The sequence below is a fragment of the Rhinatrema bivittatum genome, chromosome 8 (assembly GCF_901001135.1).
Source record: "Rhinatrema bivittatum chromosome 8, aRhiBiv1.1, whole genome shotgun sequence".
NCBI lineage: Eukaryota > Metazoa > Chordata > Amphibia > Gymnophiona > Rhinatrematidae > Rhinatrema > Rhinatrema bivittatum.
In genome coordinates, this window is record NC_042622.1 from 263808398 (window position 1) to 263880044 (window position 71647).

The 71647-nt window shown below is 47.3% G+C and overlaps 2 protein-coding genes across 2 annotated transcripts; one reads left to right on the forward strand and one right to left on the reverse strand.

Moving 5' to 3' along the window:
- The first annotated feature begins 5113 nt into the window (after window positions 1-5113).
- Window positions 5114-8519, forward strand: B3GAT3 (beta-1,3-glucuronyltransferase 3). The gene is made up of 5 exons (XM_029614866.1): window positions 5114-5540; window positions 5647-5824; window positions 6804-7131; window positions 7482-7772; window positions 7882-8519. The coding sequence occupies exons 1-5, from the start codon at window positions 5129-5131 to the stop codon at window positions 7978-7980; spliced, it is 1308 nt and encodes a 435-aa protein (XP_029470726.1). The 5' UTR covers window positions 5114-5128; the 3' UTR covers window positions 7981-8519.
- Window positions 8520-8702: 183 nt separating this feature from the next.
- On the reverse strand, window positions 8703-54349 carry LOC115098328 (transcriptional-regulating factor 1-like). Its single transcript, XM_029614865.1, has 11 exons — window positions 54208-54349; window positions 53755-53913; window positions 52014-52227; window positions 51860-51917; window positions 51360-51502; window positions 39928-40031; window positions 39194-39269; window positions 17166-17254; window positions 11398-11517; window positions 11216-11319; window positions 8703-10986 (listed from the first exon to the last, which is right to left on the reverse strand). The coding sequence occupies exons 1-11, from the start codon at window positions 54280-54282 to the stop codon at window positions 10716-10718; spliced, it is 1413 nt and encodes a 470-aa protein (XP_029470725.1). The 5' UTR covers window positions 54283-54349; the 3' UTR covers window positions 8703-10715.
- Window positions 54350-71647: the final 17298 nt, after the last annotated feature.

Consider the following 71647-nt stretch of genomic DNA (forward strand, 5'->3'; position numbering starts at 1 on the left):
GTCGAACTGGACAGGGGTTTGGAACCTGGAATTCAAAAGCGTGGCCTGCTCTGTCTTCTTTGGAGTGGAAGGAAGGGAGCAAGGCCCTGCACTCCTCACTTACTCTCTTCTCTCTCCCTCCACCATCATACTCACACCTATCCCCTCCCTCATTTACTTTTTCTCCACCCCTTCCGCTCACTTCACTTACAGATGATCCCTCTGATCCTCTCACTCATACCCTACAGCACCTTTAATCCCCCGATTTCAGTTTCCCTTCTCCCCCTCATAACCCCTAGCCCCTCCATTCCTAATTCTCACTCTTTTTGCTCTACTGCATCTCATTCCCTCACTTGTCTTCGCCTCCCTCATATCCCACATCCCATTTGATTCCCAGTTTCTCTTTCCCCATCTCCCCTCCACAACTCATAGGCCCTCCAATCCCCTCAATCTTTTGCCCTCCCCTTCCACTGATTCCTTCCCTCATTCTCTTACCTTACTACATCTCCCCACTCACTCTCCTTTCCCTCTGTCCAATCCCTTCATTCATTCCACCTCCCCCTCCCGAGCATCCCCTTACTGGCTTGGCTCTTTCACCCTCACCAGTGTGGTCACCAGCAGCAGAGGCCATGGGCTAAGGGCAGGATAAGCAGGAAGCCAACACCCACAGGAGTGGCAGAAACAGTGGGGCTGAAAGGCTTTCACTGTCTTTTTGACCTTGGTTGTTCTCTCTCGCTGGGTCCTCAACTGTGCTGGGCCATTGCACAAAACTTAAAGCCATGTAGCTCCCCTCATCTCAGGATAAGCAGCTCTACCACTCTGTTCTACTCTGCTTCCTCTAAGGGCTGGGAGGCCATACCTGATCCGTGTAACTACTGGCTCTGTTCTAGTTTCAGAGGGGAAGCAGAACTGATTGATAGAGGCTGCTCTGCTCTGCTTTCTTAGGTCCCAGGAAAAACGCGGCAGAGGCTGTTGTGGACTGTGCTGGCAGAAATTAAGAAATAAAGCCATTCATGGAGGCCAGGGTTGGAGGGTTGCCAATCAGCACGACTGCTCACAAGTTTCAAACTTGTTACTTCAATCCCTTTTTGAGTTGTTTCTTTGCTCTGCAGTATCTGCTTCAGTATCGCCCCTTTCCCTTCTGCTCCCTGCAACTCAGGGGAAGGGGAAGGATTAAGGATGCTCTCTTCTTTGTCTGCTCCAGCCTCACCCCTGCAGCCTGCCCAGCGAGAGGGGAAGGGAAAGAACAGCCCTGCTGCTCTGCTTCTTAAGCCTGAAAAGACCTGCCTGCCTGGCCATTCATAAGAACATAAGAACATGCCATACTGGGTCAGACCAAGGGTCCATCAAGCCCAGCGTCCTGTTTCCAACAGTGGCCAATCCAGGCCATAAGAACCTGGCAAGTACCCAAAAACTAAGTCTATTCCATGTAACCATTGCTAATGGCAGTGGCTATTCTCTAAGTGAATTTAATAGCAGGTAATGGACTTCTCCTCCAAGAACTTATCCAATCCTTTTTTAAACACAGCTATACTAAGTGCACTAACCACATCCTCTGGCAACAAATTCCAGAGTTTAATTGTGCGTTGAGTAAAAAAGAACTTTCTCCGATTAGTTTTAAATGTGCCCCATGCTAACTTCATGGAGTGTCCCCTAGTCTTTCTATTATCCGAAAGAGTAAATAACCAGTTCACATCTACCCGTTCTAGACCTCTCATGATTTTAAACACCTCTATCATATCCCCCCTCAGTCGTCTCTTCTCCAAGCTGAAAAGTCCTAACCTCTTTAGTCCCCCCCTCAAACTAAGCCCTGTGTAAAGGACGGCTGCCTATCTGGTAAACCGGAGCTGGGGCCCTCTAATACTCAGTGGGCACCTCGAGAGGATCCTGGTTCTAGGAATCCATGCTACCATCTCCTTTGCCTGATCTAAAGGAGATCTAGCTACCAGACATCCAGGACCTCAGATTACTAGCATCGTTGAGAGTCACAAAACCTATTCCCAATTGGAAAGAGTGAGATAAATTTGGATGTTCTGTGGCAGCCATGGGGCCTTGGTTCTCAAAGGGAGTTTTAGTAAGTTGATCTGTAAGAAATCTACAGACCAATTATGTTTCCAAGAAGCTTCCTAACCACCATGCTGCGTCCAAGTCTAACTGAACAGATACAACCAGTTCCTCTTCTAAGATGTGCTGTGCCAAACGCAAGCCTGAACTTGCTACTGGGCAACCATAAGTAGCGTCATGGTAACAACCTGAAGGCCTGTTTAACCACCTGAGCAGATCAAGGCATCCCATCCACTCATGGAAAAATTGAATGATCTCATTCCTGAGATTATGGACGCCCGGATACAGGCGGGAAGGTCCATGAACAGAAGCCCCGACTTTGGACGTCCAGCGTCCGTTCATGGACGTCCAAGGTCAGGGCTTCCATTCATGGACGTCCATGAACGGCGCTCAAGGCAGCGGGGGCTCTGATCATGTAGAAAAAGAACCATCCACCTACCTGGTGGAACGACATTTCAAATGACAGGTACCAGCGCACCCTGGATACTGTATAGGCGCTGTGTACCACTCTGTACCGTAAAGTGGACTGCAAACGCCTACCGCTTCATTGAGGCGCTTTGGATACTCGTTTACCGCCGCTTGGATTTGCGTCTAATTTGAATACTGAATCGAGCGGCTTATGAACCAAAATGTGCGCGCATCAAACGAGCGGGCGCCCGGCACTGCTGCACTTTTTCTTACGCGTCCTTACTGTATCGGGCCGCCAGTGAGCATAAGGCTCACAGCTGGGAACACTTATTCCATGTAACTCAAATCCTTCACTGACTCAGGAAGAGAGAAGGAGCTGGAAGGCTTTTAATAATGACTAAAATGGGATCCTATAATGAATTAGAAGCCTCTTCTGTCTAATTCACTACACCATCCAGAGGAGCGCAGGGACTGGAATAGGAAGGATGGAAAGTATAGACCTCATCTCAACTGGCCGCAGCCAGGTCTTTGCTAGAAACTGCTGAAAATCCAAGAACAGAAATGCTAGAGACGAACCAAGGCTATTGCTCCTTTAACTCAAAGCTCGAGAACTTGCTCCTAGAAACAAAGGCTCTGCCAGGGAGTCTCAACAATATCGTGTAGCTCCCCATTCCTTCCTCCTGAGAATGTATAATTTTAGGAGTAGACCCCTGGACCGGAACCAGCCCCCCCCCCCCCCCCCCCCAGAGAATGCTGGAAATAACACGTAAGATCACCGTATCTGGGGAGCACAGATGATTACAAGGCCACCCAAAGGAACAGCTATGCTCCTTTCAAACGGGCATACGAAACTGCACCTGACAGAAGGGCTTGCTCTCTTCACTCTCCCACTTCACAAACATGGCTGCCATGCTTGCTTCTGACCTCCCAGCAGGAACAGGATCATAACTGCCCCTCCATGGAGCTCAGGCTCCCTGTGGGGAACAAACTGCCTGGATGGATTTGCCAATCGGGAACGTCCCTTGTCATCAAACTCACCACTCCCCTTTAAACAAGCCAGCAGCACTCACTGTTTATTACCTCAAAAGTTCAGCAGAACATAAGTCCTCTTTCCCTGCTCTGCAGCAGTGGCCATGAAAAGACTCATTGCCAGGACCAGGACTTGGAGAAATCTCCTCCAGCTCACCCTCTACGGGCCTGAGTCTACTGCCATTTACCCTTGGTCAGACCCTTCTGTCTGACTTACTAACTTTTTGTAGAACTGTAAGCACTTGGGCAACAAAACAAAAAAAAAGTGAGGATTGGGGGAGGTAGAGGAAGAGGGAGACCAAGCACTGGACACTACAAGCCCCCTTGGCCCTGCTCTACTGATGGTGGGAGCCTAGGCTCTCACCTCAGGAACTACCTATCCATAATCCAATAGACTGAATTCCACTCAACTGAAATGGAAACTTCATTTTCATCCCAGGTCCCTAACTGAACCAGAGTGCTGCTCATCTGAAGGAGGGAACCTAGCCTTTCACCGCAGGAGCTGTGTAAAATAAGAAACTAATTCAGGGCTATGCCCCTCTGAGGGAAGGAGAACCAGTCGTTCATCTCAAGAGCTGCCCACTAACTTTATTTTCCTATTTACCCAGTCTCACTAGGCTGCTTTCCTGCAATCTGCTGGAGACAGAATAGTGGCAGACTGAGGTCAGCATGGATGCCTATTAGGGGTTTCATCAGTAAACCAGTTGATCTGCCTCTATCTTCTGGTCACTGAGCATAACCTACTGGTCTGACTGGTTCAAGAAGAATTTCGGTGTTTATATTCCAGCTAATTATGTGTTCTTGTGGGGGGTACTAAAAATCAGTGTTTTCTTGGTGCAGGTACCTTGGTTGGGTGTTTTCCAGTTAAATACATAATTATACAGCTAAATCATTAGCAATGAACAGGCACAAAAACAAAGAGGGGGATCCAGGATCGGTAAAGGAGGGATGTGAATGTATTAGAGGATGTGGTGTTTTGCCAGTGTTTATTTATTTATTTTGCATCAGGGGTGTTTTATCAGGGTTTAACAGTTAAAACCTAAAAGCAGAAGCCCTAATTTTTTTTTTCATCAGTGGTGTTTTATCAGGGTTTAACAGTTAAAACCTAGAATCAGATGCCCTAATTATGCATGGGAGGCCAAACTTAAAGAGTTAAACATATAACTATGAAAGAGACATTTTTAAATACCTTCAAGGAATAGATGCATAGGTGGCCATCTTTAAATGAAAAGGAGGCTTCGGAATGTGATGAGAATAAAAAGTTACTTTGCCCTGTACTTTCTAAGAAAATATTTCTTTACAGAAAGGGCTGTAGACACATGACAGAGCCTTCGTGCGAAGGTGGTGGAGATGGAAACCATAGCAGAAGACAAGACATTTGGGACAAGCACAGGAGCTCGGAGGGATGAGCAGGTGCATGGGACACAGGGTAGTTTAAGGCGTCTTTTTCAGTTCTGGTTTTAGTCCCCATTGCAACAGTAGACAGGTAGGGCTTTTGCTTTCCCTAGAGCAACTGGAAGTGCATTTCCAGCGCGTGAAAAATCTGAAGTGGACGCGGACCCGCACGCTGGGTTCGCGACCAAAGGGAAACAACACTTGCCGGTCAGGTACAGCGTAGAGGCTGAAGTCAAATTTTTAGTACTGGAAAATGGGAGGAAAGCAGAGATCAGACAGGGTTGACATAAAAAAAAAAAAAAAAAATCGATCACCTGCAACCAAGGGAAGCTGCACAGATCAAACTGCCGCCATACTTGTGCCGGGCGGCGGCGCGGAGCCGACTTCAGGCGAGGTTCCGGAAACAGGAAATGACGTCACGAAAGGGGCGGCTCGGGGCAGCTGCGGGCGCTGGAAGCGGAAATGTTGCAGCGAGGAGGAGGAGGAGGAGGAGGAGGCGGCGTCGCACCCCCCGCGGGCAGACGGGCTGAATGGGAACGGATCGGGGGGGTGGGCACTCGTGGTGCAGCCTCGCAGCCCTGCCATGAAGATCAGGCTGAAGAACGTCTTTGTGGTTTATTTCCTGGTGTCGGTCATCGGGCTCCTGTATGCACTTATGCAGCTGGGTGAGTATGAGGGAGCCCGGGGGGGGTGAGCAGGCTGCGCCTGCTCCGGCGCTCGCCCGTCCCCAGCCGCACTCAGCAGCTTGTCCTCTTATCCGGTTACTTGCAGGGCAGCCCTGTGACTGCAGCCAGCACCTCAAGTCCACCAGCGAGCTAATCCGTGCCAAGGACAGGAAATTTGCTCAGCTGCAGAGTGAACTGAAGAAGCTGGAAGCTGCAGGGAAGGCCGAGGGGCAGCCTTCGCCCACCCTCCCTACCATCTACGCTATCACGCCGACCTACCACAGGCAAGAGACCAGCCCATCTCCTCCCACTGCAGGCACCACCCCACCCCTCCATGCTACGAGAGACAGACTATACGTCCAGCCTCCCATCCCCCCCCCCCATACTGGGGTAGATTTTCAAAGGGTTACGCGCCTAACCCCCGAAAACCTACCCCAAACCCCCCCTGCACGCGCTGAGCCTATCTTGCATAGGCTCGGCAGAGTGCACAAGCCCCGGGATGCGAGTAAGTCCCGGGGCTTTCCTTGAATGGGGGGCGTATCATGGCGGGGGGGGGGATCGCAGGCGGCGCATCATCAGGGGGGGCGTGTCGCAGTCGGCGCTCCATCGGGGGCGTGGCTGCGGCCTCCGGACCAGCCCCCGGACCGGACCATAGTGTGCCGGCAGCCAGCCCAGCCCAGCGCACACAAGTTACGCCTGCCTTGGGCAGGCATAACTTTTGCAATAAAGGAGGGGGCGGGGGGAATTAGTTAGGGGAAGGGAGGGGGTGGAAGGAAAGTTCCCTCCGAGGCTGCTCCGATTTCGGAGCGGCCTCTGAGGGAACTGAGGCAGGCTGCGCGGCTCAGCGCGCACAGGCTGCCGATTTTTGCGCAGCCTTGCGCGCACTGACCCCAGATTTTAAAAGATACGTGCGGCTACGCGCGTATCTATTAAAATCCGGCGTACTTTTATAAAATCCACCCCACTGTGGGCGAGGACCTGTACTGCCACCCCACCTCTCCGTACTGTGGGTGAGAGACCATGCCAACTCCCCACCCCACTGTACTGTGAGGGATCTCTTGCCAGCAGAGGATAGCATGTTTTAACAGATGGAAGTGGCAAATGTTGCTATCCACTACTGCCCTCATTGTGACAAGGAACATCTTCTGACCTAGTTTTGTCCCCTCTGAGGCAAGGGACATCTTCCAACCTGGCCCCTTTGACCGTTCATTTTTGCTGCTAATAAAATGAGATATGCCCTAATGTCCTCTTCTCTCCCTCCAGGTTAGTGCAGAAGGCTGAACTACTGCGGCTGTCACACACTTTCCTCCACGTAAAGAGTTTTCACTGGATCGTGGTGGAGGACTCTGCGACAAAGACCAAACTGGTAGTGGACCTCTTGACACAGAGCGGGTTGAAGTTCACACACCTGAATGTGGAGACACCCAAAGATTATAAGATGAAGCAAAGTGATCCTAGCTGGCTGAAGCCACGAGGTGTGGAGCAGCGCAACCTGGGGCTGCAGTGGTTGCGGGAGAACCGTGAACTCAATGAAGATGTGGTGTACTTTGCTGATGACGACAACACCTATAGTCTGCAGCTGTTTGAGGAGGCAAGTATGAGTGTGTACACAGAAACTCATTGTAGTCTTACTACTGCTACTTAAGATTTCTATAGCACTACTTGACTTATGCAACACACAAGGGACAGTCCCTGATCAATAGAGCTTACAGTCTAAGCAAGACAAACATCTAGGTTAAGAGACTTGAGGAGTTTCAGTTATGAACCAGTGAGTGTGGAGGGAAATGCAGGGCTTTGCCCAGTCAAGGAGCATGTGATGGTAAAAGCAAAAATGTATGGCGACAGTCTCTTTGTCTTATATGAAAAAAACAGGCCAACAGAGCTAGTATATGAGGTTGCTTCATGATTACATGCTTACTTCTTTCTTGTTTTCCTCTTTAGATGCGTTTCACCCGCCGTGTCGCCGTCTGGCCTGTAGGATTAGTGGGTGGGCTGCGCTTTGAGCGGCCCCTGGTAGAAAAAGGTAAAGTGGTTGGATTTCACACGGCATGGAAGCCAAACCGCCCCTTCCCCATGGATATGGCTGGCTTTGCAGTAGCCCTGCAACTACTGCTGGCAAATCCAGAAGCGAAATTTGATCTGCTGGTGGAGCGTGGCTATTTGGAGAGCAGCCTGCTGCAGTCCCTAGTGTCTATTGAAGAGCTGGAGCCAAAGGCCGATAACTGTACCAAGGTGAGCACAATATCTTCATGCTCAACTGCAAGGTCTTAGTCCTAAAACAAAACTACACGGCCCCAGCTGCTGGTTCAGATCCTACTGTGATGTGTTGTATTCATTTCAGGTCCTTGTCTGGCACACACGTACTGAAAAGCCCAAGATGAAGCAGGAGGAGCTGCTGCACAAACAGGGTCTGGGATCCGACCTGAGCATCGAGGTTTAGTACCCGGCCTATGAGAACTAGGTCAATGCTCCTACAGGAGCCAACAAGTAGCCCCTGTCAGGAGAGGCTAGAAACTAAGACCTTTTCATTTATTTGCCTCACAATGTGGCGTGAGGAGACACTGGAATGGACTTCTCAAACCTCTAGTAAATGTTGGCGTGTCCTGTGCCTCAGGATGGCCCCTGGCCCTCTTTCCTCGAGCTTTAACAGATGAGGTATCATGAGAAGAGAGCAGGAGCCAGTGGCCGTAGATGATCAAGGACTGAGTTGCTGTGGTAAGACTAGGGTAAAACACTACCCTCCATCCCCACAACTGCTATGGGGGGGGGGGGGGGGGGGGGGGGGTCAGCCCCCACTCACAACCTATGACCCTGCGTGCACGTCCACTGCTCCCAACTCTAGCCTGTTACTGCATGCTTCCTAGGGTTGGCTGAGCACTCAGCATGTCCTTTATCTCAATGGTTGGACTATCCCTCACTTATTCACTCCATAAACTAACTTCCTTCCCATTACATTAAAGATTTTAAAGACGTCTTTGCCACCCTGCTTCTCTCTTAAGTGCAGACGTGATATCACAAAGCAGCTGCTGGTTATTAGATCCTCTGAGCCTAGAGTATTAAATATAGGTAGGGGATATGAGACCGAGGGCCCACACTTCCAATTACTACTGCTTGCAGGCTTTTGTAAAAATATTTATTCCTCAGACTTCAGTATTGAATCAGAGCCAGCTCCCATGCAAATCTTTAACAGAGCAACATTTATAAAAAATACAATATATATATTATATATATATATTATATATAGAATGAGTACGTTATCTCAGCCTGTCATAAGGAGGGCGCAGGGCCGGAGCAGAACCTTGGGTTGTCAGGAGGAAGACGGCAGGTGTACAAAGGCAGGTCCCACATTTGGCCTAAGATTTCCCCCCTCTCCCCCTGTTAGGATTAGAGCTCAAGTGGAGAATTACAGCTAGATTGCCTGTCACTAAAGCATGTCATGTTTGTCTCTAAGAAGCCTCTCACATGGACACTTATTTTTGGCCTGCACAGAATACAGACATTTAAACACACACACACACACACACTAACCAAAGGAAGGCCTAGACACTTTTCCAGCATTTTAAGGCCTTCGCCCAAGACTGAGGCAAGCAGATTGGTTATAAAGGCAAACAAAGCCTTGCTGGAACTTGGCAAGTATTGACACGCATGAGGACACGATTGGAGATGAGCCTGAAAGGCTCAGTAGTGCCAGCTCTGGATTGGCTGGTGACAGTTGCAGAATAAGGAGTCTCAAATAAGCATTTTAAGAGAAGGTCTCCTATTTAGAAGCTTCCTCCACCCCCACTCACATGGGAGAAGAGGTAAACAGTATGTGATGAGCCATTTTGGTCTCTTCTGACCTCAATAAGGCAGCTGCCCTGACATTTTAAGGATGTGGATTTGCAGTCAGAGCCAACCACTACAACAGCACCGTAAGAGTGAGACCGGAGCCTAAAAATCTGGCGCTCAGCCCAGCGTATCCAGGCAATGGGGACAACTTGGGCAGATAACCAGGCAGCCAGATCCAGCCCAGCCGCAGATGTGACCAGGAGACAGACCAGACCATGGAGAGTGCGCCTTGCAGAGGTGATATGGTCGCCTGCCTATGGCATAAGATATTTCACGTCAGAGAGCAGCAAGAAAAGGGAGGATACTGGCTAGCTGGAAGCACTATTTGCATATCATATGGGGAACTGAAACTGAATTGAACTTTGAAAATATAAAGTTTCCTATACCTATTTATTAATAAATTACATTATATACATTATCTCAGCATCATAGAATCTATGCCAGTGACTGAACGGTTCTGCGCAGTCTGTAAGTATACATTGCCCGTCCTATTCTTACACCAGAAAGATACATCACATTAAAGCATTCCATCATCAAAGTTCCTTAACAATTGGTGGCAGGGATAGGATTTGGGAAGCTGTAAATTGTATTTTGAAGCTACACTGGTAGTGGGAATTACGGTGAGAAAGATCAGATTAGTAAAGAGAGAGAAAGAAAGTCCCTTGCAGCAAAACTAAATGTTCCATACCTAGTGTGGTTTATAAATCAAATTGCAACAAAAGCAAAATCCTACCATAGCTATAAACACACTTTTACTAACTGTTGTGTAGGCACTTATTGCTTCTATACAGTACAATAGGAGGGAGGTCTGTTATCTGCGGGTCAGGCAATAATGCTATACAATTTTCCAATCACTGGCTAGCATGAAAGGATTAGGAACTTTAGATATTTCTATTTTCTGTTTGGAAAGAGTTGGAAAAGGCTCTAGGCCTTCTTCTGGTTAGTGTATGTATTTAAATGTCTATACTGTATTCCATGCATTCAAAAAGGCTTATATGGTAGGCCGAAACTAAAAATGGCCATATGAGACAAACATGACATTCTTTGGGCTCTTATTCTGACTTCCTCTCACTAATCTGTACGTAATTCTGCACCTGAGCTCACTTCATAAGAGCCCAAGCCAGGCACATGTTCATATCATATGCAAGGTATGGACCTGACAGAAATCTCCATCTACAGCCTCTTGCATGCCCATTTCTCATATATATATATATACACACATGATGGATGTCCTGAAAAGCTGATGGGCTAGGGATCACCAGGCCACATTGGGAAAGCAGATTTAGATAGAAAGGAAAGCAGAGTATGCTTTAGAGTCTACTCCCATCGCTGCTGCCTCCCCAAAGCTCACACAAAGAACTTGTCCTTGGTATAGTTCATGTAGAGGGGAACAAGACCCGGGCAAGATAAGGCATCTGCAATGGGGTCATACTGCTGGGGCCCCTCCTCTCTACTGCTCCAGGGGCTGTACACAGTACCGGGTGCTTTATCCAGTGCAGATTCCAAGGGGTAAGAGGAGAACAGAATAGGGGGTAAAGAGGGGACAGGAGGCACCACGGGCTCCTGCGGCCGATGGATCTTCATGTGGGCATTGCGACTTTTGATCTTGTAAAAGACTCTGGAAGAGAGAAGGGACAGGTTAGCTCATTGCAGGAAGGGGATACTTGCCTGCACAGAACTTGGGAACAGGTCACTGAAGAATGAAACACACAGAAGAGCAAATAGTAAACAAAACAGAAGAGAATGGCAGCAGGTACTAGATGCAATGGTTTTATGGGTACAGTGCGTGGATGGGTGCAGATAAAGGAGACAGGTACGGAAAACGTTAGGACAAACTACACACTTACTTGCCACACTGTTTGCAGGGAAAGCTCCTAGAGGTGGAGGCCGTGCAGGCTGCACCTAGGCGATCTCCCAGCTGAAGGTCGGAGGTCTGCAAGCAGGAGAGCCTCTAGGACCAGAAGACAGCAGGAAGAGATTGTAAGGAAGGGCCTGACGAGGAGAGAAAGCTGACCACCCCATTACTCACCTGCTCCTGGCTCACGAGGCCCTTGTCTTTGTATGAACCATTTTGTTTCCGAGCTAATTTCAGCTCCTTCTTGTAGAGATAATAATATTCCACACACTGCCGCAACTTCTTACTCTGTACCTGGAAACAGAGGCGACGAAATGCAACAGCAACTTAGCAACCATGCACACTTCAAGTGGGAGGGGGGAGGAAGGGCCATGAGCACTGCCCATAGTGCTGCCTGCGCAGAAGGTAGGAGCTCCCACCACCACCAGTACATCTCCTGCTGGGAGAGACTGGGACTGCAAGTGCTGTGAGCTCCACTGCCAATGCTCCTGCATCGCTGCCACAGTCCCTCCTGGGACAGATTAGAACTGCAGGACTTGAGAGGACTTCAGGGGTGAGAGCCTCCCCACAACCCCCAGTGCAGTTCCTGCTGGCAGTAAGGTTTCACGGGCTTGGGGATAACTGCACGGTGTAGCAGTTGTTACCATGGATGGATCATTTGGTCCTTTTCTGCCATCATTACTAGTTGCCTGTGTGTACCTAGATCAGTCCAGACTGCTGGATTTTGCCTCCCTTCCAGCAGATGGAGGCAGAGAAAATCTTCGAGAGCGCCCTCTCTTAACCTGGTGTGGCACCTGCTGCTCTTCAATATTTCTCTGCTCCAGTAGATGGAGGTGGTGCAAAACCTGCGGTTCTGTACCCAAGTTTTTCTTCAAAAAGAACAGAAGTCCAAAGGGCGCAGTGGCCTCCCGGGGAGTAGTTAGGTCCTGGAGGGACCATCCTCCCTGGTCGCAGGCAGGGGTTGGGAACCCCCCTTTTCGCTCTTTGGGGGTGCCAGGGGTGATAGCTGGTTGTCCAGTTCACTGCCCCCCCTTCTTAGCCTCTGCTTCTCTGGAGCCTTGGCCTGGGGGGGTGCCAGGCTGTTTTTCCCCCTGAGTTCATCCTTTTAATGCACCAGGCCTTCTTGGCAAGTGGTGCTCCGAAGAGGGTTCATTCTAGTAGATCAGGTTCCTGAGGGCCTACCTGGGAAGGTGGCCAGGAAGGAGGATCCACCGGTGTCTACGTGAATCCAGACGATTCATACCCCCGTGGGGCATGGGGTTTCCCGGGATGTAGTGACGGATGAGTCCGATCAGGAGAAGGGTCAGGGGGATCCGCCTCCACCCTCTGATGTGAACCTGGCATTCTCCCCACGGTTGAGGGTGTCAACCCTAAAGCATTCCACCTCTTCCATCGGGAGGAGCTGGCCCCCTTAATCCCGCATATCCTGCAGGATTTGGGGATTGCGGCAGCTCCTGTGGACCCGAGTCCTGACAAGGTGGATCCAGTCTTAGCGGGGATGGGGGCCCCGCTCAAACATTTCCTCTCCACTCCATGGTACAACAAATGATGGTTTGGGAGTGGGATACTCCAGAGACTGGGCTCAAGGTCGGCAGAGCCATGGACAAGCTCTACCCTCTTCCGGAAGACATTTTGGAACTGTTACAGTTCCGAAAGTGGATGCGTCCGTTTCAGCGAACACGAAGTAGACTACCATCCCAGTGGCCGGACCGGCAGAGTTGAAAGATCTCCAGGATCGCAAGCTGGAAGGTCACCTCAAGAGGATTTTCGAAGACTTTGCCCTGGGTATTTGTACTGCAGTCTGCAGTAGCTACATGCTCAGGGTGGGCTTACGCTGGGTGCAGCAGTTGCTCAGCGCCAAGGACTGGAAGCTGCCTCCTTCGCACCTTGTCATGGACGATGGTGTCGGCAGTCTCTACTAGGAGGCTCTTGGGGCTCTGTAACTGGGCTGCGGATGTATCTTCAAAGGCCCAGCTTGGTGCTCTTCCTTTTAAAGGCAGACTGCTCTTCGGAGAGGATGTGGAACAGCTAATTAAGCAGCTGAGTGATAATAAAATGTATAAGCTCCCAGAAGATTGGCCGAAGGAATAGAAGGCTATCCCCCTGCTCGCTCTCATTTTTGGGACCAAAGGCATTTTTGGCAGAGCAAGAGCTCAAGGCGTGGAAGACAGGTCTCAGGGAGGTTCCAGTCTTGGCCGCAGGCCTACTGCGGGCGATCAACCCAAGATGGGTCTGGGCAGGGGCCCAGCGGGGCCAAGGCTGCCCAATGAGTTCTGGCCGGCCCACTTCTGGACCTGGTTGGGGGGGGGGGGCAGGCGGATAACTCTTTTACGAGGAGTGGGTCCAAAAGCACATCGGACCAGTGGGTTCTCAGTGTGATAGAACATGGCTACGCATTAGAGTTTGCTTGCCCACTACGCAACCTGTTTCTGGTGTCCCCTTGTGGGTCTCCAGAAAAAGTGTTTGTCGTTAGTCAGACCCTGGAACGCCTCCAAAGTTTGGGGGCCATCATTCTGATTCCCCCATCGGAACACGGAGCAGGACGTTACTCCATTTGCTTCACAGTCTTGAAGGAAGGGACCTTTCGGCCGACCCTAGACTTAAGATGAACTTTGCTCTCAAGGTACGACGTTTCCAGATGGAGACGCTCTGCTCGGTCATCACAGCTGTATGGAAGGGAGAATTCCTGGCGTCACCAGATCTGACAAAAACCTATCTCCACATCGGGATTCGCAGGGACCATCAGAGGTTCCTCATATTTATGGTTCTCTGACAACATTTTCAATTTTGCCCTCTACCGTTTTGCCTTGCCACGGCTCCACAGACCTTTTCCAAAGTGGTGATGGTGGCTCTACGGAAAGAAGGGGTTCTGGAGCATCCCTATCTGGAAGATTGGCTCATCTGAGCGGTTGGCAGACCACTGCTCAAAGGCAGTAGATATGATCCTACACCGCCTAAGGTCTCTGGGCTGGGTGGTCAACCTCACCAAGAGCCATCTAACCCCATTCCAGGTTCTGAATTTTTTGGGAGCATGTTTCGATACCCAAGTGGGCAAGGTGTTCCTCTAGAGGACAGAATCCTCAAATTGTGCAGCCAAGTCTGACATCTCTTGCAAGCCTTGGTGCCCATGGTCTGGGATTACCTGCAGGTTCTTGGTTCCATGGCATCGACCTTGGAACTGGTCCCGTGGGCCTTTGCACATATGAGGCCGCTTAAGCTGCTTTGCTGTCCCACTGGAACCCGCTGTCAGAACAAGTCCATCTACTGCTGCCACTTACTGGCGTTGCCAGGTCCAGTCTTTCGTAGTGGCTCATCCAGGACAACTTGGAGTGAGGGGTAAATCTGGAAATATCCCAGTGGATGGTGGTGACAATAGATGCCAGTCTCTCTGGCTGGGGAGCGGTATGCCAGACTCGGTTGGTTCAGGGCCGGTGGTCTCCAGTGGAAGCATCTTGGCGATCAAGCATCTCGAGAGGAGGGCCATCCAGCTGGCTCTGCAGAGCTTCATCCTCCTCCTGCAAAATCGGGCAGTCAAGAGTCGTGTCAGACACTGCGACGACCGTAGCCTACATCAACCGGCAGAGAAACCAGGAGTCATCCTGTAGCGTTTGAAGCAGAGAAGTTGATGTCCTGGGCAGAGCGATGTTGGTGGCATCTCACATTGCAGGATTGACCAATGTGCAGGTGGACTTCCTCAGTCACCAACAGTTTGAATCAGGAGAGTGGGAGCGTCCGATGCAGCAATGTGCCTGATCTGTCGCAAGTGGGGCAAACCTCACGCGGATCTGATAGAGACTCACACAAATGCCAAGGCGGTGTGCTTTTTAAGTCGCAGAAGAGATTACAGCACGGAGGGAGTTGATGTCCTAGTAGTCCCTTGGCCACACGACATCCTCCTTTACATGTTCTCCCCTTGGCTGCTGGTGGGAAAAATATTCCGGCAGATAGAACTTCACCAGGGACAAGTGATTCTCGTGGCACCAGAGTGACCGCGGAGGCCTGGGTTCGCAGACCTCGTGAATCTGGCCTTCGAGGGCCCTCTCTAGCTCAGTCATATTCCGAATCTCCTTCGACAGGGGCCTATATTTTTCAATCAGGCAGATCGCTTTTGTCTTGCAGCCTGGCTTTTGAGAGGTGGCAATTGAGGAAGAAAGGTTATCAGGAGGCGGTTATTTCGACCTTGTTGCGGGCCCGGAAAACCTCCATGTCTCTGGCGTATGTTCACGTATGGAAGTTCTTCGAGGCCTGGTGCCAGCCTCAAAGGGTGGATCTTCTGATGTCTCTAGTTCTCTCTTTTCTGCTGAATGGCCTGGTCCTCAGATCTCTGCCCTGGGATGTTTGAGGAGCCTCACTGAGGGTGCTCCTCTGGCGACTCATCCAGATGTGGTGAGTTTCTCTAGGGTGTGAAGCATGTGTGCTCCCCGACTTGCAGACTATGCACCTCCTGGAGTCTGAACCTGGTTCTCCGGAGTTTGTGCGAGGCCCCCTTTGAGCCGCTCAGATAGGCCACTTTAAAGGATCTCATGCTGAAGGTGGTGTTTTTGGTGGCCATTTGTTCAGCCAGGAGAGGCTTGAAGCTCCAGGCCTTGTCCTGCAGGGTGCCTTTTCTCTGTATCTCAGATTCCGAGTATCACCGTAAACTGTCCCATCTTTTTTGCCAAAAGTGGTTTCTATCTTTCACGTGAATCGGCGGAGCTTCCGGCTGAGGAGCTGACAAGTCCTCGTGCAAGACAACTTAGACCGCTGGATGTCAAATGTGCTTTGTTGCTCTATCTAGAGGCTACCAATGGGTTCCGTTTGTCGGATCACCTTTTCGTTCTGTGGCATTGTGCAAAGAAGGGACAGTCTATGTCTAAAGCGACTATCGCTCGTTGGTTAAAGGAGTCCATAGTGTCTGCTTATATCGGTTCTGAGGCTTGAAGGCTCATTCTACCCGAGCACAGGCGGCTACATGGGCAGAATGTCAGCGGGTTTCCCTGCAAGAAATCTGCACGGCGATTACCTGGAAGTCTTTACACACCTTTGCCAGACATTACAGGCTGGACGTCCAGGATTCGGACCCCGGCGGTTTTGAGGCCAGTGTCAGCCGTGCGGGGCTCTCACAGTCCCACCCTAATTAGGAGAGCTTGGGTACATCCCAGCAGTCTGGACTGATCCAGGTACATACAGGGAAAGGAAAATTAGTCCTTGCCTGCTAATTTTCGTTTCTGTAGTATCACGGATCAGTCCAGACGCCCGCCCATTGAGAGGTTTCCAGTTGTGGGTGGAGAACCCGCTCGATCTGTTCTGTACTGTTGACTCTTGCCTTTCCTGAAGAAATGTATAGGTTTTTATAAGACTTTTTTCCCCGTTGTCAAAGTTTTATTCTTCATCCTCTGCTCATTCGGGGGGACAGAGTTAGGTTAAGGCATAAAAATAGTTACTCTATAAGATGATTCTGCTTGGGTATGAGCAAATACTGAGGAGCACACCAGGTTAAGAGAGGGCGCTCTTGAAGTTTTTCTCTGTCTCCATCTGCTGGAAGGGAGGCAGAACCCAGCAGTCTGGACTGATCCGTGGTACTACAGGAACAAAAATTAGCAGGTAAGGACCAATTTTCCTGTTATTATGTTACCGTTCCTTACAATGCCACTTTTTGAAAGAACATGGGCATAGTTGCCTAGCAGAAAATAAAAAAAAGTGACCTGCCTGTAAAAATAATTGTGTGGGTAAAACATCATGAGCAATGTGCTCTGGTGCTTCGTGCAGCAGCAGTACTGAGTCAGGGACTATGTCCCCATTCACAAAAGGGGAATCTTGGCATAGTAAGCGCCACATCAGCAAGATGTGGTAAATAATTGTCAAGAGCTGATCACCTTGAAGTTGGGACTGCACGAGCTCTGAGCTCCTCTACAGTACTGTCTGCTGGGGGGCAGTGGAGGGTGAAGACTGGCTCAACTCACCATCTGTTGGATCTTGTAGAAGTCCTTCTTATACATAGAGAAAGCCTTATTAAATAGGTGATGCTCTTGGGGCAGCCAAATATCACTGCCTAGAAAAAGAGAAAAGGATTACAGCCCCTTATCCCAGTGCTCCTGTTACAGACAGTCCTCAAAGGGCAATGAAAACAGAAGCAGAGATTCTATGAGGTTCCAAAAATGTATTCAAAAAATTAAATACCCCCTCCCCCTACATACAACGTTTATCCCCGGACCCTGCCAGATGAAGGTCTTTGCAGTGGGTACAAGTCTTTGATATCTCCTTCCAGCTGCAGTTATTTAAGATGCTGAGCTCAGAGCCTAGCACGCCTCACTCTTGTTTTATTTACTGGGCTAATAATGCAATGGTCTTTAGATGAATTTTTAGCCTTGTCCCCCATCTTCTAAATTACTTTTCATGGCCTTAGGAACCCGCTTGAGATTTTGAAAATTAAACTCAATCATGATCGCTCCACTACCACCTCCCCCAGAATGATCCTGAAAACAAAAATCACATAATCAGACTTTTAAATATTAAACTGTTTTGTGTATACACACATACATATAAGAACATGCCATACTGGGTCAGACCAAGGGTCCATCAAGCCCAGCATCCTGTTTCCAACAGAGGCCAAACCAGGCCACAAGAACCTGGCAAGTACCCAAACACTAAGTCTATCCCATGTTACCATTGCTAGTAATAGCAGTGGCTATTTTCTAAGTCAACTTAATTAACAGCAGGTAATGGACTTATCCAATCCTTTTTTAAACACAGCTATACTAACTGCACTAACCACATCCTCTGGCAACAAATTCCAGAGTTTAATTGTGCATTGAGTGAAAAAGAACTTTCTCCGATTAGTTTTAAATGTGCCCCATGCTAACTTTATGGAGTGCCCTCTAGTCCTTCTATTATCCGAAAGAGTAAATAACTGATTCACATCTACCCGTTCTAGACCTCTCATGATTTTAAACACCTCTATCATATCCCCCCTCAGTCGTCTCTTCTCCAAGCTGAAAAGTCCTAACCTCTTTAATCTTTCCTCATAGGGCAGCCGTTCCATCCCCTTTATCATTTTGGTCGCCCTTCTCTGTACCTTCTCCATCACAATTATATCTTTTTTGAGATGCGGAGACCAGAATTGTACACAATATTCAAGGTGCGGTCTCACCATGGAGCGATACAGAGGCATTATGACATTTTCCGTTTTATTCACCATTCCCTTTCTAATAATTTCCAACATTCTGTTTGCTTTTTTGACTGCCGCAGCACACTGAACAGACGATTTCAATGTGTTATCCACTATGACGCCTAGATCTCTTTCTTGGGTTGTAGCACCTAATATGGAACCCAACATTGTGTAATTATAACATGGGTTATTTTTCCCTATATGCATCACCTTGCACTTATCCACATTAAATTTCATCTGCCATTTGGATGCCCAATTTTCCAGTCTCACAAGGTCTTCCTGCAATTTATCACAATCTGCTTGTGATTTAACTACTCTGAACAATTTTGTATCATCTGCAAATTTGATATCTCACTCGTATTTCTTTCCAGATCATTTATAAATATATTGAAAAGTAAGGGTCCCAATACAGATCCCTGAGGCACTCCACTGTCCACTCCCTTCCACTGAGAAAATTGTCCATTTGTCCATTTAATATTTAATAGAGAAATTACTTACCTGATAATTTTGTTTTCCTTAGTGTAGACAGATGGAATCAGGACCAATGGGTTATGAGCTCCCCTGCCAGCAGATGGAGACAGAGTCAGGTTTCAAAGCTGACGTCACCCTAGATACACCCCTGCAGTGACCTCAGCCAATCAGTATTCCCTGTAAGTACCAGGATCAGTCCAGACCGCTGGGTTGTTTCCCCCTTCCGGCAGATGGAGTCAGAGAAAAAGGCTGAAAGACACCCCCTCTTGCACTGGGGTGCCACCTGCAATCCTTCAGTATTTCTCTGACTCCAGCAGATAAGGGTGACAGAAACTGCGGTCCTGATCCTTTAAAAAGAAAACAAAACAAACTAGAAATTATAAGACCTAAGGGGGTTTGTTTCTACCAGTGGCTAAATCAAGCTGTTAAAAAAAAAAAAAAGTAGTTAATTTTCTTGGATTTGAGCAGACTCAGTCCTCCCGAGGCTGCAGCCTTGGTTGAGGCACAGCTGGGGGGTTAGATACCCCGTTATCCGTTTTCCCGGAGCCGCTTCTTCTACCGGTGGGCCGGTCCTTCCCCCTTGCACCCTGAGACAGCATAATTCCTCGGGGGGGGGGGGGGGGGGCTGCCTATGCTGCGAATGAGGTCCCAGGAGCGTTTTTTCCCTTGGGTGGCTGCGTGTCAGTGTTTTAAAAAATAAAATACGAGTTATTTTTCTACCGTGCGCATAGGTTTCCCGGGGCTCCAGAAGGGCGATTTTCACCAATTTTTTCGGCCTTGTGCTCGTTCCCTCTCCGCTGGTATGCCACGGGATTTGGCATGTTCAGCATGCGGGGAGCCGGTGGCGTGGCTCTCCCGCTATGGCCTTTGTACACGGTGCCTCCCAGGAAGGGAAGGACCATCAGGGAGCAACAGCGGGTCGTTTTCAGCGTGCTGCTGTGGCACAGGGAGGAATTCGTGCCTTTGCTGGCCTCGGCCTGCCCTGTCCCCGTCTAGCGTGGGAACGGCAGCCATTTTGCCTCCGCCATGCTCCAGTGTAGGGCTAGATGCAGGGGGAGGGCAGATCCCTCCTCCGCTCTCCCTGCCGAATTTGACAGGGGCTCCCAGTGCCTGCCTCCCCTCCGAGCTCTGAACCCCCCCATGGGGGGGGGGGGGGGGCTTAAATGGGCAGCATCCCTTTTCTTCCAAATTTGTGTTTTTTTATACACAAGGCATTTTTGGAGGCTGAGGCTGAGTTGCAGACTGAGGAGCCTCCGCCTGCGAAGGTGGCTAGGCTTTCTGGGGGTTCCGATTTCTCCAGAGGGAGGACAGGCCGTGCGGATTTGGATCTCTCTGGGATACCGGCCTCCTATTCACCTGATCCCCCTTCGCTGGACCCTCTCTTTGTGGATATTGATGGGGATGTTGATGAGCCCACCCCAGTTGAGGGGGATGACCCAAAGGTCCTCAGATTATTTCAGAGGGAGGAGCTTGATCATTTAATCCCTCATGTTCTGACGGAGCTCGGTATTGAGGCGCCACAGCCAAGCTTGGAGGCTACCAAGAGGGACCCCGTTCTCTTGGGGCTTCGGGCCCATCCTAAAGCTTTTCCTTTTCACCCTATGCTACTACAACTTGTGACCCGAGAATGGGAGGCTCCCGATATTGGGAACTTTCCGAGGAGGCGATGAATCTCATGACTCGTCAGTGGGGTGTTTCTCGCCTGGACCTGATGGTGACTCAGAGAAATGCGAAGGCGGCTCGGTTCTTCAGTCGCAGAAGGGAACACGGGGCAGAAGGTGTTGACGCTCTGGGCCTGTCGTGGCCTCGCGACATTCTGCTGTACGTCTTTCCTCCCTGGCCGTTAGTGGGCAAAGTCTTGCGAAGGATAGAGGTTCACACAGGCCCAGTCGTTCTTGTGGCACCGGAGTGGCCATGGCGGCCGTGGTTTGCAGATATGATCAACTTAGCGGTGGTTGGTCCTCTTCGGCTCAGTCATCTTCGTCAAGGTCCAATATTTTTCGATCAAGTGGATTGCTTTTATCTAGCGGCTTGGCTTATGAGAGGCGGCAGTTGAGGGAGAAAGGTTATACGGATTCAGTTATTTCCACCCTTCTTCAGGCGCGAAAAAACATCTACTTAGCTCACCTATGTTCGAGTCTGGAAGGTTTTCGATTCCTGGTGTAACGGGTTGAATGTGTCCCAGTGACGCGCATCAATTGTCCATATTCTGGCGTTCTTACAGGAGAGTCTGAAGAAAGACTTGGCTTGCAGTTCTCTCAGGGTTCAAGTAGCGGCCCTGGGATGTTTGCGGGGAAAGATTGACGGGACATCCTTGGCGGCTCCGTGGCTTGTGCGGTCTTCCGTTTGAGCCTTTGAAACATGCCACCTTGAAAGACTTGACACTTAAGGCGATTTTCCTGGTGGCTTTCACTTCGGCACGGTGCATCTCTGAGCTTCAAGCGTTGTCCTGTAGGGACCCATTTTCTCAGGTTTTCGGATTCAGGGGTGTCCCTAAGGACAGTTCCCTCCTTTCTACCGAAGATCGTGTTGGAGTTTCATTTGAATCTTGCCTGCCTTCACGGATTTGGATCGGAATTCACCTCAGGCTCACGACTTGTGAAGATTAGATGTGCGGCGGATTTTGCTTCGCTATCTGGAAGTCACTAATGCTTTTCGTTTGTCTGATCATCTGTTTGTCTTATGGAGTGGTCCTAAGAAAGGACATAAAGCAACTAAAGCCACTATTGCCCGATGGTTGAAGGAAGCCATAACTTCGACATATATATGTCTTGGGCGCGAAGTACCGGATGGTTTGAAAACGCATTCAATCTGTTCTCAGGCGGAGTCTTGGGCGGAGAATCAGTTTGTTTCGCCGCAGGAAATTTGCAGAGCGGCTACTTGAAATCTTTACACACTAATGCTAAGCATTACCATTTGGATGTCCATGCTCCGGATGGAGACTGTTTTGGCAGTAGTGTTCTTCGAGTTGGACTCTCCAGGTCCCACCCCATTTAGGGCAGCTTGGTTGGGACTGATCCTGGTAAGTACAGGGAAAGGAAAATTGGTTCTTACCTGCTAATTTTCGTTCCTGTAGTACCAAGGATCAGTCCAGACGCCCGCCCATGGAATCTGGAGAGTCCGTTCGGTATCGTTTTCATTCTGCAGAATATTCTCAAGTGGACAGCATTCACGTTGCATATGGAAGTACTCCCTTCATGCACATAAGTTCCAGAAGTTATGCAGTTTTTTCATTAAGTGGTTTGATATAGCCATTGGTTCTTATGCTGAGGTTATGATATGTTTCATTCTGCTATGGTATGGATTATACTGAAAGATCGCAGGTGGCACACCAGTTTAAGAGGGGGTGCCTTTCAGCTTTTTTCTCTGACTCCATCTGCTGGAAAGAAGACACAATCCAGCGGTCTGGACTGATCCTTGGTATTACAGGAATGAAAATTAGCAGGTAAGAACCAATTTTCCTCTCTCTTCAAAAGCCACTGTGGACATAGTTTTGAAAAAACTTGATTAAAAATATGATTAAAAACATATAACCAGTAGGAAGAATGCTATCTAATCTTGTAAAAGGCTACTCATATAGCGCAGCTTAAAGATTCCGCTGGGCAATGGGCATCTACAGCAGATAAGATAGCAACTATCTTTCAAAAGTATTATCAGGATCTATATAGCGTAGAGGGGGAAGACTTGGAGAAGAGAGAGCCCTTTATGCAAGCTGTTGATTTACCTCGGCTAACCAGTGAACAGTTGGTCCATCTAAATGCGCCTATACGGGAGGAGGAAATTCAATCAGTGATCCAGAGTCTACAAAACCTTAAAGCTCCGGGCCCTGATGGTCTTATCCCTTTTTTCTACAAGATTCTCAAACCAGATATTGGTCCCAGTATGGCCTCCATGTTCAACACCATGGTGCAAACTGGGGTAATGCCGGAATCACTCCGCATGGCTCCTATCATAGTTCTCCCTAAACCAGGCCATGATCCAACTTCGCCAATGGCTTACAGGCCAATTTCTCTACTTAATGTAGACATAAAAATATATGCGAAAGTATTGGCGAATAGACTAGGTGGCATTCTAACTGCCCTGATAGTGCCAGGACAAGCAGGCTTTGTAAAAGGTAGACGTTTGAGTATAAATATAAGGAGGATGGCCCATTTATTGCAACTTTGTAACAATCAGAAATTTGTAGATCCAGTGTTAGTAGGGTTCGATGCCGAAAAGGCATTTGACCGGGTATCATGGTCATTTCTCAAACATACCTTGGGGAAGATGGGTTTTACGGGCTTTTATTATCAAGCTATCATGGTTCTTTACTCAAACCCAGGAGCTAGAGTGATGGCGAATGGATGTCTCTCGTCCCCATTCTCGTTAACTAGAGGTACAAGGCAGGGGGGTGCCCAATGTCTCCACTGTTGTTTATACTATCGCTGGAGCCCTTGGTACACATGTTGAGAGGCATTGGATACCGCCACCACACTTGGGGACAGATTCTACCCAATACATTTCTTTTCGCGGATGATATTCTGCTTTTTATCCCACAAGCGCAAAGTCTCCTCCCAAAAATTCTGAAAATGTTTGTGGATTATGGATCATTTTCAGGTCTCAAATTAAACCTGGATAAATCTGAGGTGTTGGATATTATGGGCCACTTAAAGTCCAACTGGATGGGGCTCCCCCTTCGCTGGGTAGACAAGGCAATTAAATACCTGGGCATATATATTACGGGGGACCCTGCTCGTTGTTACATCTTTAACATCCCTCCTATTATAGAAAAGATTAGGAAAGAAACGCACAGCTGGATGAGTTTACCTCTTTCCCTGATGGGCCGGAATGCGCTATTTAAGATGACTCTCCTCCCAAGACTAATTATGCGTCCTACAGATATTGCCTATGGCTCTCTCTGCTAAGGATATTTGTGCTCTAAACAGAATAAGTACAGCATTTCTATGGCGTAATCGCAAAGCAAGGATTGCGTTATGGAAACTAATGGGTCCAATCGCCAAGGGTGGATGGGGATTTCCTAATATACCATTGTACAATATGGCGTGCGCTCTACGTTCGGTAGGAGATTGGCTTTATGGGAGTGCTTGTTTTTCTGATCTGAATTTAGACCGCTGGATGGCCTCTCCCATAGACGTAAGGTGCCTCCTATATGCCACCTCTAATGAGCTCCCAACAGACTTGCAGACAAATCTAGTTGTATCCTACGCCAGATATGGCTGGCGCACTATGCGCAGTAAGATGGCCCTACAGTGGCGGTCTTCATTCACTATGCCTATAAGTAGAAACCCTAGATTTACTCCTGGTTGGTCCAGTCCTTTCTATCACAACTTAACTCAATAAGGTATAGATATGTTTGCTGATCTGATAGATGAACATACTGTAAAGATGTATACCTTTAAACAGTGTCAAGAAATGTATGGGTGGCGCCCACAGGATTTCCTTTGTTATCTGCAAATTGCAAGTTTCATGGCTAAAAATGTTGACTCCCATTGTGCCACTGAAAGAGCTGGATCGTTCCAGAGACTGCTGTCTTTATTCAAAACACGGAAACAATCCTTAGCAACTCTTTATAGTTTGTTTTTTTTTACAAGGAGTTGTGCCATACGGAGGTTTGAGACTCTTATCTGCAATCTAGAGTCAGGACTTGGGTTAACATCGAGGACGACGACTTCTTGGAGGCAATTCAGAGATCACACAAAGCTATGGTCTCAGCTACCAGAAGAGAAAAATATTTTCGAATTATCCATAGAGCCACGATAGCACCCATTCAGGCCTACCGCATGCGGATTATTCCTAGCTCGGCATGTCTTAAATGCCTTGCACCGGAAGCATCTCTGTCTCACGGATTTTGGTCATGTCCCTATCTGCAAAGCTTTTGGACTAATCTCTGGCAGCATTTAACCGGGATTTTGAGCAATGTACCTGATCTCTCGGCTGCACTGGCCATTCTAGGAGTAAGTGAAGCAGACACTGATTGGAGTGCTTACAATTCTATGTTTATCAATAAGTCTTTGGGACAAACGAGGAAGTGCATTCTTATGAAATGGAATTCCCCAGACTACCCGACGATAGACATGGCATTCTGAGATGCTTACTCTCTTACAACTAGACTATCGTACATGGCTCTTAGCTACTCCCCACAAAAAAGGGGCTTTTGCCAAGGTTTGGGATCCATTTATATGATGTCTCTCAAAAGAATGGGATGGAAAATTTCAAGAAATTTCATGTTAAGCTACCGTATGGACTGGAGACTTCAAGTATATGTATTGCTATGTATTGTTAGGTACTGTCATGTCTAGCTGCATGGTTCTAAAAGCGTGGATTGTCTTGTTGGGCGGCGGGGGGGGGGGTAGATGGGGGAAGCAGAGGGGAATTCGATTTTCAGATGTAATTCTTTAGTACCATTGTTGGTGTCAAGGTTTCATGTTTATACTGTACAATTTTTTATGTAATGGTTATTTTCAATAAAATCTCTGAAAATAAAAAAACAAAAAACAGATAACCATAACTGTACTCAACTAAACACTGAACCCCAGTAAGAATATAGATGCCCTGATCTAGGGACTGGATGATGGCTTACCCGTAATCTCTTGGAAATCTATATCTACTCCACGGTTGAACCCTTGGCACCGATCTTCGGCAGCCATGGGCGGGATGCTGAGTCCATCTGTCTACTCTAAGGAAAACGAAATTATCAAGTAATTTCTCCATTTCCTAGCATGTAGCCAGATGGACTCGGGACCAATGGGATGTAGAAAAGCTATTCCCGATCGGGGCTGGAGGCTGCCCGTGGTCCAGTTAACACCGCCCTTGCAAAGACTGGGTCTTCTCGAGCCTGTATGTCCAGGTGATAGAAGCTGGAGAAGGTCTGCAAGGAAGACCACGTTGCCGCTTGGCAGATATTGACAGGAGATGGCAGCCTAGCTTCCGTCCATGAGACCGCCTGAGACCTAGTGGAATGAGATTTAAACCTGGGAAGTTAATGGCTTTCCAGTCTCCACATAGGCTCCCATGACCAACTCCTAATCCAGCAACTATGGTAGCCCACGAAGCTGGTTCGCCCTGTTCCTTCCACCGTGAAGGACAAACAGGCGGTCTGTCTTTAGGACTGGTTCTGAAACTTCCAGATACTGCACCTAAAGTCTACTGGCATTCAAATGACAGAAGAAGCAGAATTCTTCTGCAACCTTGTGCTTATCTAGGGATGGCAATGAAATGGACTGATTCAAATGAAACTCTGAGACTACCTTAGGTAAGAAGGATGGAAGGGTAAGAAGCTGCAACTCTCCTGGAGTCATCTGGAGGAACAGTTCCCGACACGACAATGCCTGTAGTTCAGAGATGAGACATGCTGAGCATATAGCCACCAGGAACACAGTTTTCAAGGTTAATAAACTCAAGGAAAGACTGTGCAGCGGCCAACAGGAGGGCCCTGCCAAAAATACTAATACTAGATTAAGATTCCACAAGGGAACCAGCCACCATAGGGGTGGCCGGAGGTGCTTCACCCCTTTCAGAAAATGGGCCACATCCGGACAAGCCAACAGGAGGGTTTCCTTTCACCTTGCTCCTGAAACAGGAGAGAGCCGCTACCTGGACCTTCAAGGAGTTAAGGGTCAAACCTTTATTAAAGCAGTCCTGTAAAAATTCCAGAATTATTGGAATTTTGACCGCCCTGGGAGGGACACTGCGTTCCTTGCACCAAGCCTCAAATACTCTCCAGAGCTGCACATACGCTAGGGATGTAGAGAATTTCCGAGCACGGAGTAAGGTGGCAATTAATGCCGCGGAATATTCTCGCTTCATCAGGCGAGCTCCCTCAAGGCCAGACCATAATACAGAATTGAGTCGGATCCTCATGAAGGATCGGTCCCTGCTGAAGCAGGCCCCTGTGCACTGGGAGGTACAGAAGGGTCTCTAACAGGAGTCTCCGCATGTCCGCATACCACAAACGCCTGGGCCAATCTGGAACTATTAGTAGGACCTTGTGGTGCTCGATTCTATGAATGATCCTGCCCAGCAGTGGCCAAGGAGGGAAGGCATATAGTAACTAACATTGGATCCTACCAGGATAGCAATGCCTTCTGTAGAGGTCTCATATGAGCAAACACCAGTGGAACCAATTCCAAGGTAGATGCCATGGAGCAGAGGACCTGCAAGTAATCCCAGACCCTAGGCACTCGGGCCTCCAATAGATGTAGAACTTGAGACTGCAACTTCACAATACGCTCCTCTGTGCGAAACACTTTCCCCACTCGGGTATCTAAAAGCGCACCCAAAAACTCCAGGACCTGTTAAGGGGAGAGATGCTCTTGGACAAATTCACTATCCAATCCAAGGATCTCAAGCGGTGCAACACCACTTCCACTGCCTGCCTGTAAAGGACCTCTGACTTCACTCAAATGAGCCGATCATCCAGATATGGGTGAACCAGCACACCCTCCTTTCTGAGGGCTGCTGCCACCACCATCATCACCTTTGAAAAGGTTCTCAGAGCCGTTGCCAAACCGAACAGAAGGGTGCAAAGTTGAAAATGAACCGGAGAAACCTTTGATGATCCGGACGGATCCCTATGTGTAGGTACGCTTCTGTTAGATCCAAGGAAGTCAGGAACTCTCCGTTTCGTACCACTGAAATGACCAACCGCAGAGTCTCCATCTGAAACTGGGGAACTGTGAGAGCTTCGTTCACTTTCTCTAAGTCCAGAACTGGACAGAACATTCCCTCCTTTTTTGGAACCACAAAATAAATGGAATAATGTCCCATCCCTTGCTCTTCCTGGGGGACGGGAACAATGGTTCCCAGCATTCCCAGACGTCAGATAGTTTGTTACACGACCATCTTCTCTTCCACCGAGGCACAAGGAGATACCATGAATTACTGACACAGAACTAAGCCTGAAACAACATGTATCTCTAAAAGTGAAAGAAGGCTCGCCAAACTTATGGTCCTCAGGAGACTAAAACCATTAACACCAACAAATTTTCGTACAGTGTTACAAGCACTAATATCTGCTAGAACAGACCTCTGTATCACACTATTTTTGGGATTACCATACATAACTATAAGACCACTCCAAATTTTGCAAAACTCTGCTGCAAGAATTCTTACTGGTAAAAAGAAAAAGTGATCACATTACTGAAACCCTAGCAAAATTACACTGGCTACTCATAGAACAAAGGATACATTACAAAACACTATGCACAATACACAAACCAATTAACGATGAAAAAACGGAGTGGCTGAACACAGCACTGCGTGTGCATGTCCCTCAGAGAAATCTCAGATCGGCCAACAAAGCCCTCCTAACTATCCCTTCAGTTAGAACAGCATGACTGACACAAGTTAGAGAGCGGGCACTAGCATAGGAGGGACCGATACTATGGAACACCATGCCCCTTGAAATTAGACTGCAAAAAAATTTCAAACTTAAAAAAAAAAAAAAAAAAAAAAGTTTAAAAACCTGGCTTTTCAATCAAGCGTTTTACAAAGAGAACGGAGAAATGGAAAAATAAAGCACAGTAGAACATCAACCCACAGCACGTAATTTTGTTATGTTTACTATTTCACCATTAATTGTAATGTAAATACTCTCGCCCTCCTTCCTCCTAATACAACACCTCTCAAATCAGATGAGAATTTCAATTTGTTCGCTAAACCTAAGTTGGACAGCTTCGAATTAATCTCCACCAAAGAGATTGAATCCATTCTAAAAAGACAGAAACCATCTAGTCATCCGGCTGATAATATCCCATCAAGACTCCTGCTGCTTATTCCAGACACAATCTCAGGACCTCTAACAAATATTATTAACAGCCTTCTAACTCAAGGAAGCTACCCAGACAGCCTAAAAACTGCTTCTCTTAAGCCCCTCCTCAAGAAACACAATCTAGACCCTAATGTACTAGCCAACTTTAGACCCATCTCCAATCTACCATTCGTTGCCAAACTTACAGAGAAACTGGTAAACACCCAGCTTTCAGAATATCTAGAGGACCATAAGATCCTATACCCCTCGCAATATGGCTTCCGGAAATCACGCAACACGGAGACCCTCCTCATTTCGCTTACAGACCATATTATAATGGGATTAGACAAAGGACATTCCTTCTTATTAGTTCTGTTAGACATTTCGGCGGCATTTGACACAGTCAACCACACCATCCTCCTGGATCGCCTTGAGGATATCGGCATCTCCGGATCAGCCCACAACTGGTTCAGGTCCTTTCTCAGCAATAGGACTTTTAAAGTCAAAATCAATAACAAGGAGTCACCTCTAACAAAATCTTCCCTTGGCGTACCACAAGGATCCTCCTTATCTCCAACCCTCTTTAATATATACCTCCTCCCCCTCTGCCAACTACTGACAGACCTCAACCTAATTCACTATCTGTACGCAGATGATGTACAGATTCTAATCCCAATAACAGAATCCATCTCAAAAGCTCTCACCTACTGGAATAACTGTCTTCTATCCATTACTAATCTACTCAACAGCTTAAACTTGGTCCTCAATGCCTCAAAGACGGAACTTCTCTTCATCTCTTCAAATGAAAACAATCTTCCTCCACCTTCACCGCACAATGCTCACATCACCTGTACGCACGTTAGAGACCTTGGGGTAATAATAGACAATCGTCTAAACCTTAAAAAAATGGTCAACACAACCACCAAAGACAGTTTCTTCAGACTACAGGTTTTGAAACGACTGAGACCACTCTTATTTTTCCAAGACTTCAGGACAGTCCTCCAGGCTCTTCTGTTCGCCAAAATAGATTACTGCAGTGCCCTCTTTCTAGGCCTCCCTAAATCTACCACCAAACCACTGCAGATGTTACAAAATGCGGCAGCGAGACTGCTGACCAACACCAGCCGCGGTGAACACATCTCCCCCGTCCTCAGAAACCTACATTGGTTACCAGTAAATTTCAGAATCCTGTACAAATCTATTACCCTAATACACAAAACCATCCATCAGCAACTCCAACTCGACCTGGATATCCCTTTCAAACTCCACTCCTCTAACAGACCAACGAGAGATATCCACAAAGGCACTCTGAAATTTCCCCCTACTAAAGCCACTCGCCGCTCTACGACCAAAGACAGAGCTTTTTCAATTGCAGGCCCAGCTATCTGGAACAATATCCCAGCAAATCTCAGATTGGAACCCTGCCTCTTAACCTTCAGAAAAAGACTAAAGACGTGGCTCTTTCACCAAGCCTTCCCAGATCCACCGGATAATCACTAGTTTGAGCCTCACTTCTTACAAGGACTTTGACACACTTCCTCCTGAACAATGGACACTGGCATTTCCTGGTTAAAGCATATGCTCTAACCCGTTAAATTATTCGTATCATGTTATATTTATTCTACCTGCCTCTATCTTCCTTCCAGCTTGTCTTTAAGCCTCCAAGTTTTCCATACCTTGTTGATTGTAACTTTGACTTATTCCTTTTCCTTTGTTATCTATTATTTACCAGAATTGTTACCTCAGTTTTACCCTTTGTTAAAATGTAAACCGATCCGATATGGTTATCTACTATGAAGGTCGGTATAAAAAACTGCTAAATAAATGTACAAAGAGTATACATATAAGGTAAATCTTTCCAAGTATAATTGGACAAGATTCATAACATTCATCTAGATACTTTATTTTTGAAACTATGTAACCGGTCCTTTACTGGCACTCTGTTAGAAGTATTACCCAATGCAATTTCTTACATTGCTGTACGTTTACATAGTTCTATATGTAAACCGTTGTGATGGTATATAGTTTAACGACGGTATAAAAAAAAGAGTTTACATAAATAAATAAATAAAACGAACAGGTTTCTTAGTGAACGAGCAAACTTTAAAGCGTAGTCTTGTCCTAGTACACTTAGAACCAATTGGTCCGACGTGATCTTGGTCCACTCCTCATAAAATTGAGTCAAGCAACCTCTGATGAGTGGGACTGAGGAGTGGGCTTGGCTCCACCACTACCTCGGCTGGAGCCCTCTCTGCTCTTCCTATGGCCTCAAAATGACTGGTTCCAGGACTGCGACCTCCCTGAGGTCTGCCTTTGGACGGCGCCCGGAGCTCTGCCTTGTTGAAGAACATAAGAACATAAGAAATTGCCATGCTGGGTCAGACCAAGGGTCCATCAAGCCCAGCATCCTGTTTCCAACAGTGGCCAATCCAGGCCATAAGAACCTGGCAAGTACCCAAAAACTAAGTCTATTCCATGTTACCATTGCTAATGGCAGTTGGACACGCCTTTGCCCCCGAAATCGAGAGCACGCCGGAAAAAATCCTTTGGGCCCTTTGGGGCTTGTCCTTCGGCAGGTTGTGTACTTTATTATCCCCCAGAAGCTTTATCAGCTGCTCCAAGTCTTCTCTAAAAAGAAGCTTGCCCTTTAAAAGTAAGTAAGGCTCTAAGCTGGGCCTTTGATGAAACGTCCACCAACCACTTTTGCAACCAAAGAAGCCTCCTGGCTGAGACCGCTGACATAACCATCTGATGATGTCAGCGCTGACATAACCATCTGATGATGTCAGCGCTGACATAACCATCTGATGATGTCAGCGCTGACATAACCATCTGATGATGTCAGCGCTGACATAACCATCTGATGATGTCAGCGCTGACATAACCATCCGCTGACATAACTCCCTACCACTGTATCCTCACTCCCCCCCTTCAACATGCACCCATAATTATCCCCCCCCCCCACCTCCACTCACTTCCTCACCACCCTCCCTCATCTCACGCCCCTCCCACTCTACCCCCCTCCCTCCCTCTCCACCCCTCCCCCCCATAAAGACCTCTCACCCCCCACAAAGACCCCTCCGCTAGCCTCCCGCCACCCACCGCCTCTACTTCCCCTCCCTCTATCTTCCCTCACATTAATACCCTCTCCAAACCTGAAACAAGCCACATTGCTTTGATCTAGACTGTTATAAATTGTTCAAACACCACATTACGATGTCACCCCGACGCAATGTAAATTGTCATAAATCCTTGTTGCAATGTAAAATGTTTTTGTTTTAAACTCTCAAATTACCTCATTACTATGTAAACCCATATTCATATGACATTATAAATGTTACTGTGATTTACTACTATCCTATATATTTTAATTTGTTATAATCTATACTCATCTCCTTCGTTGCTAGACAAGTTACCATGTTAAATGTTACAATGTAAAACAAGGCAAGTTACCATGTTAATTGTTTCGTGTAAAATAAGGCAGACCCTGCCCTATTCACCGAGTTATATGTAAACCGATGTGATATCTCGATCGAATGTCAGTATATAAAAGCAAATAAATAAATAAATACATACATACATAAATAAATCATAGAAACATAGAAATGACGGCAGAAGAAGACCAAACGGCCCATCCAGTCTGCCCAGCAGAAGTACGGATGAGGTCATACAATGCATCGGCACCATAAGTGACCACTGCGTCCAAGCGCTCCGCCTGCTTAGTCTCTGAGGGCGACATAGCTTTGTTATTTTGAAACTGCTGCACCCATCGCAGCCCAGCCCGAAGCATAAAACTGCTGCACACACCAAAAAAGCACGGATGCCAAGAGCAGACACTTTGAAAATCTTAAGGTGCACCTCAAGCTTCCTGACCTGTAATTCCTTCAAAGCTGCAGCGCCGGCCACTGGAATGGTGGTCCTTATCGTAACTGCCGTGGAGGCATCCACCTTTGGAACCCTTAAGGGCTCCAGAGTGTGTTCGGGCAAAGGACACAGCTTATCCACGGTTCTGCTAACCTTAAGGCCAGTCTCCGGAGTATCCCGCTCCCTGAGCACCAGCTGTTTAACCGACTTATGTAAAGGGAAGGTCTTGGTTGGACCACGTAAGCCAGCCATGACCAGATCCACTGCCTCCTGGTCAGACTCCCTACTCGCTCCGCATGCGTTGCATCGGCACCCATGTGGCATGGCCTACCCCGACCATGCGGCACACGCCCAGAGAGGAGAAGGCACTGGGGCTGTGGCTAAATGGGGGCTCAGTAAGGTAAGTCGAGCAAGGGGCACCCAACAGAAAGAGAAGAAGGGGAAAAAAACAAAACACAAAAACCCACACACTCTCTCCTATCATTTTTTTTTAAACTTTATAAGAGACAAAAATAAACTTTTTATAATAAACTTTATATGAGAGACTCAGAACCAATGTCAGGAAACATTTCTTTACGGAGAGGGTGGTGGATGCCTGGAATGCTCTTCCAGAGGAAGTGGTAAAGACCAAAACTGTGAAGGAGTTCAAAGAGGCGTGGGATAAATACTGTGGATCCATAAAGACTAGATGGGAATGAAGAGTAGAGCCATGGGGGTAGCTGCGGGAATGACAGCTACTACCTGGAGATTAATACCCTTATTCAATAAACATTCTCACTCTCAATGCGACTCCAACATTGCTCTATGCTTCAACGGCAAGAGGAAATGTGGTAAAAAGGATTTGCATTCACAAAAAATGGGGAGTAGCTTGCTTGTTGCGGCAGTTACTACCCCAAACCAAATAAGTCTGATACTTCACTTTCAATGCATATCCAGCATAGTGCTCTGCTTCAACGGCAGGGGGGAAAGAGGAAAAGAGGATTTATATTCAGGTAACAACCAATAAGGACTGAATTACATAGTCTGAGTAAACAAATAATTATGGATGTACCTTGCTTGTTACAGCGGTTACTACCCCGAATCAATTAAGCCTGATACTTCACTTGGAATACATATCCAGCGCAACTCACTGCTTCAACGGCAGGGGGGAATAAAGAAGAAAGGAATTATATTCAGACAACAACCAACAAGGACTGAATGGCACAGGCTGGGTAAACAAATAAACGTGGGAGTAGCTTGCTTACTGCAGCAGTTATTACCCCTAACCAATTAAGCTAGATACTTCACTTAGATGCAGCTACAGCACTGCTCTCTACATCAATAGCGGGGGTGGAAGGTAACTAGAACCAAAAAGTTACTAATAAGGGCCAAGAGTAACAGATAAGTATGAGAAAAAAAAAAAGTGTGAAAGCTTGCTGGCAGACTGGATGGGCCGTTTGGTCTTCTTCTGCCATCATTTCTATGTTTCTATATGTTTTTATAAATTGTTAACTTCCCTGTCTAAAAGGGTGACAGAGGTTTCTCCCAATCCTCCTGGAGGTGAGGGAACTGGACCACCAGCTTTCACCTCTGGCAAGATTCAGTGAGTAATCAAGGGTCCCCAACCCCTGCTTGCCCACCTCTACCACCAGGAGGGATGATCCCACCAGGACCTGCCAATCTCCTGGGAGGAAAATCTCCTTTTTCTTCCTTCTCTTTTTTTTTCTCCTAGGTACAGAGCTGCAGGTTTTGCACCTCCTCCATCTGCTGGAGACAAAGAAATACTGAGGGACTGCAGGTGGCACACCAGGTTATGAGGCGGTGGCTGCAAAACTCTCTGTCTCCATCTGCTGGAAGGAAGGCAAAACCCAGGAGTCTGGACTGATCTGGGTACATACAGGGAATATGAAATTTTCTCTTACTGGATGTGCCAGCTTTAGTGCATAACCATTACGATGTCTAGGACCCACTGGTCCATTGTAATATGTATCCACTCTTTACAAAACAGTTGAAACTTGTCACCTATTGGCTCTAATAAAGAATTGATCCACAGACCCTCAATGCATTGTGGCAGAGGCTCTTGTGTTCATTTAAGATCTCCTGGGTCCTCAAAAAGGACTGCATCTTCTCTCTAAATCTTGCAGCTTGAGAACTGTACCACCTCTCTGGGCGAGATCACCAGTAATCTTGGAATTGATTGATTCCGATCTCTGAAAGTGCGGTTAGACATTCTCAATCTATCTTCTGGCAGTCTTCGTGGCTTTGTTTCGCCTAAATTTTTGACTAGCCCTTCCAATTCTTTTCCAAAATGTTTACTTAAAAGGTAAATTTGCATAAGTGAATTTTAGACCATGCATCTGACATCCAATGGCGAAACCAAAGAAGCCTTCTTGCTACCACAGATAACACTAGAGATCTAGCTCTTACTCTAATTATGTCATATAAGTTGTCTGCAGTCGCAGACTCGAGTTTGGAAATTTCTTCTCCAATGCAGAAGAGCTCTTGCAACATAACTTGAGCAAATAGCTGCTTGAAAAGGCAATAGCTGAAAATATATGCTTTAAAAATTAGCTCTGTCCTGAAGGTCCTTCAAGGCTGCACCTTCTTAATTTTCCTGGTCACTGCTGAGACCATTGCATCAACCGTTGGCTGATGAAAAAGACACTTCTGTATCTCAATCGGCAGGGGGTACAACTTGTTAAAAATGTGCAAATGCCTATCTCCTACCTCTGGGGACTCCCAGTCAGCAAGCACTCGGATAGATTCTCTCTCCAAATGCATTAGAAAGGGGGCAGATGCCTTTTGCATTCCCTTTAATATTGTATTCCAAGCAGGTGCCACCTTGCTCTCTGTTAGTTTCAATACAGAGTTCACTTGAGAACTTAAGGCTTTCATTTCTTCTTTATAGAAAAGCCTTATTAGAACCTTATCTTCAAAATATATTTCTCCCTCTTCAAGGGAATCAAAACGACTCCCTGCACAATCCTCCTCTTGGAACCTCAGTATAACCTCTCTTCTTCTGAGGCCTGTTTAAGTGGGTTGGCGTTCGTTCTGAGGAGATGGGACTGGCTGAGATTAAACCTCCCATGAGGCAGTCTGGCCCTGCAAGGGTCAAAAAGCCCAATGCAAGAGCTTAAAGAATTCTGGAAAGTAATCATTATTTGAAGGGGGAAAAAAAAGGGTGGGGACATTGCCCCTGGTGAGATCTCAGTTCTGGAGACTGCACCTGAAAAGGGACAGAAATAGGATGGAGTTGGTCCAGAGGGTGGCAACTAAAATGGTGAGTAGTCTTTGTTCTAAAGCCTATGGGAATAGACAAAGATCTAAACAGGTCTACCCTAGAGGAAAAGCAAGAAAGGGGAGATATGGTAGAGACCTTCAAATATCTCAAAGGTTTCCATGCACAGGAGGTGAGCCTTTTTCAATGGAAAGGAGGCTCTAGAACGAGGGTTCATGAGATGAGGTTGAAAGGGGCAGACTCAGGAGTAATCTTAGGAAATATTTCTTTACAGACAGGGTAGTGGATTTGTGGAACAGCTTTCCCAGTGGACGTGGTGGAGACAAAAACAGTATCTGAATTCAAGAAAGCACGGGATAAATACAGGATCCCAAGAGTATGTGATGAGAATTATAATGGTAAATTAATTGGATGGATGAGCGGATGGGGATGGGCCTTAGGTCTGTTTCTGGGAGCTTCAACAGGCTCCTGCACCACTAAAACTGACTTTGCCTGCAATGACGACAACGCAGGCTCCAAAGCATGCCTGGCAATGTTAAGATTTCATCTGGCTCAGAGTTGCTGCAGCGTAACTGGCAGAGGGATTCGTGCCCTGCTGAAGAGAGCTTGGTTCCACAAGCCTGACAGCAACAATGTTTTTTTCTGCCATTATTTACTATTAATGCTAAGTCTATGCTTCAAACAATCCCGTAACAATTAAGGGTCCCTGTACTGATCTGCTAGAAACAGATGCCAATTGAAGCCTTACCTTTAAAAATGGATTTAAAAAAAAAAGCAAAAAAAAAACTAATCTTACAGCACTCGTCAGTTAGCACCTTTAACTTTTCTATTTTTAAGACCCCCTGAAATGAAACGATTCTTCAAGAAGCATTCCTACAGAAAGGAAAATTATTCAGATGAACTCCACCCAATCCCAGACACCTTGGGATAGGGAGTTGGGCTACGCCGAGGGCTCACGTCAGTCACTGCATGGCAAAATATTTATTTATTTCTTAAATACGGGAGCATGGCCACTTCTTTGGCAAAAGAAGAAAAATCAGCTCTCTGAAGGATACAGCAATCACACTGGCTCTGCATAAAAAGTTGTTAAAGGCTTAACGTTTTAATCCGAGGGTGAGCATGAGCCAACACCCATCCTTCCAATGCCTGGAGGCAGAGATACTGGCTACTCTGGTTCTGTTATAAGTACTAGTGAGGTCATAAAATATTATATATAATATATAGAAGTAGGCTTTTGACAAAACAAATAATATGTGGGTTCCTAAACTAGAATATCCACCAATAAACCCTGTAAAAAAAATGTACCACCACTAATATCTTAATTAATATGAAAAAGTTGTTGTTGTTGCAAGCTTTATTACACAATATCAAAAGATAAAACACTATGGCACGTACATACATTGATCACAAAGCGTGCCCTAATCAAATCATTCCTCGCTCACGCCGCTTCTAAAATCACTTAACGCCGTGTGCATTTGTAGCATGTACAGAAAGCAAACAACGCACAAATATATATATAAACCGCTTTCAATGAAAACAATTTCAATAAGGCCGGATTGCAAAAGGTTACTCTGGGAATAGCAGAAAGTCACATAAAAGGCATCTTCATTCAAAAGGAAAAAAATTGAAACATTGTCCAGAAAAAAAAGGATACTTTATGAAAGTCACACCGAAGTGCTGTGTAGAGTCCCATTGCATTTCTCTAGCACCCCATATATTTATTTAAAATCTTTTCTATACCGTCGTTAAGTTAATTTACCATCACAACGGTTTACAGAAAGGCACATAAAGTAAGAGAGATTGTTTGAAATAGAAAACATATTATAAGACGTGCCAACAAGGAGCGGTAACAGGGTTCTTTTAATATAAAACTATTTGTTGAGTTTTGCTTACATGTCGGAGGAAAGTCTCTTTTTACAGTTCGTATATAAAGTTAACAATTACGAGCTTATTTGTTTTCTCCGTTCTCTTTAGAAAAAGCCAGGCTTTTAAGACTTCCTTTGAAAAGTTTGAAGTTTCTCTGCAGTCTCATCTCCAGCGGCACTGAATTCCACAATACGGGTCCTGCCAAAGACCGTGCTCGCTCCCTTACTTGTGTGAGTCGTGCTGACTTAACAGATGGAACAGCCAGTAGGGCCTTAGTAGCCGGCCTCAGATTTCTGTGTGGTACGTGTACACGTAAGTGCTGTGTTCAGCCACTCCGCTTTTCCATCATGAATTAATTTGTGTATTGTACATAGCGTTTTATATTGTACTCTTTGTTCTAGAGGTGACCAGTGTAGTTCTGAAAGTGTTACTGTAACGTGGTCTCTCTTCCCTTTTTCCTCGAGATTCTCGCGGCAGAATTTTGCAATATTTGAAGCGGTCTTATGGTCACCTGTGGTAATCCTAGTAGCAGGGCGTTACAACAATCAGTGCTTGCGAAGATTAGTGCTTATAGAGCTGTTCGGAAATTTGCTAGCATTAATAAAAGGTTTTAACTTTCTGAGAGCCATTAAATTAGCGTATCCTCCTTTTACTTTCAGTGATATGTGAGATGTTTCAGGTTTAGTTCAGGGTCTATTATTACACCTAGGTTATGCACCTTCACCGCTAATTCCACTGTTTGATTATTAGGCCTGGATTCATCATTTCGCTTTAATTATAACAAAATGATTGCCCGTGGGGGCAAAAGTGAGCAGGTGGCTGCATCGCGGCGGTGCGTTTTCGCCCTCCGCGGTCGCGCCGTACACTGTCACCCCCACAGCGTAGCTATTTCCGGCGCTAATGCGGGCGCTAACGGGCGATACATTTAATCGCCCACAGCACTACAGGCCCCTAAATTTTCCTTCACCCCGCCCAAACTCCTCCCCTTTCCCTAATTTGAATTTCCAAATCGCGTGTGTTAGGACGTCATCGCAATTTGAGGAATGACCCTGTTAGATTCCAAAAATGTTTGTCCTGTATTGTCTCTGTCCCTGTAAAGGCCTCTTCTGCCGTACAAGGCTTCTTCTGGGGCTAAGAAAAAAAAGCTGTTCACAACTATTCTTGCGCTGGTAACATGGACTGTATTTGGTGAAGAGAAATCGATCTCTTGTTTGCTAGTTCTACTGAAAAGATTAAATATTAATACAATATATTTGCTATTAGTGCCTGCGTCCAATTATTATTACATGAAAACAACCTTTTTTTACAGGGTCTATTGGTGGATATATATGTGCGCCTCCAGATACAGGAGGGGAGGGATAAAATCCATTTGCCCTCGACTGGTGTAGAAGTGGAAGGGAGAGATGAAGAGCAGACGGGGAGATTTTCTGTTCAGCAAGACAAGCGAGATAAAAAGAACCAGGTTCACTGCCCATTCACCCAGTAAATCACCTTTTCACTGGACTTGGTTAGGATGAGGATAGGACTCTCTAAATCTCCCCACAGATAAAATAGCTTAAGTACATAAACACACTACTAGGGCTATCCCTGCACCCCGTCACAAAGCCCTTATCCTAACTACCCCCTGCTCCACACAACACCGCCCCACCGTCCTTACCTGTATAGTGATAATCTGCTAAGGGGTGGGACCGGGGCCTTGATGGCATCTTCAAGAGCAATAGCTCCAGTGCAGCCTGGATAGGGAGAGAGGAACATACAAGCACTGTAAGACCTAGCTTTATCCTAAGGCTTTAAGCTAAAATGTGGACATTAACAGTTCTTGATACAGGGGTTTGCTCCAGTCCTCTTCTGAGGGGGAGGAATAAGCTGCACTGGGTTTCCTACAGCCCTCTGCCTCACTGTCTGAGAAACCCAGGGGACCGATGTTAGCTTTCAGTCAGACTCGCAAAGTAATAAACGGCAGCACCTACGTGCAAGTCCTTCACATTTTATTTTACCCTGGAACTAGCTGAGATGGAAATGATTATATAGCTACATAAGAATTACTCTGCTAATCTTTTACATCCTGCTCCCTCCCTCCCTCCAATCCCAGCACCTTCTTTGCTATAGCCTATGTCCCCTTGCCCCGTGCTTTCAAATCCCTCTAGATACTTTACCTCAGTAACTCTCCTGCCCCTGAGCTCTCCAGATCTCACATCCCTCTACATCCTGCACACACAGCCTCCTGTCCCATAGGTCCTCTTAGCTAATCCTCTGTCCACAGGTCCCCTGCCTCCCAGAAACCCAGCCCACCATGCAGCCTGTGGCAGAGCAAAGATGATAGAGACCCCAGGCATGCGATGGGCCTTCTGATCCTTGCTCCCCCCGCGCTCCAGGGCATTCTGACATTACCAGCGTATCCCCGTTGGCCTCGAACAGGCAATGCAATGCGAGCTCCTGGTTGGTGCCACCTCCAGGGAAGGCACTGGAACATGCCATGTTCAGCAGACTCTCCACTAGGACAGAAGAGCAGGAAATTAGCCAGGAGCCTTCATCAGGACGCTGTGCAGACCTCTGAATAGCCAGTGCAGGAATGTCTCCCCACACCCCCCTCGTTTCTCTCTACCTACAGACTGTGGTGTTTTACTTAAGTATTACACCGATTGGCTCTATGTACTCTCTCTATTGTAGCATTTTGTGTGTTGCTTACATCAGAAACCAATGCTGATTATGTGCTTTTGTACCAGTTTATTGTTACTAATAATAAATACAGTTTGACTTAATTCAGTATTACTTTGTTTCTAGCTTTAGGTCAGCTTCGAGGTCGGATTTTATTTTAGAGGCTTGCACTTTATTGCATACTTGTATGTGAACTTTGGCTCTAAAATATTTTCCTGCACAACTGTTGCTTTGAAGCTTTATAATTGTTGAATTATCTTTTATAATTCACTAGTGTCTTTCAAGAAAAAAAGAAGAAACAGTAAAAGTGTAAGAAAAGGAAAATTGGTTCTCATCTGCTAATTTTCATTCCTGAAATACCACAGATCAGTCCAGATTCCTGGGTTTTACCTCCCTGCCAGCAGATGGAGACAGAGGAAAATTTCACTGACACTGCCATATAATTTAGTGCGCCACCTGCTGTCCCTCAGTATTGATGTGTACCCAAGCCAAGATGATAAACTAGCAAACCAACACAAACTTGAATCCAAAACTCACACCCTGAGCAGGCGGAAGGTGACGTTACAACAAAAAATGGAAATTTGTTCCAAGAAACCAAAGCAGAACAGCACTGAATTCGCCTGCAACTCTGCATTCCCCCAATGGGTGGGTCTCTGGACTGATCTGTAGTATTCCAGGAACGAAAATTAGCAGGTTAGAATCAGTTTTCCTTTTCTGTTCATACCCCAGATCAGTCCAGACTCCTGGGATGTACCTAAGCTCCCCTAAACAGGGTGGGATGGTGAGAATCCCGTTCGTAGAACACGTGTACCAAAAGCACAGGGAATCCGGAGCCTGGACATCCAACCGATAATGTCTGGTAAAAGTGTGCAACGACTTCCAAGTAGCCACCCTGCAAATCTCTTGTGGGGATACCTGTTGGGATTCGGCCCAAGAAGTCGCCTGAGAACGAATCGAGTGAGCCCTCAACCCTTGAGGCACAAGACAACCCTTACAAGTATAAGCCAAGCCAATCAACGCGCAATCATAGCTTTTGACACCTTACATCCCTTCTTTGGACCACTCCACAAATGATTCATTTTCCGGAAATTATCAGTAATCTTACGAAACCTCAAAAATGCCCATCTTACCTCCAAGACTTGAAGCTCTTTTGCATGAGTCACGGACAAATCCAAAACTGGAAAAGTTGGAAGATCCACAGTTTGACCAAGATGAAACACCGAAACATCCTTTGGTAGAAAGGAAGGCACTGTGCATAACGATACCCCAAACTCTGAAATCTGCAGAAAAGGATCTCAACACGACAAAGCCTAAAACTCCAAGAGTCTCCTGTTAAACAAATAACCACTAGAAAAACCACCTTCAGAGTTAAGTCCTTTATGGTTGCCCTCTTCAATGGTTCAAACAGACCTGCACACATTCCTCTAAGCACCAGATTAAGGTTCCAAGAGGGACAGATCTTTCTCGCCGGAGGACACAAATTCATCTCTCACCAAGAAAAAAAGAAAATTAGGTTCTTACCTTTTGCTAATTTTCGTTCCTGTAGTACCGAGGATCAGTCCAGACTCCTGGGTTTTGCCCCCCCTCTAGCAGATGGAGACAGAAGTTTATAAACAAAAAACTCCGCCTACATATAGGCTGGTGCCACCTACAGTCTGGCAGTATTACTTAATGTCAAAGTAGCAGGAGAACCCGCAACAAAGAACCCAACGAACACTGAAGATTACCTCCAAACTAAGCGAAATTGAATCTTAACTCCACCCAACTGGGTACCGAACTCGAGGTAACCAACAAACAAACATATTCCAGCAAAAAAAAACAGCACACAGATCACACATCCTCTCCCGGCAGACAATCGCAATACTGGGCGGGACTCTGGACTGATCCTCGGTACTACAGGAACGAAAATTAGCAAAAGGTAAGAACCTAATTTTCTTTTCCCTGTACGTACCAGGATCAGTCCAGACTCCTGGGATGTACCAGAGCTTCCCTTACTGAGGGTGGGAGCCGGAGAGGCCTGCTCTAAGCACCCCTTCTCCAAATCCCGACGGCCCTGGCGCCTTCACATCCAAACGATAGTGCCGGGCAAAAGTATGGACTGACTTCCAAGTGGCCGCCCTACAGATCTCCTCTGTAGGAATATGTTGGCATTCCGCCCAGGATGCCGCCTGGGCGCGAGTTGAGTGGGCTTTCAGACCCACCGGCAACGGCTTCCCCGCCAACAGATATGCTGAGCGAATGGTTTCCTTCAACCAACGAGCAATTGTAGTCTTGGAAGCCGCTTTACCGCGCCGGGGACCACCATGGAGGACGAACAGATGATCGGAGACCCTGAACACATTAGTACTCTCCAAATAGTGTAACAAGACGCGCCGAACATCCAGCTTCCGCAGGTCCCTAGCTAAGGGATCCGAAGACTGTCCCTGACCGAACGATGGCAACTCCACCGTCTGATTGACGTGAAAGGACGAAACCACCTTTGGTAGAAAAGACGGCACAGTACGCAAGGAGACTCCCGAATCCGAAATCCTCAGAAAAGGTTCTCGACACGACAGAGCCTGCAGCTCAGAAATCCGCCGCGCCGATGCCATAGCTACCAAAAATACCGCCTTGAGCGTCAAGTCCTTAAGAGTGACGTGTCGCAGAGGCTCAAACGGTGCCTTACACAGCGCTTTAAGAACCACATTCAAATTCCAAGACGGACACGGAGGACGAAACGGAGGGCGTAACTGTTTTGCCCCCCGAAGGAAACGCACCACATCCGGATGTTGCGCTAGCGAAACTCCGTGCACTCGCCCCCGAAAAGATCCTAGCGCTGCCACTTGCACCCGCAAAGTACTACAGGACAGGCCCTTAGTCAACCCCTCCTGTAGAAACAGCAGAATATCCGGAATAGTCGCCCGAGTAGGTGCTGTGCCGCGATGCACACACCAAGTCTCAAACAGTCGCCACACGCGCACGTACGCCAGAGACGTAGACTTCTTTCGGGCATGCAACAACGTGGACACCACGGAAGGCGCGTATCCTTTAGAGCTCAACCGCTGCCTCTCAAAAGCCATGCCGCTAGACAAAAGCGATGCACCAGGTCGAAACAAACGGGCCCTTGATGTAGGAGATCCGGCAGAAACGGAAACCGAAGTGGCCCCTCGACCGCTAGATTTACCAGATCCGCGAACCAGGGCCTTCTTGGCCATTCTGGAGCCACCACGATCACCTCCGCCGGATGCTGCTCTATGCGACGCAGCACCCGTCCGATAAGCGGCCACGGAGGAAACACGTAAAGTAACACATCCCTCGGCCACTGAACTACCAGTGCATCCACTCCTTCCGCCAACGTCTCCCGGCGACGAGAGAAAAACCGAGGAGCCTTTGTATTGCGGAACGTGGCCATCAGGTCCATCGCTGGTGTGCCCCACCGATCGCAAATGAGCCTGAAGGCGTCCTCCGCGAGCTCCCACTCCCCGGGATCCAACCAATGCCGACTGAGAAAATCCGCCTGGACATTTTCCACCCCGGCTATGTGGGAAGCCGCGATACTGCTCAAATGGGACTCCGCCCATATCATCAACAACCGAGCTTCTGCCGCTACCGGCTGACTCCGGGTTCCCCCCTGACGATTGATATAAGCCACCGTGGTCGCATTGTCCGACAGAATCCTGACGGAACGCCCGCGGAGAAGCGGGAGGAACTTCACCAGAGCTAAGCGCACCGCTCGAGTTTCCAACCGATTGATGGACCACGACGCCTCCCGAGCCGACCATGTTCCCTGAACCGCTCGACCGAGACAGACTGCTCCCCAACCGAGCAGACTGGCATCCGTGGTAACCACCGTCCACGACGGAGTTTCCAACGAAACCCCGCGACTCAAGTTTCCTGGCAGAGCCACCATGGCAAGCTGTCTCTGGCTTCCTGGGTCAACGGCAGGCTGAGGAAAAATTCTTCCGAGACCGGGCTCCAACGGGAGAGCAACGCGGACTGCAAGGGACGCATATGCGCAAACGCCCATGGAACTAACTCTAGCGTGGAGTTCATAGAGCCCAAGACCTGCAGATAATCCCAGACCACTGGGACCGGTTTGTGCAACAACCTGCAAATTTGCCTCTGTAATTTGAGGATACGCTCTTGCGTTAGGGCCACCGTGCCTTGACACGTGTTGAACACCGCCCCCAAATACTCCAGGGATTGCGACGGCACCAGATGACTCTTGGCCAGGTTGACCACCCAGCCCAGTGAGCGTAACAGGTGCAGCACCCGCTGAATCGCCAGCTGACAAAGAGTCCTCGACTTGGCCCGAATCAGCCAATCGTCCAAGTATGGATGCACCAACAGCCCCTCCTGGCGGAGTCTCGCCGCCACCACCACCATAATCTTGGTGAACGTGCGCGGAGCCGTTGCGAGACCAAATGGCAACGCTTGAAACTGGTAATGTTGTCCCAGTACCGCAAAACGGAGAAACCGTTGGTGCTCCCGTCGAATCCCAATGTGCAGGTACGCCTCTGTGAGGTCCAGAGAGGCCATAAACTCTCCTTTTCTGACCGACGCGATCACGGACCGCAAAGTTTCCATTCGAAAACGCGGAACCCTTAGACACTTGTTGACACTCTTCAAGTCGAGGATGGGACGAAATGTCCCCTCCTTCTTGGGTACCACGAAATAAATGGAATACCGGCCCTGTCGGAGTTCGCCGGACGGAACCGGAACGACGGCCCCGAGGTCGCGCAACCGCGCCAGAGTCTCCCGCACCGCCCGGCGCTTTTCTGAAAACCCGCAAGGGGACACCAGAAAAGCCGGAGCCGGACGGCGTGAAAAATCTAACGCGTAGCCGTGTTTTATCACCTCTAGGACCCACTGATCCGACGTAATCTTGGTCCATTCCTCGTAAAACCGGCTTAACCTGCCGCCAACCGGAGGAACCGAGGAACGGACCGGCCTCACTTCATTGTGCTGGCTTACTGCCCTGCACAGCCTGACTGGCCCCCGGACGGCCGAATCGACGCCCACGAAAGGACTGCGAGTACGATTGTTGGCGGGCCGCACCGTGACGGAACGAAGAGATCGATCCTCTCGCCGCCCGAGTTCTACGGCCCCCACGAAACCGCGACCGAGCGGCTGGAGCACCCCGGAAGCGGTATCTATCCTCCGGTAAACGGTGTGCTTTATTCTCCCCCAAGGATTCTAGGATATCGTCCAACTCCTTACCAAAAAGCAACTTCCCCTTAAAGGGAAGAGAGCCTAACCTAGCCTTGGAGGTACCATCCGCCGCCCAATGACGAAGCCACAATAGACGCCGCGCCGCTACCGCAGAGACCATGGTCCGTGCCGAAGTGCGCAGGAGATCATAAAAAGCGTCCGCACTATACGCGATGACCGCCTCCAAACGACTCGCCTGTCTCGCCTCCTCCGTCGATAGAGACTCATTCGCCAACAGCTGCTGTGCCCAGCGTAAACCGGCTCGCAACGAAAAATTACTACAAACCGCGGCCCGGATACCCAACGCTGAGACCTCAAAAATACGCTTCAGTTGAACCTCTAACTTCCTATCCTGTATATCTTTGAGAGCCGTACCACCGGTTACCGGGATGGTTGTCTTTTTGGTAACCGCCGCCACCGCCGAATCAAGTTTTGGCAGGCGCAAAAGTTCCAAAACGTCCTCCGGCAGTGGATATAATTTATCCATAGCCTTAGCTACCTTGAGTCCCAAATCCGGAGTATCCCACTCCTTTAACATCAAATCCGATGCCGAGAAATGTAGTGGAAACGCCGACGAGGGACCCCTGAGGCCCAAGACAACCGGATCCGTCTGACCCAGACGAGATTCTACCTGGGGAAGTGGGATTCCCAGTTCCCCCAGGATTTCCGGGATGAGGGGCCCTAGCTCATCCCTATGGAACAACCGAACTACCTTCGGATCGTCCCCATCCGCAGCGTGCAGAGTCCCTGCATCCTTAGGCTCCAGCTCTTCATCCTCCTCAACCCCCCTCGGGGGCTGGGATGGGCAGTCCAGATCCTCCTCCGGATCCGCCAGCGCCTCAGACTCTGACGAGGAGAGCGAAGGCCCCTCCGCCCCTCTAGAGGAACGAAGAGGCCTTGGCCTGGGCCGGGGCCTAGACAGCCCCCCTCCCCCCGTACTGGCCTTTGGGGCCTTGACCGCTGGCGCTCCGCTCTCAGAAGCCGGGGCCCCCGGACCTCTCTTCCGAGCCAGGCGGCGTGCTTTAAACGCCTTATGCATAAGTAACACGAACCGCGAGTTAAAGGAGGAGTCCGATGACCCCTCCTCCTCTTCCCCATCCTCGGGGGAATCATCCGCAGGAGACCTGAACCCTAACGGCCCTTCTTCACCTCCAGATACCCTCTGGGGGGACAAACGCGGCGGGTCCCGCACCTGTGCGCTGGGCTGCCGGCCCGCGCTAACCTGTGCTGCCCGCACTGAGAAAATGGCCGCCGTTCCCGCCGAAAACGCTGGCAAAATGGCCGCCGTCCCTGACGAACTCGCCGCCGTCCGCTCCGGGAACGCTGCTACCTCGCGGTCCTGCCTACCCCGCCGAGACGCCGAAGGCACCGCCGACCCCCCTTCGCCGCCGCCCACGCACGCGGAACAGAGGCTGTCGCGCGACAGCCTCCCTGTCGCGGACCCGCAGGCCCTGCACGATGCCTGCCGAGGCATCCTTCACACTGCCGCGGCGAACGGAGGCGAACGGAGGCAGAGAGAGACAAAAATCAAGTTGCTCCCCTGATCGACGGGTCCCAGTCACCGCGAGCAAGCACAGCCTAGTAAGTACAAGCACACACACACGCACAGCAGACAAAATAAATGAAAAACAATTTTTTTTTTTTTTTTTTTACTGCTTACCTCGGATCCGGAGCCGGCTGGGGGGAGTGAGCCGGGACCCCCGGTATCACCCCCAGCCCTGTGAAGCCGGTACGTGGGGCTTTCCCACTCCTCGGCTGCCTCTACCAGGGGGAACAGTCCCCTCAGGACCCTAACTTCCCCTGGGAGGCGGGGATTGGGACCAGCAGGCAAGCCTCTGCGGTCCCTTCCCACTAGAAAACAAAACAACAAACTTTCCTACCTTTTTTTTTTTTTTTTTTTTTTTTTACAAAAAACCACCTAACCAACGTAGGCCTAACACAGACTGTAGGTTTTGCACCCTCTCCACCTGCTAGGAGACAGAAGAATACTGCCAGACTGTAGGTGGCACCAGCCTATATGTAGGCGGAGTTTTTTGTTTATAAACTTCTGTCTCCATCTGCTAGAGGGGGGGCAAAACCCAGGAGTCTGGACTGATCCTGGTACGTACAGGGAACACATCATATCCAGATGTGTGGACAGAGGATATCCCTGCACCTTAGCCAAAGACAGCCCAAGACTGCTACCTGTACTCTCAGAGAGTTAAAGGCCAGACCCTTAAACAAACCCTCCTGCAGAAAAGGCAAAATATGCGACATCATAACCTGAAGAGGCTGCACTCCAGTAACAGTACATCAGGACTCGAAGACCTCCAAATCCTCACATATGCCAAGGATGTGGAAGGTCGCTTGGACTGTAATAAGTTGGTAATAACTTCTTCGGAATATCCTCTCCATCTCAGCAGTTTCCTCTCAAAAGCCAGGCCATGAGACAGAAGTGAGTTGCCTTATCCGAAAATATTGAGCCCTGGTGGAGAAGATTTGACAGTTGGCTGAATCTCAGCGGCCTGTCTATTGCCATATTGACCAGATCCGTGAACCATGGTCGATGTAGCCACTCCGAAGCCAGTAGAATCATATTGCCTGGATGTTGCTCTATCCACCGTAGTACCTTGCCCACAGAGAATCAACACCTAGGCCTCCTCAGCCACTGCCAGGCTCTTAGTTCCTCCCTGCCAGTTGATATAGGCCACTGTCATTTCATTGTCCAATCTTCTTCCCCTGCATCTTTGTTTACTGAAGCCATGGCAGGCCTAATTTGGGAGCAATTGATAGATGTTCCCACCCATAAATTAGGCCGCACCCTTGATCTCTTGTTCTGTAACCCCCTATTTGTAGCCTTACCACCCGCTAATTCTGTCTGTAGATCCTGTACCATCGGTCTGACCACGTTCTTATCTCTTTTTCTGTTAACATAAACCATCAAAACCCCAAACCCTCTACTAAAAAAAACATCCTTTATAAGAGGAAAAAGATATGCACAGACATTTTCGTTGAAGCTTTTCTTCCCAATATGCCCACAGTCTCCAATAATTATATAAATAGCTCAGTCGCTGAACGGAATTCCGCTATTACTCGTTCCCTTGACTCTACTGCCCCCTCTAATACCCTATACGGTAAAACCCAAACCTACTGCCCCCTGGTTTTCTGCCACTCTTCAAGGTCAAGATAAGTACATTTTACAACACAGCCGCGACACAGGGGCCGTGTTTCGAAGCCTGCATTCAGGGGGCAATTCCTTGTGATTCGAAGTTGTCAGTGTTCAATAGTCATTGTCACATAGACTAAGGGATTTTACTCAGGACGCTGAACCTTTGGCACGAAAGTGTGAACCGGAAGCCAAAGGTTTGGCATCCTGAGTAAGATCCCTCTATATGACAATGACTATTGAGTACTGACAACTTCGAATCACAAGGAATTGCCCCCTGATGCAGGCTTCAAAACACGGCTCCATGTCGGGGATGTGTTGTCAAGATAAGTACATTTTACCTGCAATATAAAAAAAATATATATATAAAACAATATACATAAAATATTTGATTGGCCAAATGAAGGTCTGACTATACCAGAAGCACCTACTTTGACTGGTCACTTTGATGGTTCAATATTCATATAGGACTCTATTGTTATTGATGGCTTTAAATACTTTTATGTCATTTGCTAAAAGGCCTTGGTATACAGTTCAAGATTTGTGCAGACGACATTCAGTTTTTTTGTGTCCTCTACCTCCTCCTGGTCCATCACTGTTTGTTTATACATTAAAACTATTAATACATGGCTATCTCACAACCATGTCAAACTTAACACTTCAAAAACAGAAGTTCTTCACTTGTCTACAATTCCACACCCCGCTTGTAGTCCACCTTCACATCTAATCCTCGACGGTATATCCATCCCTATAGCATTAAAAGAGCCCGACAAGTTTTACTCTGTCTCCACCTGCTGGTGCGGAGTCACAACCCAGGTGTCTGGACTGATCCGGGTACGTACAGGGAATGCCCTTTACTCTGGTCTCCGTGATAATGCCCTTCGTCCATTACAATTAATCCAAAACACCACATTGTGCATATTAACAAGCACTTCCCGGAAAGATCACATTACCCCAGTTCTGCAATCTCTACCATTGGCTCTCTGTTTGCTTTAGAATACAATATAAAATTCTCTCCATCATACACAACTTAAATCATAATGACTCTTCCATCTGGTTATGCACATCCCTCCATATTTACCAGCCAAACAGACACGTACGGTCCTTAAACAAACATCTACTTGAAGTCCCTACCGTCTGTCTAGCGAGACTTGATATAACCAGGAGACGCACTCTCTCAGCAGTGGGCCCCTTACTCTGAAACTCCATTCCAGACCAAAAGGTAGATCATTAACCACACAGAATTTAAGACAAGCTTAAAAATGTACTTATTCTCCATCGCATTTGGATCACCTTCCACCTCTTAAATTCCTCTCAAATCAGCCCTAGGAGCACACACTAGCCGTAACCATCTAGCTATTACTGCTCGTCTGCATTATTGAGTCTGTCCCTCTCTTTTTATTGTCATTATATTACTTTCAAGTTCTCTACTTTTTTTTTTATTATGTATATTATACTTTAGTAAACCGTTTTGACCAATGTTTGTTGTAAAGGCGGTATAGAAAATTTAAAATAAATACATTTAGCCCACTCCTCGTAAAAGAGCACTAAATGCCCTCCAACGGCCTTGCCTCATTGTGAGAACTTTGTACCCCTAGTTCCTGGACCAGAGTTATCTCGGGATGGCTTGCGCCCACTCTGCAAGGACTGTGCTCTGTCTGAGCCTTGCTTCTGAGACCGCAAAGAAACTTTATTTTGGCAAAGTCTCTCTTATCTGGAGAGCATGCACGAGTGGGAAAAAAAAACTTTCTGCCCTTTGGTTTGGCCTTCAGTAGCTTATGCCCTTGGACGCTCCCAGACGCGTCATTATCTATTCCAAGTCCTCCCCAAACAACAGCCTGCCTTTGAATGGAAGGGCACCCAGCTGAGATTTGGACCATACATCCGCCAACCAGTTCTGTAATCAAAGTACCCTCCCAGCTGACACCGCAGATATCAAAATCCTGGAAGATATTCTGATCGGTTCATAGGGCTTCTGCCCAATATGCAACCACTGCTCCTAAGTGCCCAACCTGTTTCACCGCACCCACTGACAGAGTGCACCTCCTGCAATTGCTGGATCCAGCACAGACATGTCCCTCTGTATACAACTGCTGCACACTGCAGCCCATATGCCCAGGGGCAAGACTTCAAAAACCTTCTTGAGGTGGACCTCCAACGTTCGATCTTGCACATCTCTTAACGCAGCAGACCCCGCCACCAGAATGATGATTACCACCGGCAACAAAGCATTGAACTTCGGAAGCGCCAAAAAGCTCTAAACTTCTCCTCCGGTAAAGGATGCAGCTTCACCATTACTCTGCCAACCTTTAAGCCGGTCTCAGGAGTGTCCCACTATAAAATTCTGCATCTCTACGTAATAACTTTTTTCTGTATTAATTTAAAATGTAATTACTTAAAGACTGTCATGTACATTGTTTTATTTTGACCAATATAAAGTTTGCAGAATTTTAAGTTTCTGTGCGCAGAATTCCCCCAGGAGTAAACACCACAGAGTCTGTTCTAGCATGAATGGACAGATTGGAGGATGTTTGCGATCTTCACCTGCCATCACCTTCATTTTCTGTGGCTGGGCCCTTCCAGGAGTCTTTGGACGCCACCTAACAAGTGTTCTTTTGTATCAGACCGTAACTTGACTGTGCTGTAAAAATGGATTTGGAGGCAGGAAACAGTGCAACTGTGCATATTCTCACTGCACACATCATCTATTAAAATGTATGCAGTGTGAACCCTCTCTTCAGATCCTCCAGTCCTCTGCATACAGAGGCCCTTTATTTCCTAAAACTACCCCCTCATCCAGAATTCGTCTCTGGCCATGGGTGGCTCTTACCTTTGCATTGGGTTCCTGGATCCTGCTGCAGCTCCTCCGATGGCCTCCATGCCAGCTCTGCCTGAGGAGGGTCTGCTCGTGCCAAAGCGAAGTCCTGCAGCTCTGGCAACGCTACCTGGAAGTCTGCACCCACGTTTATCTGCCTGGCACAAGGATGGCAACAAGTCACAAAGCAAGGTCAGGCACAGCCACACAGACAGCTGGGGCTTTATCCTGCCATATCCCACACTTGATCAGCCAGTCCTGAAAGAGAGGCTGATACTTACAGGGAAGGAACTGGGCTGGGGCTTTAGGGCATACAGTGCCGGCGTGGCACAGACAAGAGGATGCCGCTAACTAAAGAGCTCCCTCCAGGACCACCGGGGCTGCTTCGACACCAATCTTACACTTCCAGCAATAGCATAAACCGGGAACTAAAACCTCCCCTAAAGCCCCATCAACCTCGGATTTTCAGTTCTCAGCTGTTTTGAGTCCACTTCTCAGTATAAATTGAGACTTACGGTGTTAATACTGCCAGTGGGCTGGGAGAATCCTTGTCCTGGGTGTAGTCTGTGACATCTGAGAGAGATTAACCAGGTGAAAGCTTGGATATAAAAATCAATGGGACACAGCCGCAGGTTTAGACATCCAGTAAAAGGATAGGGGTGTGCTCACCTGTAAGCTGGAGTGGTGGCTGTTGAGCGCAATCTGTGCCAGAGCCATGCACCAGGTTAGAGAACAACCCACTGCCCTTCCGCAAAGGGTCCAGCATGGGTTGTGGAGTGTATCGACGTACCATGCCTGGACTATCATCCCAGAATCGGGTGCTCCGTAAGCAACTCTGGAAGGGTACGCCAGTATAATATGAAGTGATGGGTTTCAAAATGACCTGCAAGGAATAAGGTCAAGATCGTGTCTGATTCTAATGCCAGGTCAAGGATGGCCAATCAGCGGCATAGCACATGGAGTCTCTCCCTCAAGAAAGGTATTATACACAGTTTAAATCTTCCACTATTCTGGTGCAAGAGGGTCTAGCCCCACCGTGTCCTGTCCCTTCTGTTAACACAGAATATAGATCACCGCATCAACGATCAGGATACTTAAAGCAATTTTTGAAACAATTCAGGAATATAAGAGTTTCAAAGTTAAAATGGACACTTCAAAACTGACAAAAATTTCGTTTTTCCCGTGGTTCAGGGTTTCTTTTTTCGGGGGCCCCATTTTTCAGGTTAGTGCGCACTAACTCCCGATAGTGCGCACTAACCTGGCAGAGTTAGCGCGCACTAATTAAAAAATTAATTTTTCCCAAAATTTCGGAAAAAAAAAAAAATCAATCGTTTTTCGGTTCTCCCAAACCATTCCGAATTAGGCAACTACGTTGACATTGCCTAATTCGGGAAAAACGATTGCACATCCCTATTATCTTTTATGATTAACTATATTTCTGGTAATGTTATCTTTTGTTTGTTCTAGTCTGACCTGACAAAAGTGCTACTTCTGAAAGCTAGACCAGAAACATATTAGGGTAGTTCGATAAAAAGGTATTACTACATATATTTTGTTTTTATTAGCCATCATTTCCAAACATAGGGGCCGATGCCATAATTGTGGGCAGAAAATGGGTGCTCAGTGTTAAGCTCCCATTTTCCTAACGTGCACCCAGCCACCTCTCTTGGGTACGTGATCCAATATTTAAATGAGGGGGTCACACTAAAAAGGAGGTGCTGGGGGAAAAATGTGCATCGCTAGCACCTCCTCAGCATCAGCCCCCAGGAGAGGTATTTGTCAAGCAGGTTGGAAAAATGGATGCTCAATCTGCAAGCGTCTGTTTTCTCCCGCACCTGGCATAGACACACACAAGATACATGACCTGGACCATGAATCTTGTATGGGTATTGGGAGTCCAGGATTTTTTTTTTTTTCAAAAACTTTGTTTTTAGAACTAAATATTGCTTTATTTGGTTTCTCCTACTTAGTATCACAACGATACTATTAGGAGGAATCACAGAAAGCAGAATTTTTCTTTTTTTTTTCCCCCAAACGTGCCCTTGAGCATGGCATACACCTTTATAACAGCCCCAGGCTGGCATAAAGTTTGCCACGTTGCAAGGGCGCATTGATCACATGGAAAATCTATTGGCTCGCGGATATTAGCTAATAGCCTCATCTACATGAATTTACATGCGAGGAGTGCTATTAGCGAAGTGATTTGATCGTGCTGATCCCCATATTAGAGCGGGAATTACGGATGTGTCAAGCTGTACGCAGCGGCTAGGGCACGGTATTTCAATAGCCCCATTGAATATGACAGCAAATAAAGGGGGGTAAAGACCACGCAGTCTGCCAAAACTTCCCACCCAACCTTACCCTACCTATCCTGTCTCCTTCTCTCACCCCTCACCTCCCAATCCTTTACCTGGATCCCTGTCACATTAGCCATGTGCAGGAGCTTTGGTTCAAAGCCCAGGTCCTTATTGGTGTTGTTGTCGATGGTTGACCCCTGGTGACAAGAGCCCGAGGTCACCGATAGATCCACTGACCGGATGTCTGGTGTGCTGCAATGCTTCTGTACATCCTAGCAAGGGAAAATACAGAACTATAGTGAGAGGCTATTCATATAAAACTTCAGAAAGTAACATTGAGGGTTGGTGCGCCTTGCTCAGAGCTCCACCCGTGCATCCCTTCCAAACACGACCCCCGCCCATTCCTGTAAATTCCCTGCCACAGATGAACCCTGCTCCCCACCCCCCAGCTTCCTTCCCTGCCCAGGCTCCCTCCATAGTTCTCAGCCCGAGCAGACTCTCCCCTTCCCCACCGGGGGGGGGGGGGGGGACGGTGCCGCAAAGGCCACCGCTTCGAACCCCCTCACCTCCGCCTTCAAAGAGGCCCCGCTCACGCCAGGCCCTGAACACCCGACTCTCCCTGCCGCCGCGGCCGCCGCCATTTACAGGTCGCCGCGCATGCGCGCGCCACCGCCGCGGAGGCGCCTGGGAGGTGTAGTCCATCCAGGGGAAGCGCGCGCCTGAGCGCTCCACAGGCCGGAAAAAAAAAAAGGTCTCCTTGGTAATGTCAGTGCAGAAATGTTGGGGGTTTAAATCCTAGCGATTTAGACGGCGGTTCCCTTAGGTGCTGGGGCTCTGGACGGAGGGAGGGAGGGGGCACCTAGGGATCCGGAGATTCTCATGGCTCTTACAGGCCACTGTTAACCTGCATTTGGACGCACGTTTTTGACGCGCTAGCTTTACCCCTTATTCAGTAAGAGGTAACAGCGCGTCAAAAACGCACGTCCAAACCACCCCCCCCCCCCCCGAGACTAATAGCGCCCGCAACATGCAAATGCATGTTGATGGCCCTATTAGTAATTCCCGCGCGATACAGAAAGTAAAATGTGCAGCCAAGCCGCACATTTTACTTTCAGAAATTAGCGCCTACCCAAAGGTAGGCGCTAATTTCTGCCAGCACCGGGAAAGTGCACAGAAAAGCAGTAAAAACAGCTTTTCTGTGCACCCTCAGACTTAATATCATGGCGATATTAAGTCGGAGGTCCCGAAAGTTTCAAAAAAAAATAAATTTGAAATCGGCCAACGGCTCACGGGTTGAAAACCGGAAGCTCAATTTTGCAGGCATCCGGTTTCCGAACCCGTGGCTGTCAGTGGGCTCGAGAACCGGCACCGGCAAAATTGAGCGTCGGCTGTCAAACCCGCTGACAGCCGCCGCTCCTGTCCAAAAAGAGGCGCTAGGGTCGCGCTAGTGTCCCTAGCGCCTCTTTTTACCGCCGGCCCTAATTTAAATATTTTAGTTTACTGAATCACGCACACAGGCCTGTTAGTTTGCAGGAAGCAGCTGTGGCACAGCCTGTGCCGCGCCACCAGAAAAACACGGAGAAGAGGCTGCTAGTGCCTCATGTCTATACATTTGTGCTAACTAATGTAATAATAACAAACATTAATAATTATTTGCCTAACAATAAAGAGAGAAGGAAAAAGGGATTCGTGGAATTCGTTTGACTTCCAACCACGAATATTGAAGAAACCCATGGAGCTAAGGCACCGGTGACCTAATGCAGGGAGTCTGCCTCAGAACCCGCAATGCTGCTGTTACCAGCGCCACTCCAGAGGTCGCTGCCCCTTTTCAAGGCCACTCTCGAGATCTAGCTAAATGACAGTGCAGCACAAGGATCATTATTGTTGCCTTTGCTTATATAAATAGGTTAAGTAGCAAAGTTATTATACCCCTGATGGTGAAATGGTGGGTGACACTGGGAAACAGCTCATGCGAGAGATCAGGGGACCCACCTGGAGCCAGAGGGAGCGCTGAGAGCTGTCCAAAGTGACGGAGGTTCCATTTTGCATTTGGCTGGGATCTAGGAGACATGCACATGGCTCCCGAGCTTCAGTCTTGATTGATTGTGTCTCCATACATGTTGAGGCGTAGCACGGCATTTCAGCAGAAGACTGGAGCTCTTGGCCATCTGAAATGCAGAAACAAACACTGTCACTTTCTGGGGCTTTTGGCAGCTCGCTGCCTGTACTGGAGGCTTCATCACACATCTGGGTAAGGTACTTCATAGCTGTCAATGTGAAAGCACGAATGAGAGAGATTTTATAAAAGACCAGGAGATAGATTCCAAAGCACACAATCATATAGTAAAACATTTACACAATAACCATCTTTTGAAGCAACACTTGCACAGTAATCCCATCCTGAACCCAGGAGATGTCATTAAGTAAGGACTGTTTGGCCCACCCAATCTTATTTATTTAATTTATTTAAAAGGCTTGTATATAACTCTCTACTACAAAAAGCACAAGACAGTTTACATAAACACATACATAGTCATCAAACAGAATACACAGTCTCATTTATCCCTGTCTACACACTGCTCTGTCCTAAAGCATTACACAGTAATCTGATCGTTATTCCTCTTTCTCCTGCCAGATCAGTCTTCACCATAGGTTTTGTCCCCCTACCAGCAGATGGAGGTACGGTTCCACACCTCTTCCCTAAGCTATGCTCCTATATAGGCAAGTTCAGCAGGGAAGGAGACAGTAGTTCTCTGCCTCCTGCAGATGGTAGAGCTGGTTTAGCAGGAGGATCTGGCAGGGCCAACGGCTTCCCTGAGATCGATTTCCCCAGGATGACGGACCTCCTAGGGTCACTTTTCCCTCTCCCCCAAGCAATCAGGCCAGCGGCCTTACATTTCCCGATCCACACACAAACAAGAAAAAGAAGAAAGGAGAAGATGCCAAGGCAGCAGTAAGTAGACCTCCAAGCCTAACGCTGCAGATCAGGCCCGAAGCTCCCAAACTCCCCCCTCCGAGGTAAGCCGCATGGAGAGGGAAAGAAAGTGTCTCATCTGCAGAGCACGGCGCATTCCCACAGTTGCAGGAGCGTTAATGTAAACCGGTATGATTTGTATATTATACAAGAATGTCGGTATATAAAAATTAAAAATAAATAAATAAATAAATAAAATGCAATGGAGAGTGCAGCGAGGGGAGGACCCGGCCATTCTGCCCCCAGCTAGCCTCGGAGACGGACATCATCACCGACCAGGCTCCCGCCCTCTCTCCAGCTGCTTCAGAGGAAGATGCGGCTGAAAGGGAAGGGGAAGTGTTTTCAACTGAGTTTGTGCTGATGATGCACAAAGCCTACCGAAAAATGAAGGGCAAGCCAACGGATTCAGGCAGCTCCAAAGGAAAATCCCCCAAAACTGATTCCTCCAGAGGGAAGAAGCAAATGCTTAACCCCGGAGAAGTTGAAAAGCCCAGGCTGTCACTGGAGCAGACAAGCCAGGTGGTTCCTCACAGGTAGACTCCCTGGAGGAAGAGGAGGAAGGAGAAGACTTGGGATAGTGCAGGATGACTTGGCCATGAAACAGTTCAGGGCAGACGAATTAGGAACCCTTATCTACAAGGTCTCCCAGGTACTTAGGCTGTCAGAGGAGCAGCCTAAAGATACAAGGCTGAAAAGCGATCCTATCCTCACAGGCATTAATAAGCCAGCAAAGGCCTTCCTCACCCACTCAACAATTCAAGATATGACAGCCGAGTGAACGGCTCCAGAGTTGAGGCTGCATAACAAAAAAAAATATGGAGAGACTGTATGTGATGGACCAGGCAGGGAGAGATAGCCTACTGCCCCTATCTAGAGTAGACACAGCGGTCGTGGAGGTCTCAGAGAAGATTACCATCCCAGTCAAGGGAGGCACAGTCCTTAAGGACCTGCAGGATTGAAAAATTGAGACTCTGTTCAAGAAAGAGTTTGAATTAACCAGTCTAGCACTGTGCACAACAATTTGTGCTGGGTATTCAGCGAGAGCCTTGGCAGGGAGGAACCAAGAACATAAGAAAATGCCATACTGGGTCAGACCAAGGGTCCTTCAAGCCCAGCATCCTGTTTCCAACAGTGGCCAATCCAGGCCACAAGAACCTGGCAAGTACCCAAAAACTAAGTCTATTCCATGTAACCATTGCTAATGGCAGTGGCTCTAAGTGAACTTAATAGCAGGTAATGGACTTCTCCTCCAAGAACTTATCCAATCCTTTTTTAAACACAGCTATACTAACTGCACTAACCACATCCTCTGGCAACAAATTCCAGAGTCTAATTGTGCGTTGAGTAAAAAAGAACTTTCTCCGATTAGTTTTAAATGTGCCACATGCTAACTTCATGGAGTGCCCCCTAGTCTTTCTACTATCCGAAAGAGTAAATAACCGATTCACATCTACCTGTTCTAGACCCCTCATGATTTTAAACACCTCTATCATATCCCCCCTCAGTCGTCTCTTCTCCAAGCTGAAAACTCCTAACCTCTTTAGTCTTTCCTCATAAGGAAGCTGTTTCATCCCCTTTATCATTTTGGAACTCAAATGTAGCGATAGAAGTAGCCCAGATAATGGCATGGGCAGAAGAGCATTTTCAAGATATTTCAGTGGCCCACATAGCAGGCATGGTCAACGTGCAAGCTGTCAGAAGAGTATTTTTTTATTTTTTTTTGTAAACTGTTCCTCTTACCCGCCCCTCCCCTTGTTCACCCTTTCTCCATATGAACATATTGTTACTCTCTTGCTTTCTCCATATATCTTGAAACATTGTTATTGTTATTTTTTTACTGCTGTCATTCTTATATATTTTTATGCCTGTTTCGTTTTAACTCCCTTGTTTTCCACGCCCTAGTTTTATGTAACTTTGTTTCCTTCTGTTAACTTTGATGTAAACCGGCATGATGTTCCTTCGAATGTTGGTAGAGAAAAACCTTAAATATATAAATTAATTAAAAAAATATATATTTTATCATACAACAGCACAATGGAGACGCCCCCAGTGAGACCTGATGGCCTAAAGAAGCAATACCAAGGCAGCCAACTTCTCTAGCTGGAGAAGAGAATGGAGGTTCAAGGGAATTGATGCATTAGCTCAGGAATGGCCCAGTGAATCTCTGCTTTCCATCTTTACCCCCTGTCCCATGATAAAGAGAATCCTGAACAAAATTGTGGGCCAGCAGGGGGGGGTGTGATCCTAGTGGCACTAAACTAGCCAAGATGGCTGTGGTGTGCAGACCTGATGAAATTAAGGGTAGATGAGCCAGTCAGGTTCAGCCCAGCACTAGGTCTCCTGATGCAAGGACCAATCGGAATGGAACTCCAGCTCAATTCTCTCTTGTTTCATGGTTATTGACAGAGACGGGTAGATGTGACGAGTAGATGTGACTCGGTTATTTACACTTTCGAATAATAGAAGGACTAGGGGGCATTCCATGAAGTTAGCAAGTAGCACATTTAAGACTAATCGGAGAAAATACTTTTTCACTCAATGCACAATAAAGCTCTGGAATTTGTTGCCAGAGAAGGTAGTTAGTGCAGTTAATGTAGCTGGGTTCAAGAAAGGTTTGGATAAGTTCTTGGAGGAGAAGTCCATTAATGGCTATTAATCAATTATACTTAGGGAATAGCCACTGCTATTAATTGCATCAGTAGCATGGGATCTTCTTAGTGTTTGGGTAATTGCCAGGTTCTTGTGGCCTGGTTTTTGGCCTCTGTTGGAAACAGGATGCTGGGCTTGATGGACCCTTGGTCTGTCCCAGCATGGCAATTTCTTATGTTCTTATGATCTTATCATCCACACAGACGATATCAACCCTGCTTAGAGCAAGGAAGAGATCGATATCCCTAAGCTATGCCAGAAGCTGGAGGCTCTTTGAGAATTGGTGCGCACAAAGGTGCATGTGCCCAAGGGCAGAAGATGTGGCAGTGATGTTGCAGTTCCTACGGGATGGCCTAGACAAGGACCTGGTAGTGAGTTCTCTAAGAGTCCCAGTGGCAGCAATCACATGCTACAAGGGACAGATTAATGGCTCACCATTGTGGCACTCCCGGGTGTTGTCCATTTTTTAAGGGGAGCAAAACACCTAAAGCCTCCACATAAACCCCTAATATTGGCATGGGAATTGAACTTAGTCTTAAGGGCGTTAGCTAAGGCCCCTTATGAGCCTCTCAATAAAATCCAGTTAGGGGACTTGACTTGGAAAACAGCCTTCTTGGTGGCAATATGCTCAGCAAGGAGAATATTAGATCTCCAAGCCCTATCCTGCCATGAACCATAGTTCTCCTTGTCAAAAGAAAAGGTAACGATTAGGCCAGTCCCATCCTTTCTTCCCAAGGTGATGACGGAATTCCACCTCAAGAGGTCAATTTCCCTACTGGGATTTAGAAAGACAGAGTGCGTAATGAAGAGGAAGGAGTTGCAACTTCTGGACGTTGAAAGAATTTAGAAGTCACAATCGATTTCAGAAAGTAAATTTGTTCTGTACACAGGAGATCGAGAAGGAGAGGCGGCATCTAAGACATCTACTGCAAGATTACTGCAAGATTACCTGCTATTAAGTTCACTTAGAGAATAGCCACTGCCATTAGCAATGGTTACATGGAATAGACTTAGTTTTTGGGTACTTGCCAGGTTCTTATGGCCTGGATTGGCCACTGTTGGAAACAGGATGCTGGGCTTGATGGACCCTTGGTCTGACCCAGTATGGCATTTTCTTATGTTCTTATGGATCAAGGAGGCCATTGCCTCAGCATACCTAGTGAATGGCAAGGAAGTGCCGCAAAAGTCCACTCAACAAGAGTGCGAGCATCCTCTTGGGCAGAATTTAGATCAGTGACACCCATCGACATTTGCAGGGTAGCCACATGGACCTCAGGGCATACGTTTCCAAAGCATTACAGGCTGCATCTTCATGAAAGAGAGGAAACACAATTTGCCACAGGAGTCATGGAAACAAGCCCTGGGACTTTCCGACTTGGGATAAGTACAGCTCAGACTCATCCCACGATGAAGACTTGTCTGGCAGGGCGAAGAGGAAGGCACAATTAGATCTTACCTGCTAATCTTTTCTCCTCAAGTCCTGACAGACCAGTCCAAAATCTCACCCCAAGCGTGACTGCCAAAAAAAAAAAAAAATGGAGTGTAAAGAAGCAAGAATATTTTTTCTGGTTGATATTCGTTAAGGATGACAGAGAACCTCGGGGAGCCCATAGTGCATGATAGTATTAACATAGCCCCTCACGGCAGGGGGCAAGGGCACCTGTTTCCTTCTCCTTATCTTTTTTAATTTTTTTTTTTGACTCACATTTCAGGCCACAGACAGGCTTAATTTATTTTCTGTTTCGTTTCATGTTTGTATTTACCTTTGCTTGAGTGTGGCAAAGACAATTATCCAGGGGTAAAGGAGGGGGGGGGGGGGGGGGGGGGGGGGGGGGGAGAGGGGAGCAGGAGGTCTTCCCTCCCAGGCGGGATCCCCTGAGAATAAGTGCTCGGCGCACCTTTTCATTTTTTGAGTTATTAGGAGTAGCCAAAAAAAACCCAAAACAAAACCCTAGACAAGATCAGGAATAGATGGGGAAGGATGATGAAAAAGTCTTAAGAGCCAGCTTGGTGAAGAATCTACAGACTCCTTCCCTGCTAAATCAGCCTTTATAGGAGAGTACCTCGGGGAGAAGGTCTAAAACTCTGCCTCCATCTGCCGCTAGAGGGACGAAACCCATGGTGAAGACTGGTACGGCAGGACTTGAGGAAAGCAAATTAGCAGGTAAGATCTAATTGCTCCTTCATACAGTAATGCTAACACAAATATCAGACAACAATCTGTTTCCAAATCATCATTTGCACAATAATCCAGTCCTAAAAGATCAGTTCAACAGAAATCCAACCATAAAATATCCCACAATAATCCCATCCTAAAAGATCACACTATTCCTTTTTGTCCTGCAGACCAGTGCACACCTGCGGGAATTCCCCTGCTAGCCAGTAGGTGGAGACAGAGAACTTTTGTCCACTTTTTTTTTTTTCCCCACTTACGTTACTCACACTATATATCCTGGGATAGCTGGGAGGATCCTCAGTATGTTCTCTGCCTCCAGTTAGGTGGGAGGTGTACTGGGATAGCTAGGAACTATAAAAAAAAAACAAAAACAGAGAAGTAGGAATAAGGCAAGGTAGTTAGACTCTGGGGTGGAGGACCCCCTCCTCACCTTTTGAAAAAAAATAACTCCGCAGTCGTCCTAAGCAAGCCGTGGTCTGCATAGGGCAGTTCCAGGAGGGGGAGGCACATGCCTACAGGGAGCAGTTCGGTGTCCTTAGCCACAGCAGCGGGAACACAGTCTTCTCCCCCTCCAGTGGTGAAACGCATGGCCGAGAGAGGCCAGAAATGCACACTATGTGGGACAAGAAGGAGGAGTTCCATCGCGTGCTCCTCCCCCCCCCCCCCCCACTGTGAGGAGGGGCCACCGGCTCGGGAGCTGAGTGAGCAGCGTGATCGGGCAGAGGGCTCATCATGGGGGGTTGCAGCCGGGGTGCAGGCAGACCCCGAGTTAGAAAGAGAAGCCCTAGAGGGAAGAAGGCAAGGCACAGGGCAGGAAACTGAGTTTTCCATGGAGTTTATCTTGCTAATGCACCAGGGGGCCGATGCAATACAGCGCGCTCAGCCGAGCGCCCTGTATGACCCGCACTCCGACGTGGGTTAAATAGGCGCTAATCCTCCCCCTAATGCAGTAGGGGGATCAGCGCCTATTTAACCCGCACTCATCCCATGCAAATGCACGTCTATTACTCATTCACTCCGCATGCTAAAACATAAATGTGCGTCTCAGACTCACATTTATCGCTCAGCTGAGCGCAGGTAAAAGAAGTACAGAAAAGCAGAAAAAACTGCTTTTCTGTATTTATTTTTTTTTAATTTTTACTTGAAAAAAGAACTCGGCAGACCGCCGCGTTAGGAAGACCGATGCTGGTAAACTCGGCGCCGGTTTTCACAACCGGCGCCGAACTGAAAGCCAAGGTGGCTGCATTAGAAGGCCCCCTTCCCCCCCCCCGAGAAGTAGTTCCCCCTTGGGATAGAGGGAACCCCCGCTGGCCGCTGCCCGCCCCCCCCCCCCTTCCCTGGTGGTTCGGAGAGAGATGCAGGGGATCTGGAACTCCCAGGGAGGAGGAGGAGGGGAGTGAGGAGGGAGATGTAGCAGTGAGACTGTTTAGGAAGGAAGAACTGAGGATCCTCATAGTAAAGGCGATGCAAGCCTTGAGCCAGCAGGAGTCAGGTAAGGAAAATGAGGAGGAAAAGAGCGTGCAAGGGGTCCCAAAACTGAGAGGAATAAGGAGACCAGAAAAAGCCTTTCCTCTCCATCCTGCTATAGAGGAGATAATTGAGGGAGAATGGGTCACACCCAATGCAGCCCTGAAAGCAAGATCCTTAATGACCTTCCTCTGCCCACTACAACAGGAGGAGGTAGGTAGGATACTTAAAGTCCCCAAAGGTAGACGCCTCAGTTGCAACAATGTCAAAAAAGACAACTATACCGGTAGAAGGGGTTGCCTAGATGCACAGGATAGAAAGGTAGAAGCTTTTTTAAAGAAAGCATTTGAGTCGGCGAGTTTGGGGGCCTTACAAGCAGTGGTTTGTGGGGGCTATGTAGCAAGGGCATTGGTCAAATGGCTCCAGCAGCTCCAGGAAGAAACGTTAGGGATAGGAGAAAGCCCAGGGGATAGGATGGCCAGAATAGAGTCAGGGACGGCCTTTCTGGCAGACACGCTGTATGCTCTCGCTGGAACCTCAGCCAAGCAGATGGCATGGCCTCCAGAGCACCAGGTAATACCCGTGTGGGGCCTTTATGTGGTCCTGAGGGCCTTGCCCAAGGCACCCGTTGAATCACTTGCAGCGGTGACATTGAAAGATCTCACTTTAAAGGCAGTCTTTCTGGTGGCGATATGCTCAGCCCGGAGGGTCTCCGAGATCCAGGCATTGTCCTGTAGGGAGCCCGCAGTTGTTCGTCCTGTCCCATCCTTCTTACCTAAGTTGCTGTCAGAGTTTCACGCACATCAGGAGATTATTTTACCAGCTCTGAGGAGAACAGAAGGGGGGACAGGCAGGGGGCATCCCTCAACCGCTAGACGTCCGGAGGATGCTGCTACATTATTTAAAGGTCACCAATGAATTTAGGAGGTCAGACAGATTGTTTGTCCAGTTGGAAGGCCAGGGAAGGGAAGGGCCAGGCAACTTCTAAGCCCTCAATTGCACGCTGGATTAGAGAAGCGATAATGGTGGCATCTATTGCGCAAGGGAAGCAGGCCTCAAGGGCCACATGCACTCACTCTGCTAGAGCTCAAGCAACCTCGTGGGTGGAGAGCAGGGCTGCAATGCCTCAGGATATGTGTAGCAACCCAAAGAAGTTGATCGGTAAAAAGGGGATTCTTTATTAATACAACGTGTGGTCACCGGTAAAGCCCGACTCTGGCCGAGTTTCGCTCCTGCGACTGAGCTGCATCAGGGGGCTGCATCGATCTAGCGAGCTTTCCCAGTGGTGTTTGCAGATCACATTCATTATTCCTTCTCTACAGACACATTGTTCAGATGGGAACTTTGTAATAGTTATTCGGTGTTGATTATCCGCAGGTATTACCGTCTGCGTGCCGTAAGAGCGGAAGAATTACCGCAAATATAACTTAATGCCGTGGAACATCTGCTTTATTTATACTTCGGTCGTCCTTCAACAACGTTTGTCTCCGCTTGTCGGCGTTTTCGTCGAACCGGAAGTGATACTTGTGATCTGCAAACACCACTGGGAAAGCTCGCTAGATCGATACAGGCCCTGATGCAACTCAGTCACAGGAGCGAAACTTGGCCAGAGTCGGGCTTTACCGGTCACCACACATTGTATTAATAAAGAATCCCCTTTTTACCGATCAAAAGGAATTCTGTAACTGTGGTAGCCAACTCCAGGGAGTACCCTAGGCGGATCACCTCCAGGACCCACCTACTGGCAAGCAGGGGGATTCCCGCAGGTGTGGACTGGTCTGCTAGGACTAAAGGAAAGGAAATTATCTGGTAAGTATACATTTCACCATCTAATCCGAGACCACCGTTTGCACAATAATCTTGTCCTAAAATGTTTACATATGTTGGCACTTACCCAGGCCCCTGTACATGTTCTTCCCTGCGTTGACTCTCATGCTGTGTCCCTGAAGCAGGGGGCTGTAGTGTGCTGCTGTATCTGTGTCATGGTACAGACACGGCGAGGAGTTACTCAGCACCTGGAGACCCTTGCTCTGCATGGTGCAACTGCTCTTGTCCTGTGTGTACTCCTGCACCTCCTGCTTGGGTATCACTATGCTGCAGTAATGTGCTGGTTGGTACTGGCGCTCCTGTGCAGGCGCCGGTGCGCTGCTGTAGTGCGTCGGCTGGCATTGAAACTCCTGCTGGTCCTCCACGGATGCCAACGCACTGCAGAAATGCACCGGCTGGTAGTGGGGCTCTAGACTCTTGGGATGTGAGGGCTTGCAATGTGACGCTTGCTTGTGCACGAAATACTGCACAGGCGGGTGGTTTTGCGGTGGGTGCGTTAGGCCAAGGGCTTTCAAAGGTGATAGATCTTCCTCGGTCACCGGATGCTGCTGCGGGCAGTGACTCTGAGGGTAGTCGTACTGCAGGGTCTGCTGTAGCACTGTGGTGGAGGCTGCAGTGTACGTGAGATGCTGCTGAGATGTCACGTTGAGTTGGGTGGTAGACTGCCGCTGAGACAGCCTCTGCCGTAGCAGACAGCTCTGGGGGGGATTAGCCCTTGGCTCCCCAGAGCCTGGCTCCCTGCCATGTGCTGTTTGCATTACAAAGTGCCGACTGGGAAAGGCTTCAGAAAAAGAGTCCAGTTTACATGGGGCAGAAGGGTCTCCTTGTACGATCTGGTCGCTCTCTCTCTGGAAGGGAAACAAATAGGAAGACCCCAGGGTGCTCCCACTCTGTCCACAAGAAGATGCTAAGACCCCAGGATTCAGCTTGCTCTGAAGTTCTGCCTCCAGGTCACACCAAGTTTGAGCTTTTGCCTGGTCCACAGGACTATAAAATCCCCTGGGGCTCATGGTGACGTTTGCGTTGGCTGGTTTCCAGTCTGTGCAGGGAGAAGACAGACGTGTGAAGTCTGGTGACTCAAAGTCCTGGAGAGAGGAGTCTGCACCGTGAGGACCCCCAAGGCAGGAGGAGAGGTGGAGAGCTTGGGAAGGGCCGTCAGGTCCAGGGATCACCACAGGCTGCTGCTGACGCTCCTCCATCGCTAGTGGAGCTTTTGCCTGCCTGTCCCCTTCTTGGGCTCACTCATCGGGCCGGGAGCTGGAAGAGAAGCAGAGAGAGGAGCAGAGAGACGATGAAAAAACTGGCTGGCTATGCTTTACAGATAGTAAAAGCAGAACATTACTAGAGAGCGACATCTTAATATGCAAACACCTTCTGTCTCGATGACAAGTCACAGCTGAAGAAGCGATCTCCGTGGCCTTGAAAGCTTGAAAACTACAACATGTTTGGATTATTAGTTTCGTTTAGTTTATTAAAAGTGTATATACAACATACATCATAAAATTTCAATGTGGTTTTCAGTCGTGAACCTATATAATAAAAAAAATAACCAACAAACTCGGTATTCATAAATCAGAGAAAACAAAGAGGTCGATGTTTAGCCACGGGGCGGCTAGTTAAGTTAGCCGGATATTCAGCGACGTGGCCGCACCGCGGAAGATCCCCACCTATTTTAAAGTTAGTTGGATAGGTATCTCTGGCCACCTTTAGGGCAGCCCTACAGCATGACCAGATTTTGCTGCATAAGTTAAGCGGCTATCTCCAAATATCAGAGATAGCCGCATAACTCCTGCGGCTAACTCGGGCCTGCCCAGAAAAACCCTCCTGTCCGTCTCTGGAACACCCCTGATTTATGCGGCTAAATTCAGCTAGAATTGAGCTACCTATGGCTTTAAATATTAAATAATTTTCAGTTATTCATCTAAGACGTCACTCACTGCCCTATAAAGGCTTTCTTAAAGAAATACGGGGGTTTTTTTTCGCCTTTTCGAAAGATTTTACACATGGCTCAATCCTAACTTCATCACCCTCTGCAAAGAAGGCCCTGTCTCTAGTGAAGTTAAGAGGAGCTTAGCTTTATTGTTGGGGCTTCCAGAGAGTTCTCCTGGGCTGATCTTAATGACCTAGACGGTCTATAGACTCTCAGGGCGGAGCTCACCCAGTTAAAATGGTTCAGATTCAACAGATTGAAGATGGACCACAGTGAGCTTGCATAGTATCTGCCATCTGATGGGAAGCCAATGTAAGTCTGCCAGAACTGGTGTAATATGGCCACGCATTTTGGAACTGGACAACATACATGTGGCAACATTTTGGAAACATGGAGGAGCCATGTAAATAGTGTTACAATAATCCAAGCGCAAACTGCCTAGTGTTGCTCAGGCTGTATGGTCCATAACAGCGATACATTTTAAAATCAAGCAAAAGTGAAAGCAATAAATAGTTTTATTGTGTTAAGTAATTAACAGAAAGCATATGGGGGAACTTCTCTATAAACTACAGTATAGAGTCATTATCAGTCCCATTAATTCTGGGTCTGGCTAAGGGTCTAGCCTTGGATACCTTAAATAAGCAGGTTGCAGTTCTCTCGTGCTATAGGGCCATGGTGCTCAAACCATTATTGAAATGCACTACCTCCTGTGTATGCAAATATTTCTCATGCATATTCATTAGGGATATCCTGGGGGGGGGGCCCCCGTAGGACCAATTCTAGCACCCCTGCTATAGGGGACGAGTGCATGTAGATCTTTGTCATCATATCCAGATGTCTCTCATTTTTTGAGAGGCGTAAAGCATATTACATCTCCACTGTGGGTTCTGGTCATATTATGGGGCCTAAATTTTCATTTTTTTCCTTCTTGGCAGGATCTCAGTTTGTACCTTTCAAGTCTATTTCTGTAAAACTGCGTACGTTAACGATAGTGTTTTTGGTAGCTATTTGTTCCACAAGAAGAGTATTGGAAGTGCAAACTGTTTCATGCAGGGAACCATTCCTGTTGATTTCGAAGACAAGGTCCAAATCTGTATGGTCCCTTCATTCTTGCTGAAGGTGGTTTCGGGCAATCACTTGAATCAGTCTCTCTCTTTGCCTTCCTTTAAGCAGTCATCAAGATAGTGAAGAGTTTACTCTTCTTTACACTCTGGATGTTAGAAGACATCTGCTGAGATAGCTTAAGGTCACTAGTATTTTCTGAAAATCAGATCATCTTTTTGTTCGGTATGGTGGAGTGTGCATGGGTGGGGTGGCTTCTCGAGCGATGGTGGCACATTGTGTTAAAGAGGTCACTAGGGCAGTCTCTGTGCATTCTGGTCCTCCTTTGCTTAAACAGGTTCACGCTTCTTCCACCATAACTCAGGCTACTTCTTGGGCAGAATTGCATTTGGTATCTCCTTTGGAGATCTGTAGAGCGGCAGCTTGGTTATCGTTCCATACCTTTTCTGAGCATTATCGCTTAGACCTCATGGCCAGAGACAAAGCCACCTTTGCTCTGATGCTTTTGCAGGGGGTTTCGGCTGAGTCCCAGCCTGTTGGGGAGTAGCTTGGGTACATCCTGCTTGTCCTGGACGGGTCTGGCTAGATGAAGAGGAAGGTGGAATTACTTCTTGCCTGATAATTTCCTTTCCTTTAGTCTAGTTAGGCCAGTACAGGACCCTCCCTGCACCGACTAACACTCGTTTCTGTTTCTATCATTGATTGAGTGAGAAGAGATTCCACATGGCTTAGCAGGTGAATTTTTCCTTTTGGTATGTTAAACAGCTGTTTTCATTTTTACGTCCTAGTCCTTCTGGAAGTTCACTGGTTTTGCAAAAAAAGGTGCTGTTCTTAATTGGTTTCACTTGAAGTTGTCCACAGTAGCTTGTTTCAGAAATACCGGCAGGCTGTTGTCAACACAGATGCATATTAAGATTGACATCGGCTGAGTGATCGGTGAATATAACTCACTTGTCTGGACTGGTCTGAATGGACTAAAGGAAAAGAAATGATCAGGTAATAAGCAATTTCACCTTCTCTTGAGTTAGGTATTAAAAGTTTAGCATTATTGTTGTGCACCTTATTCAGTGTCAAACTGCCATTAATCGTTGATTATATGCTGCCATTTCTACTTTGTTGTACACTGCTTTGAATGAATTTCTTATTCAAAAAAGGTGGGTATTAAATCCAAATAAATAAATAAATGACAAAGTAGGATGCACATTTGGGAATAATGGCAACAAATTTGATAATAAACATGCAGGGAGGATAACTTTCAAGCAGCTGCGCCCCCATATATGTGGGTATATGGGCGCACGCAAATCTATGCCTGTATTTTATAACTTGTGCATATATGATGTACGTAGGTTGTAAAATACGCTCAAGTCTACCCTGCAACGTGCGCACCCACATAAGAAAAATGTGCGAATACATATTGCACTCATCTGGATAAATTCTGATGCTGGGCTTGATGGACCCTTGGTCTGACCCAGTATGGCAATTTCTTATGTTCTTATCTGGCTAACTAGCACACTTATCCAGATAAGTAGTGGCAAAGCGCTACTTAGCTGAATAATTCTTAAAAGCGCTACCCATCCAAGTAGGTCAGATAGCCAATAAAATCTGAAAAGTGCTACTTATCCGGATAAGTAAGATAGATGTATAAATCTAAAATAGAGTTATTTATCCAGACACAAAGCTCTATTTGAGATTTATCTATCTTACTTATCCAGATAAGTAACACTTTTCAGACTTATCCGGCTATCTAATTTAGTCAAATAATTAGCGTTTTTAAGACTTATCTGGCTAAGTAGTGCTTTGCCACTACTTATCTGGAAGAGTGAGCTACTTTGCCAGATAAATCAGAACTTGTCCAGATAAGTATCATCAAAGCTCCTACTTAGCCACTTATTTCTCTGCATACGTAACATGCAATTGCTATACTCACGCATTTTTATGTCTAACTTTAAAAATATATGCATGGAGATTTCACCTATCAAATTGACGTGCATTTACCCCCATAAGTTGGATTTTATGCGTGTAAGACGGGAGATTTTCTAACAGGCATGCAGTAATGAAATGACCAGTTTTGTCAACTCCATCTGCAGGTCATCGAGATCCTCCTGGCTTTCAGCCTCAGTGCTCCCCATTTCACCCAAATTCTCCAGCCAGTCAGTATTTAACTTTTACGATGTTTACCATCCCTGACTCCAGATATACAGCCCATGCAAAAATATGCGAGTAAGGTGCCAAATCTACATGTGCAAATGTACTTGCAAACTCTTACTTACGTGGGAATTTTGAGGTTTATAAAATAGCGTATATGCGAGTATGTGGCTTTTGCATGCATATATGCTGATTTTTACAAGCGCAAGTTTTGAAAATTCAAGTTTAATCTGCAGATATTTGTAAACAACAGTGTTTAAAATTTTAGCTAGCCACTGAAGCTTTGCAGAATAGTGATTGTAAAAGGTAATACCTACTAGGGAGAATTTGGAGGGAGGAAGGGGCTGGAGCAGACATTTATTTATTTTAAACATTTCTACACTGCCTAGTTCAACTCAAGGCTGTTTACAAGCACTTACAATCACAAAGATTAAAAATAAATAAAAAACAACCTAAGACAGCAATTTAAAACAAAACGATAACACCAGACTTCTGCTCCAAAATTAGCTGACACAACAGACAAGTAACAGCTAACCCAAAAACATCTTGAAACAACATTGTCTTGAGTCTTTTTTTTTTTAAAGATGTTTTTGTGCATCCTGTCAGGTAAACTGTTTCTAAAAGTTGGGCCAGCCAACGAAAAAGCCCGTTTTCTAGTCTCATTTAAGCGAGCAGATTTAACAACAGGAACAATTAAGAACTTAGACAGTAATACGTATAATAGACAAGGAGAACTGCACATTTTTAGAGAAGCATTTAACCCATGGAGAATCCATCTTATATGAATAAGGACAGCCGATATATTTTATGAGTGCTGAAATTGGGAGCCACTGTAGGTACATCAGTGCTGGAGTAATATGTTGTGTGGTCCTAATACCAGTCAGACCCTAGCTACATAGTTTTGTGCAATCTGCAACGCCCTTAAAATATACAGTGGGACTCCAAGATTTAAAGAATCGCATTGGTCTATACCAGAAATTATTAGAGCCTTGCAAGACTGTTTGAACCTCTGTAGCCCCCTAACAAGGGTTTTAACCGCCTCAGTAATCTGAGTTTTAAAAATGTAGCTTTGACAACTGCATTCATTTGCAGATGCATGGAGAGACTGAAATCTAAAACGACACCAAGATGTTTTTTCTTGAGACAAAATGGGGAATACCAGATTTTCAAAAGAAAAAGTGTTGCTTTGTTATAGATGAAAACCATTCCAAAATCATTATCTTGGTTTTTGAAAGATGTAATAGAAGCTTGTTACTACTATGGCTTAATTGTCAGAAGACGTGAAGATACCAATTGAAGCTTAGATGTCCAGGAAGATGACAGAAATAAAGAACTGGATATCATTGCATGCAAATGATAATTCACCCCAGATCACACCAGGAGCCTAGAAACAGGTGCCCTGAGAATATTGAAAAGAGTGGCAGACAGCACCAAGTCCCAAGGAGCACCAGTTTCAGTCGCATGCCAAGATGAGCTATGAGTGTTGATACAACTTTGTTGCTGTCAATTCGAGAGGTATAAGGTAAGTCACTCAAGAAGTTTCCCTGAAATTCCACAGTCACGCAGTCAATTAAGCAAAATACGATGATTTACGGTGTCAAATGCTGCAGAAATATCCAATAACACTGAAACAAAACTTTTGGTGCATGTCAGATCCTCTCCATATGGTATCTGTGGTAGAAATGAACAATGTTTCAGTATGCAATGATTTTCTGAACCCGAACGGAGAAGGGTCACGAATAGGAAATCATCCACAAAATCATTCAATTGCTTTAA

Excerpts from the sequence above, each read along its gene's own strand:
- B3GAT3 (XM_029614866.1), top strand. The coding sequence starts at position 5,129 with ATGGGAGGAAAGCAGAGATCAGACAGGGTTGACATAAAAAAAAAAAAA. Across the intron at positions 5,541-5,646 it reads GTATGCACTTATGCAGCTGG|GGCAGCCCTGTGACTGCAGC; the intron begins GTGAGTATGAGG and ends GGTTACTTGCAG. Across the intron at positions 7,773-7,881 it reads AGGCCGATAACTGTACCAAG|GTCCTTGTCTGGCACACACG; the intron begins GTGAGCACAATA and ends TATTCATTTCAG.
- LOC115098328 (XM_029614865.1), bottom strand. The coding sequence starts at position 54,282 with ATGGCGGCGGCCGCGGCGGCAGGGAGAGTCGGGTGTTCAGGGCCTGGC. Across the intron at positions 53,914-54,207 it reads GGGCCTCTTTGAAGGCGGAG|GATGTACAGAAGCATTGCAG; the intron begins GTGAGGGGGTTC and ends TTCCCTTGCTAG. Across the intron at positions 11,320-11,397 it reads GCCTCGTGAGCCAGGAGCAG|AGGCTCTCCTGCTTGCAGAC; the intron begins GTGAGTAATGGG and ends TTCTGGTCCTAG.